Here is a 71,086-nt window from a genome sequence, read left to right as displayed (position 1 = left end):
TATATGTGGAGAATTAAATGGTTGTAATTGGGCACCGTGTCCGGCAATTTACATGGAAAGTTGAACCTCAACATACTCCTAGTCATTCTGTAGTTGGCATGGATTGCTGCGTTACGTGGCTCGTTTTTAAAGAAGATGATTTGTGTAAGATGTGTCCAAACATAAATACAGACTTTCAGTGAATCAAGCATGCATCTGTATTATTATATTTCTGGGAAAGTCCAAAGGCACATTTTGTCTTGAATTCAAATGCTATTGGTGGGATTTAAAGAAAGCAGTTGCAGCTTAGAACCTTGATATTGGTGAGCTGAAAGCTTCTGCACATTAACAATAAACAGGATCAAATTCCCAAGACAGTCACAGGCTTGTGAGAGCACTGTTTAGGTCATAGGGTAGTGTCAATGATTTGGGGGTTTGGGGGTTAAACTTGGTTAGAAATTCATGTTTATGTCAAATTCATTAACCTGAAACATAACATTCTAAAAATATGCAGTATTAAGCTGTTTAGACTGATGTGTTTTCATTGGATTTTATTTAATTTACTGGAAACATGTGCAGGTTAAGTGGTTTAAATAATTCTTCTGGCTTGAGCTTCAGGCCTGAGTGCAGCTGAGGTTTCTGGCTGCATTTGAAGGGATGTCATTAGATAACGCCTGTAATGAAGTTGTCAGTTTATCCACTATAGGATGAAGCCCAACATGGTGTTAATTGTTTTGAATTGCACATGAAATAGGAATTCATTTTATGTTGGAATGAGGAAGCACACAGAGGTAGCCACTGAGTCTCTGGGTCTGCTGATCAGTAAGAGCACAGAGTAACTATTGTTGCTGTTGGTAAATGAGGAGCTAATTTCTGTTTTATTCCCCACAGATCTGTCAGACTCCACATTGTCTTACACTGAAACGGAGGCAGCCAGCTCACCAAACATCACACCAGGGGAATTTTCAGGTGGGTGCGTTTTACAGTCCAAATAAGGAGTTTCGACATGCTTATAGAAATTAATAATTACTAGAAGCTTTGTGAAACAAGAACTTTAATTTCTAGAGAACTTGCAGGCATGTTGTTGTTGGCACTGTAGAAGTACTGGATTTTTTTGAATGGTAAAATGCTGTCTTGTGTATAAGATCCTACATTTTCAGCTATAGATAATACTCTATGAGAGCAGCTATCAGAGGTTCAAGTGTTGGCATAAAAGCTTATATTTTTTTTGTTAAAACAACAGCTGACAGCCAAGTTGTGAGGTTTAATGATAATGATGAATTTGGTGCTTTAATCCACATTATTTGTAAACAAGTGATCTTCTGTGCCAATGTGTTTGTACAATTATTTATGTTTAGACATTTGCATGATTAAGTACATAGCTTAAAATCTGAATGAGTCCATTAGACCATTCCATATCAATGAATCGCAGAGCGTTCTCTCTGTGACTGTTGTTGCAGTTTTGTTTTACTGGCTGTGAAATGGTGAAATTAAGTCTAGCTGGAAAAAGTAAAGAGGACACATCATTCCTCAGTGCTTTTCGCTGCATAGAAGTTGAGGGTAGTTTAATTGTCATGATGTTCTTTATTCTTTCTCATTAAGGACCATTACAAACAGCCCAAGCTTTAAAGATAAAGGTTTCATTGTGAGCAGCGCAGAGGTTCATTGGGGCGTGTGCATTGGCTTCAGAGCCGGCCTCCCCTCCTCTGTTTTTCTTTCAGAAATATTTGAGTGGGATCAAACTGTAATAAGATCCAAGCTTGCTCAGAAACACACACAAGCTACTCCTAGCTGTCCACATGCGTGTGTGCAGACACATATACAGCTCTATCAAGACTGGCTGTAAGTGGGCTGCAAGGGAGGGGTGTGTTCACGGAAATGGAGTTGCTCCTGTGAATGGGGCCACACCAAAGGAGGCGAGTAGAAACAGTCCTGTCCTCTGATTTGAAATGAAACACTCCTTTCTCATGGCGTATAGTGACCTTTGCCTTCATGTTAAGGCTGCAGCTAGCATGCACAGTATCATGTGGATGGGGAGTCAGAGCGCTCATTTTGGGGATTGCAGGGAACGGCACTTCCTGTTAAAGGGTCTGCCATTGCTCAGAGGCCTGAACACTGGGAAGTTGACATAGCTACCTGGCAGTGAAGTATTCAGTCAGCCAAACCCCCCCTCTCCCCAGCACACAGACTGTCACCACCTCAGCATGGCCTGGCGACACTCCCTGAGTCAACAAATGAGGGGCTTGTCAGAGCGCGCACCACAATTCCTGAGAGACTCTGGTGAGGGAGGATCTAGACATGCTAGGCTTTGGTTTCTTCCAACTGTATGGTTGTTTGTATAGACCAGGCCAGATCACTGTGTATTGGCTGTGACAATCTCAGCAAATTGGACTTGGGAAGGAGAATGACCTGCGCTCTGCAGGATGCTTTTATTGCTGTGAGCTCATTTGTGTACCCAGTTTGTCTCTGATGTTGCATTTAGACTGTACAAATGTTCTTGGATTCAAAAGACCATCAATGAAGAGTGACACACTATCAGAACTATCCGCAACTGGTCAGTGAAAACTACATTCTCCACATCTCCTCATCTGCCCTAGTTTGTATGTTCCATCATAAGACCAAGAGCCCAAAGGCCTCATTATAAAGTCTATTTATTGTTCTGCTTTAAAGGCCTGTATTGTATAGTATGTATAATTATCCTGTGCTCAACATGCGGCTGACCTGGAGACGACTTCCCCCTCTGTGAATCCCCCTGCAGCATAGGTAGAGAGAGTGTCTGTGTGTAACCAGAGATGAATGGGATCCAGACTCCACCCCTCAAGCAAGAAACAAGTAAACCTCTTAAAAGCAAGTCTGGGGGGCACTTGGTGGGTTGAGTGCAGTCAAAGAATCAACTACAGTTTGCAGCCCAAGGCTACAGCAATGCTCATAGAGGATTCTTTTGCACCACACAGTTGTAGAGAGACAGAACCACAACTGGTTGGTGTGCTTGATTAGCTTGTTTGACCACTTTTCTAAATGTATTCAGTGGTTCTTCTTCTACTTTAGACCATTTGATACTATGAGATACTACATTAAAAATGGTTGTTGTAAAATGTGTTGTGGAGAATTAATATTTGAGTTTGTTTTATGTGCAAATACATTTCATTCTGATTTGTGCTGGTTCTTGCAGTTGCTGAACCCCAAAACCCACTGGCAAGTTTGGCAACTTTCCAATTGTCCTTAAATGCATCTTGTGTGATGTATGGTCAGGTATGATCAAACATTTGCCAAAGTAAACTGCAAGATTTTATACAAAAACTCTTTCAGTAAATTAGTATTGTTATTTATAACTGTGTTTAGTGCACACAGTGTTTCCGTAGAGGTGTAGGACTAAAAATAAGCATGAAAATTGCTACGTTGTGGTATTAGCCTCAGCTGCCTCTCTGTGATGTCATCGTGACTCTGTCCAGCTTTCCAGTCTGTACCTAGATAGTGTCACCTCAACGCTGTGGTGTGTGTGTGTGTGTGTGTGTGAGTGAATGTGCCTTTGGTGGTGCTCTCCTCCCCGTCTGCCTACACACCCGTTTCCTCACTGCCTAGGCCTCATCGTGTGGACATCAGAGTGAAGCCCTTTGAAGCAGGTCTCATTGCTTCCTGTATGGCTGTCTGAGGGGGTGTTTCTACACATTGACTTTATTATGTCAGTCACATTGTCTCTGACATTGGGGGCTCTTTATGTTTGTCACTGCTTCATTATAATGCTGTTTGAGGAGGCAAGCCACGGATTTTAGATGTGTTTTGCTGTATGTGTCACTCTATGCTGTGGTTGCCATATTAGCAATATTTATGTGCAATGATTGATGAAGAACTTCCCTGTGGTTACAAGACCATGGCTCCAGTCTGCGTACATTTATCAGCCATTAGAGGTTGTGTCCTCAATCAACCTAGTGGAATTTGTCAGCACAACACTTTGTTTGCGCACTCATGTTGGTGTGAGCTGAGATCACTTGTGTGAATGGATAGGTGACCAGAGGACATGGAGAGTAATGTGAGTCACTGTCCTTTTTTCTTTACTTTGCTCTTTAATTCCACTTCCTGCGAATGCAGGGAAGTTGGACAAGAGGAGAGGAAAAATTGAAAGTTGTTAGACATGGATTACACAAAGTGCTGTAGCGCTTATTGCAGAAAAGAGGGCATCAGTAAGTAGTCAGAGCTCCTCTTCTTCATATCCTGTCTCTTTGTGGTGCCTGTCTAGATGACTTATCTGAACAAAGTCACCTTGTCATGGACATTCTGGTATTGACCAGATGAGAAGTGAAGAATAAACAGGTGCTGGGGCTGCAGATAGCCAGGTTTAATGCCTCTGTTTCTATATTTTTAAATCTATATTTCTTCCTTAGTGTCCTCATATAAGTCAGGATGCATGCAGACATACATTCACACACAAGAGCTAAACAAATTAAGCCATGTGCAGTCAATACTAATCACAGCTTGCCTGTCTGTGTCAGGAAGAGGCGAGCACTAAACATCAAACCATTCCCTCTGTCTGTGTCAGAGAGTGAAATGCATGGAATAATTGGAAAGCCTAATCAAGGCATGTGATGCTTCTCCTGATTAAAGGAGATAAGACTGGGCCCATACTTGTTGATGTCAATTTGATGGCATGTGGCTCTACTTCTGCTACGATCTAATTAAATACTATATCCACTGTGCAGATCTAAAAATGTTTGGGATATGTTGTACCTCTAAAATGACACTCCATGATTTTAATAACAGATTCTGGTCAATTCATTGCAGTGGCCTCAGTTTTTCTTTTATAGTTTTTTCCTAAGTGAAAATGTAAAGTGATCTTCAGTAGGTGTATACATTCTTGTATTCTATCCATTGTGATTGCTTCTGTAGCAACCCTGATGGTGAAATTCCTTGACAGAGGTATGGTCTGAAGCAGCTGCATCAGCATGTCCCCCTCCTGCCTTTGAGGCATGAGCCCCTTCCTCCATCCTTCAAACCCCAGAGATGCAGCCAGGGCTCATCTCCCCCTGCAGCCTGGCACATGGCCTCAGGTTTCCACCGCAGCCCCAAGCCTTCCCAGTGCCTGGCCGCCCACACTCCCTCAGGAGCCCGAATGCTCCAGGATACGGGATGTGGAAATAATGTGACTCGAGTGCTTCCACCCTGCCTCCCGAAATCAGGTTTTGCGGATTGTTTATTTGAGGGGAAGGAGGCCTCAGACAAACATCCTGTTTTAAAAAGCTGCCTGGGTTTTGTAGCAGCGGTGAATTGCCCCTTTGACAGTGGGGGGAGATTGAGGAATGTTGAAGAGAAGGCCAGCATCTCAGGGGACATGAGGGGGCTCTCCTCACCCGTTTGTCATGTCCAGTTTGCAGAGTTCATTTTAAGCTGGGGGCTGTGGAGAGCTTGGCGATATACATCCTGAAGGGTCTTGTGCTCTGTTCTCTCTGTAGTGGTGTAGGGCCTGTACCCACAGTCCTCGTCTCAAGTATCCGTTCCTGTCCTGGGAGGCTGTCTTCCGTTTCCCCTTACGTAACACACATACACATAGAAAAAAAGAGCCATTGATAAGAGCGATAAGGCCATTTTTCATTTTCCCTTTCTCAGCATTGTTAGACTCTGGTGTGTCAGAAATTTGCTTTCAACTTTTCCTGGCTTCAGTTATGACATTGAGGATCTTCGGTAAAGAACTGCAGAGTCCACATGGACCACTGGTTTATTGTTTGTGGAAGGGTGTTGCATGTTTGTACTTGTTTGTTACATTTTTTTTCAACTTTTGGAGTTACAGATTCGTCACAGAAATGTAGAGTTTAATTGTCACTTTCAATTTTTTTTTCTGTTTTGTTTTGGGCGTTGATTTTTCAGTCCAGCACCGGTCCTCAATGTATTGAGGTAATGTGACCTCTATGTGCAGAGTGAATGCCATGGTAATCTAAAGCAGTCCTTGGAGAGGCCTGAAACCTCTTACATGTCAACAGAAACTAGCTTGCTGAGCTTAGTATTTATCTGTCTCTGCCTGGCAAGCCAGTGTGGTGCCAGTGCTGCTGGGTGTTTGACTAACTTCTGAAGGGCTTACAGATAAAGATAAATCTACAGACCTCATACATGACTCCAAGTCTAAGCTCACAGTGCTGTGCTTGTCATATGATTTACAGAGTGGACTGTACTTAGTTAGGAAAAGGTGGACTGTGTTTCATTTTAGGGTATACCACACAGAAAGTATAGCCAGTGGAAATAACAGGAGGTGTCCTCAGGTGTGCCATAATTTGTGCCCCATTTTTTACCTTAGCAAACAAAGTGAGTGAGCTAATCTTGACATGTGCTTTGGGACTACTGCTGTTGCCATCTTCACTCCAACCACACCGCAGGGCAGCACCAGCCTCCACCAATAGAGCCATTCATTCAGCTCAGGGCACAGGGTTACAGCAACAAATAAAGAGTGTGCAATGCAATTAAAAATGTATGGAATGTCCAACTGTTAGTTTAGCATTTTAGTGTGCCTCCTCTCAAAGCTGAGAGGGAGAACAATACTCCATTTGAGCTGGCCTCTGTAAATGTGCTTGCCTTGCATCGTCTGGCACAGAGTAGTGAAGTAGGTGCCAGTTGTGGATACTGTTTTTATTTTCTGACCATTTCACCCACAATTATAAATCCAGACACTGGCCTTGGCCAGCTATGACTTAGGCCAGCTATGATTTAGGCCTGTGGCCTGATTGCTAGCAAAAATAGATTTAAGATTTTTTTTCCCTTCCTCCCCAGAGGAGCATTGACAGTTGTGCTGAACCTATGGCTGTCAGTATTTTTAAAACTCAGAATAGCCAGTGCATTCTTTGAGCCTCCAGAATGCTGTGTGTGGATTAACTGTAGGGGCCCATGTCATTCGACATCTCTACACAAGCCTTTTAGAGATGGGGGGGGGGGGGGGACGGATGGAAGCTCATTGTTGATTGGTGAACAACAGTGTGTCAAGGCCTGTTCAATTTTGACTTTTCTGTGCACATGGAAATAGAGACTTAAATATGTTTTTACTCTTTCCTTATCTTGAAAGTGATCTGCTGGAGATAAATCTTCATTCCGCTCCCTTGTTTTAACATGGGTCCAAGTATGATAGACATGATTTACAGCCTTTGATCATGTTCCTAAAATCATGAAACCTTCATACGAGTACAACTCGACAAACCAAAATATACTCAGGGATCAGGTTTTTGCAAGGAGTCATTATTGCATGTTATAAACATGCATATGGCAAAACTCACATTGATTTTGTTCTCCTGGGAATTATATATTTACTTCAGTCATGTGTGTTTTACTTATCTTTTATTTGTGTGCATTTCTAAAGTCTTGGCGGTGTGTCTCAGTACGTGCAGTCAGGCTGTCGCATTTCAGGGTACGGTTTAGATTAGAGGTCTGGCTGTAGCTTCCCCCTCTTCCCCTCTCTGTGACTGCCAACACATAATTTACTTAATGAAATCCTGCCATTCCCTTTAGCTTCAAGATTTTTTGCAGATGTTGACAGGGAAGGACTTTGTGAATTATTGGAAATGTTCTCTCCTGCATTTTTAATGAATGTCTTGCTTGTTGTGAACGGGCTGACTTGTCGAAGATGAAGGGGGGGGGGTGTAACAGTTGTCTTTGTTTGGGGAGCTGGTGTCTGGATGCCCGCGGTGGAGCAGTGTGGGTTACAGTCGAGCAAGTGTTGTGATTGAAACAGAAACTCTGGTGCCACATTATCCTGACAGAACACATTCTTCTCACAGACTCTGATCCACTGGGCCAATCAATAGAAAACCATTGTTTGAACGGCAACTCTGCCCATCATAGCTGCTCCACCTTCCAACCCAGAGGAAACCAAATACCTACCTTTCGCCTTAAATTAGTCAGACTAATATAACTCGTAATAATAAGAGTTCCTTATTATTGTTCATTTGAAACCAATTCTTCAGCATAGCTAAGTATGTAGCTATGTTTCGTCCGTCAGATTCATGCTCTGAAGTTAAATACCAAAGAGAGTTGGTAAAAGTTTCTCACTTCACATGAGATTTGTTGTGAATTCCCCAACTCTCCTTCCCCAAGGACGAGGAAGAAAGCAACCTTCTTGCTGCACCCCCACCCCCCACAGTCCTAACCAGAGTAGGAAGTTAGGAGGCACAGCGAGGGGAGGGGTTCAGGAATGTGCAGGGTCTCCTCTACTCAAACTCTCCAGCCTACTTGGCTCAAACCTCCCTCACACACTAGCAAGCAAACACGTTCACACATACGCATACAACACACAAAAAGATAGGTTGTATGAGGGGGAGAAGGAGCCAAGCCACCCAGCAGGATGTTCGCTGAGTGTTTTGCTTTTGATGCTCTTGCAGACTCCGCTGCTTTAAGGCAGTCTGTACATATGACATATTCACAAACATCCCCCACAGTTTTCACAGCGCTTTACATGCCCTGAAAGATTTGTGTAGGCCTCACTTGGATAGCCACCATTACTTGTGCTCTATGTCTCTGACACATTGCATGGCTTTGGAGGAAACTGGAGAAAATAAGTTTCACCAGGGAAAAAAAGAGCCTTTTCCCTCAAACCAGGAGCCTCACTCATATGCTCAGATGGCTCCTTCATATTAGCTCCCCTAGCTTCCTGTGCTTTTTACACCCTCTGTTGTTTATTGATTTAATTTATGGATTCTGTTAGTTATCTGCTATCAAGGTTACAGCACTTTTCCTCCCTCGCGGGGTCATCCCGAAACAGAAACGGAGGGAAAGTGAGGAGGAAGTGGATGACAATGTAAAGCATTCCCATTGTGACCAGCAAGGCTTGGTGACTGGATTCAGTTTCTTGGGCTCCCACAGTGTTTTCTCTGAATATATCTCTGTCTCTGTATCTCTCTCAGCAGAGAAAGGCCAGACCTCAGGGAGAAAAATCCATAGACATGTAAGAGCAGCTCCAGTTAGCGTGTCTGTCTGATAAAGCCGACTTTGATGGCAGTGATAGCCCAGACGCCAGCCTAAATGTGGCCTGCTCATTGGTTATAATCAGCCATACCATACTCTGAGCAGGGGGCCTTTTGCTTTAGTCCCACTTTGTTGCTTAGGTGTAAAAGAAAGTTAAATCAAACTAATTACAGGAGGGATGGGAGTGAAGGGGGTTGAAGAATAGACCCAAACAAAGAGTTGTTTCTTAATTTTCACACACCCACAGTTACTCCCCCACCTACCCCCAAGCCTTGAGTCTATCGGTTCATTGGTGGTGTCTAATAGCTGGAGGGGAATCTAATCCTTGGCACAGGATGAGAGACTGCTGCTTTCCTCCTCTAGACTGCGCTGTGTAAAGGCACTGGCAAAATGTTTTTCTTTCTTTTTCTTTTTTCCTCTTCAGCACAAAATTTTGGAGGCATGAGAGCATCTCTGCTGCCCACTCTGGATTAGGAGAGATGAAGTATAATGGGGGTGGCCCCGGAGCTTGGTGGGGAGATGTTAGCATGGAGGGGAAGCTGTTGTTTGTCTGCCTGTCCCTGACACTCGGCCTCCCATTCATCTCACTCCAAGGCTGCGGAGCTATGTTTACCCCGGGGCAGCTCTTTTCTGCTTCTCCTGCTGCCCGTTTTTCCCCCTTCCTTTTCAAGCTGTCTTTAAAAGCATTACTGGATGATCATCAAGGATTGCCATTGAAACTTTCAAGCCCTTGTTTCTGTGTACTTAACAGCAATTATCCAGACTTGCTTTTAAGTGCAAGGAACTCGTAGCACAGCAATGTTGTTTTTGTTCATATGTAAACCTGTAAACTTTGTTCTAAGAATAGTTGTGATCACTTTGTACTGACATAATTTCCTCTAATCTGGATAGAATGGTTTGGTTGTAATAATTTACATTGAAACCACTTGTACCGGTAGTTGACTTTTCACTCCTCTTTGCACACTTGAGCACGCATCACTGTTTGCTATCTGAACTTCCAACGAACTGATACGAGTCTGTGTTTGTTGACAGATCTGATGTCCTGCTTTTGATAGTCTGAATTCCTCCAATCAGAGAGGCCACAGGGAAAAAAATCAACATTTTTTCATGGTTGCCATGGAGCTCACTTCATGTTATGGAAATCAAACTCTTGTTTGTTAAATATCTCTGTTTACTGTGTCATTGTATGTGCAGACACAGAGGCTTCTAACTAGCTTACTAAAAGAGCGAGAGTGGAGTTGTATTTTTAATGTAGTAATCTGTTTTCTTAATTCCTGATGCTTAAAGGAAAGCCAACAGAGCCCGGCCTTATCATATTGCTTCACTGCTAGCTGTTTTACTCCACATATTTCCTGTTACCCATGGAAACATTTATAATACAAATACCTGCCACATATTTATGTGTCTCCACTTTTTTTGGTAGCAGCTCTGTGAGGCTGGTTATGTAAGTCATCAGAGTTGATTAACTCCTTCATCTATTCAGATCATTGCCTCTGGCTACTGAAACAGGAAGTGAAGCCTCCGTACTGTGGCGGTATCCATTGAGTCTGAGACTGACACTAAGAGGAGAGGCTTTTGAGAATAAAATAACAATAATAACATGCGCTACTATTCTAATGGGTAAACGGAGCTGTTAAAAGGTGGCAGGGTTAAATGGATACAGAGCACCAGTAATTGCTCCCAGCCGCCATGGCTCCACCCTGAGCAGACCTTCTGAAAGCTTAACATGGAGCCTACCGAAGTTGGGTGTCCATGCTGCGGTCAGGAGGGAGGGAGACACACGCCCTCCCGTCACCAACAGAACTTTAAGGTTTGGTCTGAGCCTCGGTCTGGCGTGGAACTGCATCAGTTCATGATCATGTACTACTAATTAAGCTTGGCTCCATACCCTCCTATATCGAATTCAAAAACGTAGATAAACATTTACAGAACATCTAAACATGGCACGGAGTTTTTGTTGTTGTGGCAATACAGTCCAGACTCCAGACAGTCTCTTCTGCTCATTCAGAAGGGTCCTCATCAGCGTCTTCTTTGTTCTGGTCTGATGCTTTCTGAACAGGCTGTATATCTAAAAATGTCAGCTTAAAGTCGAGTGTATGTGTAGAATGATACTGGCCTTTCTGACTAAATAATCTGTGGGTGCTTTTTTTTTACTGATACAAGTATTTTAAAATGTAGTCAGTTAAGTGTAGGCAGTGTCAGGGCCTTCCCTTCTGCACTCCCACCCATCTAAAACGCACAAATGCAAGACGAAAACAAAAACATGCTGCCTGATTTTCTTCCCAATCCAAACAGACAAATGTGCGCAAAAGCACACGTAGACACTAAACACAACAGAGCAACAGGAAAAGGCCTGGCTCTTACTGTGCTCATTGTCCTCCATCAGGCTCAGGCTTAATATTAAATACATTTCTAACCTTTGTCCTCTTCATTCCTGTTGCTAGTCCTCACAGTGTTGCTGGCCATCTTCGTTCTCTGCCCTGTGTGAAAACTAGACACTATTGACCAAATTGTTTTTGCTTTATTCTATCCATGCAAGAAAAGAGAGAAGATGGTAGCCATTTGGCCTTTTGTGTCTCTGTTCACAATTTCAAAGTGAGTTTACCTTGATGTGTGGGCTCCATTTGATTTGAGACAATAGAGGGCCATAAACGAGTTGAGGCTGAGTTCTTTGTGTGGCCGAGCCGTGCTGCAGTAAAAGCTGAGCTCGGAGTGGAGGAGCCGGAGTGTGGAATTCACTAATGGCACATGCATGTTGGGGCCCCTGAAGAGAGGGGGTCATTTCAGCCATCAGTGTGTGCGCAAACACACAGAGAGCCTGTCTGCAGCTTCCCCCCACCTCCACACATCCCACTCGCTCACTCACTCTTTTCCTCCCGCTCCATAACACAGAGAGCCTTGAACCAGCAGGCGTTTGTCTGTGCAAGTCTGGTCAACGTTTTCACTAATCTTTGTATAAACTTTACTAGTGTGGGTCACTCAGCAGAAAGGTTTGGTTGGGTGGGAGGTGAACAAGGCATTTTGTTGCTGTGTGGATCTGCAATGCTCCACCTTAAAGGCGTTTGTTAATGGGGCGGGCGGTCATTAAGCCCTGAGAGCAGAGAGACTGAAAGGAATGGGGCCACAGGCCCAGGCTTTAAATCCTCTGTGCCAATAGACTCTCTGAAGCAAAATAATGGCATCACTCTGTGTGTGAGTTAATGGGAGCTGATAGCATGAAGGCTGGGGGGTCAGCGGGTCACGGGCTTGTGCTAAGTTGTCAGGGAGCTGAATGCCGTCCCTGGGCCCACAGCAGGGGGAAGAGCTGGGTGGAGGGGGAGGGGGACCCCCTGCCTGGCCCTCTCCTGTCACCCCCACTCTAGTGGAATGTGGGGAAGATGAGGAAAGAGGAGAAAGGGGCTCCTCGTTCTCCAGAAGTAAAGAGTATGTGAGATCATGGAACTCTCTTTGTGTTTTATTCTTGCTCTTCCTTATCCACCAGCCTCTTTCCTCTCCTTTACCACAGATTTTATGAGCAATATAAATGTAACTATGAGCAGGGTGGACTGAAGCAGCAGCTTCTGAAAGTAGTCAGCAGTGTGTGTGTGTATCTCTTTGGTATGGTGAAGATCGAAGTCTACCTAGGGAGCAGTAACTCACTTTGGAGTGCTGAGGGCTGTCACTGAAAAGAGTTCACAGGCTGCAGCCATGAAAACTGAATTAAGGAGCTGATTTACTGGACAGAGATGTTTAGAAACGAGGTGCCAGCTTTACTCCACCGTTATTAAAATGTGCATCTACAAATAATTTACCTGTCAAAAACCTAGTTTTTAATTAGCTACTACATAACATACTTAAAATGACACCAATTTCCAGTGGACACACTGAGTGTAACCCTTATTTCATTTTAGTAAAATTTAACTTTGAAGGTGTATGTGTGAGCAGCAGCTCTGCTGGTCGGTCAGTGTTTAATCATTACAGTGCCCTCTTGAGGTAGATTTAGGAAGTACAGAACTACTGCTGAGCTGACCTCACTACACCCTCCAGCCCAGGATATGTATAGTAGTGTGTGTGTGTGTGAGTGTGTTGAACAGACGTGCATGCAGTGGTATTTATTCAAGGCTTAGATTTCAATACAGTGCCTCCTTGAGTATTTATAGTGTGGCCATCTGCTCTGAATATATATATAAAAAAAAAGATAGTCAGTACCTTAAACACCAAATCTTTCTTTTTACTAGCTGTTTACTTTTGTCTGATTTTATTTCTGTCTGTCTCTTTTAGATGCCAGTATGTCACCTGATGCCCCGAAGCAGAGCCACTGGTGTAACGTGGCATACTGGGAGCACCGCACACGTGTGGGTCGCCTCTACACAGTGTACGAGCACTCTGTCAGCATCTTTTATGATCTACCTCAGGGCACGGGCTTCTGCCTGGGCCAGCTTAACCTGGAACACCGGAGCAGCACCGTTCAGCGTACACGAGGCAAAATCGGCTACGGTATCCTCCTCAGCAAAGAACCGGATGGCGTTTGGGCTTACAACCGCAGTGAGCACCCTATATTTGTCAACTCCCCCACTCTGGACGTGCCTAACAGCAGAACTCTGGTGGTGCGAAAGGTGATGCCAGGCTACTCCATCAAGGTGTTTGACTATGAGCGTTCGTGCCTTCTCAGGCACACCACAGAGGCGGACTTCCTAGATGGACCCTATGACCCCAACAGTGTGCGCATCAGCTTTGCAAAGGGCTGGGGCCCCTGCTACTCGAGACAGTTCATCACCTCCTGCCCCTGCTGGCTGGAGATCCTCCTCAACAACCATAGATAACACAGACGGATCCCACAAAATATCCCAAATATCATCTACCTAGATTTAATATAAAGTTTTATATATTATATGAAATATATATTATACTTGTAAATACGGAGTCATTTTTACAATGTAATTATTTATGTATGGTGCAATGTGTATATGGACAAGAGGAAAAAAACGGAAAATGCACTTTGGTGATATATATATACATATATATACGTGTATGTATATATATATATATATATATATAAAGAGTCTTTCAATACCAACTTGAGAAATTATACAGCAAAATTAGGATGAGCCTGGATTTGGTGTATAGTTTTCATATACTATTAATATCCAGACAAAAAGCTAACACCATTCACACATTGATAATAAAGTATTCGCATAATGATTCTCCTTGTTTGGTGTGCATCATTAGCTTATCGCATCACATTCAATAATCTTTCTAAACCTGGTATGTTCAGTATACAAAATATATTCAAAGAGCGACATCCTCTTCTTTTTTCTCCTTGTAGCATTTGGTGTTTACCTCTTCCAAGCAGACACTATATCTGAGCTCTCATTTCATTTCATTTAGTTGTGGGCATCGTGAATTTCATTAAAAACTCAGTAGCATTTACAGCATCAGGTTTTAAGACGAGCTAGCTGTATGATCCAGATGTCCTTGAGGTCCTAAGGAGCCCCAGTAATGAGGACTGAGAGGAGATGGTGTTGTAGAGGGCCGTGTGGGGCAAAATGATGAAATAACACGATCTCAGCAGTCCCTTCGAAGGTGGTTCCTTCTTCAGCCCATCGTCATTAGCCCCACGCTCTCAGATCTCCACAGCCAGCTTGTCTCACAATTGTTATAACTGAGCAGCGATGCAGCGCCCTGAAAACCACCACAGTGATGCTGGAATGTATGCAGAGAAACCAAGAAGTTTTACAAGCCTACTGGAATCTTAAAAACTACAGCCAAGCTGGATGTGGTTTAGCTGGCTTCCTTCATAATTGCTGGTATTGGGTTGTCAGGTTGGCGGTGATGGTAGCAAGGGGTGGGGGGTGCAGAGGTCTCTGCCAACATTCAGCAATAGAGGCTTTCAATGACACTCTGATTCTGGTTTAATGAGCACTGAAATGTGCAGTTATAAGGATGTGTGTTTTGAAAGTGGGTTCCTTCAGACATCAAGTGTTGGATGAACGTTTTAAAGTTCGTGTTAACTTTCAGTAAAGAAAGATGGTGAGAAGAGGTTGTTTTTTTCTTATAGGTTGTCATATTTTTTACTTGTCTTCAATTGTGTATACTGCTGAGTGCAACGTCTCTGTCCTTCGCCCCTTCCATAAAGGCTCAGACAGCCTCCTCCAGGCCTGCTGTCTGTCTGGAGCCAAGACTGTGTAGAGTTCAAACAGCAGAGAGGAGTGGCTCCACTCCGCCTCTGTCTCTGCCTCCGCTCTCTTCCCTACAACTGGGGGCCATTATCCTGCTCCTTTGTGTCTCTGTTATGGGAAAAGGGCCCACATCACCACTGGAGAGGAACTGGCAGACAATTATATGGGGTGGCGAGGAGCTAAGACACATAGTGAGCAGATTACACAAGCCACCACAGAGCATATGAGAGGGGGGCCTAATTAGACAGGGCTGGGGAGAGGCCAAGCGACAATACACATCTACTGTGGCTGCATCTTTGGGAAGGCGCCTGCTCTGCTCTGCTCCAGTGCCGGAATATTTGTGGCAGGAGGACTGTAACTCTGGGCAAGATGGAGGAGCAAGGGGAAAAGCCATGTAAGCAGCTTTGTGTGCTCCACAAGCTCAGGAATGGTATTGATTAGCAGGCCACAGCAGCCTCAGTCATTTTGTGGAGAAGTCTGTGTCACTTTTGAGGCCCCCTCAAAAAATCTAGCCGTCACATTGTACCACTGTTTATGATACGCTGGCCTTTAGTTTGAGCTCTGCATTGATCATGAACGCAGCATTTGTATGAGTCTGTGAGCTTTGTGTGCGGACGGCTGCTTTTTAAAGCTGTGAATTTCGAAACCCTGTTATTATGGCCTGTGTTCTGCCAAAGCCTCAGTGCATTCCTTAAACTGTAGATTCTTGCCTGTAAGCTCCTGCTAAGGTCTGGTTCTTCATGTTCACAGTTGGAAACAAAGGAGGGCTAATAATTACAATCAAGACACAAAACTCTAAAAGCAAGCACACCTGCAGAACATCACTCTGTCACCACTGAGTAAAAACATGAAGAATATTCATCTCTAGCTGCTGCAGAGTTAGTAAGTCATTTAAGCTGGGCAGATGTGGAAATAACTTGCTACTACTACTGCCGATGACCTGGTCTTGCACATCTGGCCCCAGTAAAAAGCACAGTTAGGTAATAGCACCTTTTGAAATGCTGAGAGATTACACAAAGCGCCCGAAACACTTCCTGCTCTCTGTCTCATGAGCGGCGGTCCACGGAAGTCTTCTCACCTTGACTGAGGGTGTTAATTATGGCTCCTCGCAGCTGCCATGCTCGCCACTTACTGGGCGTGCTGACACATGTGAGCGCGCAGGGGATCCACACTCTCAGAGGGGATTATGGGCAAGCACGCAGGGAGAGATGGGAGACTTTTGGGTACTTTTCCACCTTAATTTAAGACTGATGCACCTTTCCCAGGTGTGTCGTGTCTGTTTTTAAAATATACTTTCTAGTATCTGCATTGATAAATTTAGACTTCTAAAGTCTTTTTTGTTTGTTTGTCTTTTGAATGACAAACTGTGATTCTGCTACTGTGCTGCAGGCCCTCTGAGCCTGGAATAGACCATTGAGTAAGCATTTAGGCGGTTTTTCAGAAGCCAAAAGCAGCCCCGGTCCTGATGCTCCTCTGCAGATCCCACCCTCCCCTTGGTAATTACAGGGTGCACAGGGGCCTCTCTGACGTACGAAAAGGATTTATTTTAGTGAGTTTCCACAGAGGTTAAAAGAATGCCACAGTGTAAGCACATGCACACAGGAACACACACACACACTCTCACACCCCTAGGCTCAATTCTGACAGCATTTATCAAATGTGGCCTTTGAAAATCATAAGAGAACAGTGGTCTTTATTGTCATGCTCAGGTATGTTTTTAATATGTTCTGCTTTGAGTCGTATGCATTGTGGTTCTAAAAACAGTACAGTCAGACACATCTTCACTGAAACCTAAAAGTTTGAAAGGAGGTCTAATCAAATCCCTCCGAACCCTTCTCCCTGCATTGTGTGGAAATGCACGGTGCTACATATACATATTTTTCGAGAACCTATCCTGAAACACTAACACTAAGGCTGACATGTTTGGAGGAGCAGTCCTATATATTAAAGCATGTCATGCTCATTGATCTCACCGAGGGCTCAACAGCTTTTTTCCACAGGCCCAGTTTGTCCTTTTAGAAGTCTGACTGAGGTTTTTTTTTTCTTTCATTTTTTTTCCAAGGGGCTGTAAAAGAGAAGATCTAGGAACGCCCCCCCTCCCTTTTTTTCTGCAGGCCTCCTAATATGTTCCATATTGTGAGTTTAAATGGGGTGGACTCAGGAAATGCAGTCACACTGCTTTACCTTCCAAGCTTCCAGTCTGAGGTTTGGCCTGCAGTGCTGGTGGTTGTGTGGACTGGGGCCGATTGGGCGGCTGAAGCTGCCGAGGCGGTTAGGCTCAGCCATGTGGGCTTTCTTCCTGCTCTCCTCAGGAGCCGAGATGTCCACGTTGCTGATTCTGTTTTGTTCTGTTTTTCTCAGCCTCATGTCGTGTAAGAGGAGTGATTGATAAGTTTTTGGCCTAAAGTTGAAAGCGCATATTTTAAGAAAACCTTGCACTTTATTTTTTAACAATAGTCTCATCCTACATTTACACACTTTGTCCAATGGTACTGAAGATGACTAGGATCTCTCCTCTGTAGAAGACTTAGACCTCCATAAAGTGGTCCACAGCAGCAATGATGTCATTGTCACTGTCAACATGGCAACCTCCTTCTTCATCATGGGGATGTGGTAGTAGATTGAGCGTGACAAATGAGGTGTTGGATGAGCTTGAAAACCGAAATTATCCATTTTTTGGTGACAGTTCTTACTTGCAAAACTTAAAGGTAGGGTAGGAGATTTCATTCTGATGCAATTAGTGTAACCTCACTTTACAATCCGATAGCAACCAATTAGTTCGGCAGTTTCGCAATAAAACGAAGAATATTAATCATCTGTGGAAGGTATAAAACGCTAAAAACATCAGCCAATCCTCCGGGTGGACCCTGCGTGGAATATTGGCTGGTTGCTGGTTGTGACTTCGGCCATTATGCATGTACCTCGTACCTCAGGTAATGCGCATCCATGTGATTGGGAGGAGTGGCTTCGGGGTGAGCTCCGAAAGAAAGGGGTGTGTGTTTACTTTCGAAATCTGGCTGAGTTTTCAAAATCTCCTACCCTAACTTTAAATACCCTAAAAGTTAATGACGTCAAACTTTCTGCGTCATTGCTCAAAGACCTGAACTTTGCATGCTTGCAATGAAAGCTACAGAAAGCATCCAACTTCTACCACAGGCCACAATCTTGCCAGTCATCTTGTATCGACTTCACATACGCTGCTTATAGGGTTATATGAACATTTAACAGTATTACCTGAGAAGATTGGCACCATTTAGCTGTTGTTATAGCTTCAGAGTTTTGCGACCTCATCTGAAAACTTGGTTGTTTCTGAGGTGTGGTAAGATTTTCCCATTTAACCCTTGGGTTAATTGACTGTTTTGTGTAGCAGTTGCAGGACTATGCTGCTGGGCAGTGTCTCTGAGAAGACTGAAGATGAGTGAGGAGGCTCAAATTCCAGTCCAGAGGTCAGGTTTCACATTCCTGGGGCTCACACCACTGCCTGTCTCCACGCTGACATACCTGCTGAGTGTATGAGTGCCTGCAAGGGGCCAGGAATGCATGCATGTATGAGTGTGAGTGTTTTTTTTTAATTCAGACTCGTGACAAAATCAATATATTACACATAGAGGATCTAAACAAAGCAAACAGAGTAGCCTTTTCTCTCTCTTATGTGTGGTGCAGGGGGGAAACACACATGTTAGTGCAAACCAAGCACTCAATACTCCATACACAGCATTCACAGCTCACAGCTCAGAGGATAGGTGGGAGTATTAAAAATTTAAAAAAAGTTGTAACATCAGGGCTCCTTCTTGTCTCATTTCAGCCGAGCTGTTGTGTTTTTAACTCAGAGAAACCACCGCTGCAGCTTTTAACTGCTGGTGGTGCCTTCTGGGCTGCTGTCTGCAGCATTTTATCCCAATGTAAAAGCCTCGCTAAACAAAACTGACTTGTCTTTGTAATTGTTCAGTCATTTTGTTGTGATTTTCATGGGAGGAGGGATATGAATACCAGTCCAGCCGCACACAATGGTTTTCATTATTTTAACAATAGTGTTTATTTCACTGTCTTTGAACTGGGCCTGTTTGAGTAACATGAGGGGGATGTAAATCACTTATTAGATTTAAAAAGATGCTTTCTTTGCTGAAAATATAGTTACAAGACAAATTCAGAGTAAAGTTGAGTGCAGACCTTGAGCTGCATGGACACTTTTCAATGATAAAACTACTAAAATGCACCAAAACCTGCCTCCCTAACCCGTGTAAAAGTTTTATGGGCTATGACATCGTCTTGGATGTTAAAAGCAGTATTCATGATGGCCGTGCTGCTTTAAATTTATGTCAGGCTTGGCAGCTCCAGAACAGTGTAACTTTACATTCAATACTCACCTCTCTGCCAGTACAGCTGCAGCAGACCAGGCGGCCTCTGGCCAGGAATTGTTGGCTCATCTTCTCAATACTATGGATCAGGAACACTATACCTCCCAGCAGTGATTTATCAGTTGTTTCATGGTAACAATAAACTGTTTTTTTATGAAGTTAAATTCATTTTGGTAGCATTGAAAAGACTCAAACTTGGACCAGAAGTCAGGTGCTCGGTACTTTGTGGGGTCCCTTGAGAACATAAGCGTCCCCTGGGGGCTTCCCAGCCAACGAGAGCAGCCAGTGTTAATAACACGTCTTATTCCTCAAGGGCCGTGCAACATGATCTCCATCTGACATTCCTGGGCTTTTGTTTGTCTCCATTTCCACTGTGCTCCAGCCCCGACTGCTTCACTCGTCTCGTGCCATCCCATATGAGGCTGTTTAACATCTTAATCTGCTGCTGTCTTTCATCTGGCTCCTGTTAAAGCCTTAGCAGAAAGATTGTGAATGCTAACTTCTGTCAGCACCTCGCTGTAAGAGAGAGAGGGGAGAGGTGGAGAGAGGGAGAGCAGCAGACAAGACGGCGAAGCTTTAGAGAAGCAGAGCGGAGCGAAGTGGTGGAAGAAGTGCTGCATTTTCACCGACTGACTTTTTTGTAACACTTACGTTAAAGTGGAGAAGTAAAAATGTCAATTTTACAACACAATTATTGTGAACAGAAAAATGCACAATTTACATAAGTGCTTTTGATAAAAACATATTAACTTACCTCAGTCTCTGGTTGTCTTGTGCTTTTTTAACCCTTCCTGCACAGACAGAAGTTTAACTGCTGATTGATGATGGAGCTAAAAGTTAAGGTATCTATGGTATCTTAATGAGAACCGTGTAAGACTTGTGAAATCATGAACACACAAATCCACCTGGTCAGACTTTAAGCTGTGTGCTTTAGACTGAACCATGTTTGGTGTTGACCAGTCAGCACGCTGTGCAGAGGTGTTTGAGACGACAGCAAGAAGCAACATTTCTTAGCTGTTTGTGTTGATAGCAGAGTTTTTTCATGTGAATATTTGCCTGACTATGGCCTCTAAAATCACCTGCTGACCTACGTTTGTGACGGTGACTCACACATGGTCCACTGCATGACTGGATCTTCCTCTTTTGTTAACTATTGGAAGAATCTTCAGAGAAGAGAAGAGACATTTTACATGTTTTACTATGTGTTTCAAATTGTTAATGCTGTTGCACAATGAAGTGAAACAGAAGTATAAATAAGTGTAACAAAGCAAGAGTGATTGAGTTAAACAGGGGAGAGGAAGGATTTCAATGTCAGTGTAACAAACTATCTGTCAGTTTGTCCTTTAAACATCTTTCTGTTTCTCTCCAGCCAGTGCTCCACCTCCACCTCCCCTACATGATTATTTATACTCCCTCCGCTGTAATTCATCATATACATCAAATACCTGAGTGTATGACATGCATTTATTTCTGATAACCCTTCCCTCCATGCCGTCATCTCCCTCGCTCGTACCTGTTAAGACAAAACATCGGAGGGCAGAGGCAAGCCAGGTACAATTACTTTGTTATCTGCGCTGCTCTTGTCAGCTTGTTGCCATGCACGACGCTGTGGTTCTCACAGATTCTTTGGCAGATTTATGGGAATGCCTGTGGCAGCAGGTATGAATGGCGGCAGCCTGTCAGAGCCTATGGGGCCTGATGATGTTCTTACAGTCTTTAACATGGCAAGCAGTCACTAATAGGAATGAGCCTGCAGCTACGGAAGCCAGGTCAGCTCTGGTGGAGTGCGACCTTCAGCATTGTCGCTAGGAGGATAACAATGCAGAACATAAAGCGACGCACAGATCAATGCGCTCTCTGTTTCCACCTCCTCTCTGAACTGGCATACCTCTAATTGCTTGAGTCTTTGTCTCTTTGGCCTGTATGAACAAAATGAAGCAATCCAGGGGAATTAATATAAATGCTGTAATAACTGCCCTAAGGGCTGCTCAAAATCATGATAATAGCAGGCGCCTTGCGAGCAGAAAGAAAAAGAAAATCCTCATTACACTTGCTTGTGCATTTTTCCTGAATGGCTGACATGCTGCAGCTTGTTCCTTCTGCTCACATAGTGTAAGGACTCATCTCTGTTGTTGCCTTTCATTCTTGAACGGGCTGCAAATCCAAGACCTCGATCTGGCTGATTTATGTGTTTGAGAGGGATGTAATGAAATTCATATTTTTTATAATGTGTTTTTTGTCCCATGGCGCTCTGGTGTGAAATGAGGGCTCATGCCAAGCTCTCACTCCCGGGTGTAGGTTTAAACCGAGGGCGAGGTAAATTTGGTCCTCAGTGTTGGTTTATTTCTGCTGGCACACGCACCTTTTTGGGCACAACCAGCCATCTGCTTGTATTTCAGGTTTCTGGCACAGCTTCAGTCAGTGAGGTACAGTATCAGGGGATTTCTTCCCTCTGGCGATGGCTCCAGTCCAGCCTAAGAGGCCTGTTCACATCTAAAGAGAAGGCCTCCTGTGTCAATGTGATCACTGTGTGAGAATACAAGAGAATAGGCAGGTGGTTGTTATAGTGGGACGAGCAAGAGACCTGCTGGTGGAGGCTGATCGGCCTCACTACACGAGGAGTCAAAGAGCTGTTTTATTTTGTTTTGACTGGACAAATATTTGTGAGTCCATTATGAGGTTACACCTACAGACACGGGCTTAGGAGACAGTAGGAGTTTGTTTTCATCCTTTTCATCTTTCCCTCACTGTTTTCCTCCTCCCTCCCTATACTTCAACTACCCCCCCCAACCCCTCCTCAGCAGAGTTTTTAATATCAAAGTGCGCAGTCTGACAGGGGTAAGTCTCAAACAAGGCCTCTTTTGTTGGGGCTCCCTCCAACTGGCCAGAAACGACAAGAACTTGTCAACCCTTGTTCAGTTAGAAAGGAAGATGAAGAGAGCGGGGAGAAGGGTTGGCTCTTCTACAGCATACAAAAGAGATTATTTAGGTGTCTGGCAGTGGGTATGAAACTGAATAACTTAATTTCGGCTTATTAAGGCGCAGACATACTGTAGATATGAAAACACTATTCATTTTTCAGATTCCCCATATATTTAATATCATCATGGATAATAGGGACACTCTGTCTCTGTCTGTGGGAGACGGGGAAGACTGTTGTGACTCTGCCAGAAAACAGACACACAACCGCAGCCAAAAGGAAATGTAATATGTTTACAGTTTGGTATTTACACTGTGACTCATCTTCAGATATGCTGTTTATCAAGCAGTCAAGTACACTTTTAACATACTTTACCTGAATAATTTGTAGTATAATGTATGTATATTTAACTATCACTCATTTAACTATTTGTTGTGATTTTACTGTCAACATATAACAGACCTGCAGCCAATGTATTAGTCACAGAGCAGCTCTATCAAAGTGTGTTTTCTTAGTTTCAAGCTCCAAGCAAGGAAGTAGCTGGAGGGAGATAGATTCATATCACATTGGATTTTCATTCACTAGTCCAAGGTTCATGTCCCCCTGACACCACATGCTGTTTTGTTTTCCCCTTGTGTTAAGACCAGGGGACCATTTGACTATCATCGCTCCTTCAAGAACATGTAGAGATGTGTCCAAAAAATATGCACAGGTTCCATGATAGCTAGCTGTTGTTGTATTGTTTTTTCTAACGTTCTTTGGTTCAGCATTTGTGATGCCATATTTCCTGAAAAAACACGGATTATTTTTGAAACATTTGCCTGTATGAAGATGTTTTTCACTGTCACCACACAGGAAAGTTTACCTTCATCTGAGAAAAATATATAAAACTCTGTGGCCTGTTATTATATTTCAGCATGCACAGAAGTGGTACTAGTGATCTGTTGAAGGGACAAAAGTGTCACATGTATTTGAAAAGGCCCACAGAATAAGCTGCACCACAGCAATATCACAGCGTATCATGTGTGGCATATATAAACTATGAATGTGTCCAGTGACACATGCTGCGTTTTTGTGGGTAAATCTAGATATTAGAATTTAACTTTTACAGATTAATCTAGGAAATGATAAAATATAATCTGCCCTGGTACAAAGTTAAGGATAAAGGCCACTACTTAACTTGAAAACATCTTCCACAGAATCATGTGATCTAATGTTGGGGAAAAAACGAAATGCTCTCAGCTCTTGTGACATGATACCACATCACTTTTATGCTTCTGTTTACCATCACAGCTTTGATGTCCCGCTTGACAAAGATCATCATGCTGATTGGAGTCCTGATATTCAGTCTGTTCCCACAGCTGCAAAGAGCAGGATGAATCCACAGCTGAGAGGGCAATCATTTGATCTAGAGGTTCAACAATCTGTGAAGGATGTGTTCATGTACCTGTGACGATCACAGATGATACCGGTGCTGTTCTCTCTCAAAATGCACCGTGCACTGGAGTGAGTGCCTCTAAACACGCGAGGTGTAAACTTTGTCTGACCTCTGTCCACAAGGAATGTCCCTATGGTATGGTATGAAAATGTACATTTACAGTGAGCTGTAAAGTACACAAGAGCCTGTGGCTGGTGGCCAGCTCAGGCCCCAGATGTGTGCCGCTGTTTGGGCCTTGTTCATGTTGTAAGTGAGTGAGGAGTCGACTACTGGACACACGCTGTGAGGGATCTGGGCTGCAGATGACTGTTCCCTGTTCACAGCGAGGATAAACTGTAAAGTTAGAATCTGAAAACATTACATTTAGTGACAAATGTCATTCTTGCTGTGGCACTGGAAATATGCTATGTTTAAATTTTGTGTGTGATCATGTGGCGTGACCTGTCCTGCAGCATATCTGACTGCTCCTTTACAGTAAACAGGTTGTTCTCTTCAGTATAAAATGATAAGATTAGACCAACACACCATTTCTGATCCTGTTCTGTCCTTTGTTTTATTCTTTCTTTTATTTCTATGGCACATCAGCATAAGGAACATTACAGCAACATATAAATCCTTCGACAATCATGCTATTGGATCAGCTACTCAAGCTGAGTGTGTGGGGTCCAGGGATAAAACCAAGAGCCAACAAGTCTGTGCTGGACTAATGTTTCAGCAACTATAGGAAATATATCCGTTTAGATACAAAGATAGATGCTAACCTGCTACCAGTTTACTTCACAACTCATTCATGTCCATTTTGTCACCGTTTACAGAATCCAGTTTCACACAGAGGTTAAGCTGAGGTGACCACTTCTTTATGCAACTGTTCTTTGTTCAGAAACGCCCCCTCAGTGTGCTCTTTCCTCTTTCTGTCCACTAACAGGCACAAGAAAATACCTTGCTGTTCCTCCTCGTTACCTTGCAGACATTAAAGGCTTTGTTTTGGGTCACTACCAACACCTGAGGTAAATATGTAACTAAATGCTACTGCACTAGATGATGTTTGGACTAAACCAGTTTTGGCCTCCTGCTCAATAGACTGTTAAATTTAAATATTCTTATGTTCTCATCTAAACAGTAAGAAATCTGGCTCTATTGCAGCTATGTATCTCCTTTCTATATTGACAAACCTTCCCCCTGCATCAGCCCTGATTGTGGGTGTGTAGCCGTAATATTGCGACCGTGACACAGAGCCGCAGCCTCGCTGTTTTGTGTATCTCCTCCTTCATTATTTCCAGGTTTTCCCATTCCGTCTTCCACCACATGAATGTGTGCTCTGGGAGAGTTTGTGCTCTTCTTGCCTCGCTTTTTCCTTTTTCCATGCAGTCATGGAGGTGGCTGTTCTGTCTGTTCCCACACTGACTCGTGAACAGAAAGTGGAGGCAGCAGGGGAACGTTTGTCTACCTTCCCACCAGCTTGTTTGCTTTCCACCTTACACTACATAAAGAGAATGAAATGGTACTATTTTGAGACATTTGGAGGAGGTGGGGTGGGGGGGTGGGGGTTGACACTCCACCCACATGTTATGCAATATATAAACATAAAAATGTTCCATTTTTCTTTCATGGGTTTTTCAAGAATGAGGCCTCCATGGCCATGTGGGGAGTCTGTGGAAGGTTGGCTGGATGGGCACTGCTGCAGACACACAGCTCATGAGGGGTGGAAGTGTTCTGTCATGGTAGAACATGGACGTCTGGATGTGATTAGAGACCATTTGTTTCTGTCAGAGCACAAAGCTCCAGCCTTCTCTGTGGATGATAGATGAATTAATGGAAGTGAACTGGATAGGAGGATAAAGGGTGACACGCTCATCAATGAAATACTTTGACACTGATACTCTCAGTGATTACCTGTGTTGGGAAGTGAAAAGAAGGAAAAAGGTTTCTTCTGTGTGTGTGTGTGTTCTTTCCTTACCAACTTTAACTCCTTTCACTCCCCCACCCCGTTGATTTTCGCTTTCACATGCACATACATAATAAACATACTAGTGGATGACCTAGCTAATGCTTGTTCCTTGTCTAAAGAGCAGAGATAAAGACAGAGAGGAAAGTGGCGAGTGGTGCAGCAGAACCCCCCCCCCCCCTTCCTCCTCCTCCTCCCCCCACCCCCGTCCTCCCCAAGGGGATCGGATGTTCTCAGCCGTTATAAGCAAGCAAAGCTGGCGGCCGGCAGACCGTCTGGCTCCAGTGCAGCCCGGGCACACAGACAATGCCAGACCTTCTGTCATGAGGTTTGCTTTCACTGAGGTCAGCTAAACAAGCCTCTAGGCCCTAAACACAGCCATGTGCACACGCACTCTCCCCCCCTTTGTACACAGAGCACATCTGAACACACTCAATGTAACTTACTTTTTTTCCCTACCTTAGGCAACAGTGTCGGCCTCTTGTTTGTGTTGTCTGTGTCTGTGTTTGCAGTGTCACTCTGTCCTGCAGTCAATGACCTCACTCTCTTTCTTCAGCTCGGAGGCCGCCGGTTGACCTGCGTGCTGTGCCAACATCGGCATACTTTGCATGCCACGACACTTTCCTTACAGCATTACTATACATTATTACTTGTATATCGTTAACAATGTGTCACCAGCAACTACCGAACTGAGCTGCAGTAACTTATATTACACTTCCTATTGTTAGTCAGGACATTCTGCCAAATGTGGATGCTGATGAAAGGTTTATGGAGTGCTGGAGGACTGAGCCTTTGAACCGGAAATGCGTTAGCATTTTAGGACTTCCGGTCCCCTCGTCCTGAATTAAAGGTTTTTCTTGGATGGGTCTCTGGTTAGTTGCCTGAAATGAGGTCTGTGGTTAACACAGTAAGCTTGCTAACAATTAAGTATATGAGCCATTAATGGTCAGTGACGTGGAGGTTAGCCTACAAAAATTGCTGCTCTATTAAGCATCTGTAAAAACATCCAATCACAAAACTAGATCACATACATTTTACAAAAGATGTCATTTCTACACAAGCTCTCAGATTGCTGATAAAATCCATGTACGAAAAAACCTGGTAAAGTTTAATTTCTCTCACTTCCTGTTATCTAAGCACTCTGGTGTTACACTTTGGTGAATTCTGATGTAATTTATTTATGTTCACAGTTGTTTGTGTTCTTTTTCATCAGGGGGAGACAAAAGTTATGCACTGAAGCTTTAAGTACACGAGCTAAATTCTTCTTACACCACTGATGGTGCAACTTATTTATTTACATTTATAGCCACAATTTAAAGAAAGCAACAGTTTACCATCTTTGCAAACAAATACAAGACATTCAAGCAGTTATGCGGAGACTTACAGGTACGTATATAAAGGTATGGGATTTCATTCTGATGCACTTTTTGTTAAATTAGTGTAACTTCTCGTTGCAATCCGATAGCAACCGATTAGTTCGGCAGTTTCACATTAAAATGAAGAATAATAATCATCTGTGGAAGCTATAAAACACTAAAAACATCAGCCAATCCTCCGGGACGACCCTGCGCGGAGTATTGGCTGGTTGTCACTCTCTTCCTGCTCTGCACACACCAGAGAGGTATGTGCATGATGTACGAAGTCACAGACTGCAGCTCAACTTCAGGTAATGCGCTCAACTAAGGTGTGGCTTCAGGGTGAGCTTCGAGAGAAAGGGACGTGTGTTTACTTTCAAAATCTCGCTGACTCTCACTTAGTTTTCAAAATCTCCTACCCTACCTTTAACTAAAACCTTCAAATCACCATCAATTTTAATCAATGCCACTGTTTAAATATGCAGGTAGATTTATTACAGGATTCAGCACTGAACCACAATGACTCAGGTCATCTTATAGGAACATTTCTTTGGGCACATATCAATAAAAAAAAAACATCGCCTTAAACTAGTGTTTAAATATTGTCTTGGTGCACAGCGTGACTAAATACATGCATAATGCAACTCCACAATTTGTGCCATCAACAGTAAGAAAACCAAGTTTGTTGCAAGTGTTTTATGGCAGTCGTGTGCTGTTTTTGTGAGTTGAGGAAAGAAGACAAGAGGTCTGCTGGACGACTCCGGTCTCCCATGTTTTAGTGATGAGCGAGGCGGCCTTCACACAGGAGAGTAAATTTTTGTGAGTGAGTTATTCCAGCTGAGGCTCCTTTGTAGCGTGCTGTTTTTGATTTCACAGTCCATCCACGCTCCTGTCTCCCAGCAAGCATCTCAGAACACACAACGCCCCCCACCTTCTCCTTCCTCCATTACTACTCCTTACAATGCACACACTGACATTCGCTCACCTCATGTTAAAATAGCAACATGCACCACAACAGGTGTTTACATTTGCTTGTCTGTCCGTGCAGGTTTCAGCTTGATTTATGAGCAACAAGGAGGAGTGTGAAGGAACACACTGTTTGTCTGTTTGTTGCAGGCCTGCAGATGTGTGTTTTGATAGAAAGCATTCACATGTATGTCATATATTCATAGGTGCTTGCTGCTGGCAAGATAAGACTGCAACACACACTTTTCTTGTGACATCGAGGTCATGCTGTGGAATAGAGGGGCGGCGTGTTTAGTTTATTTAGGGAATAAATGGTTGTTTGAATCCATTTGTGGCCTCACCTTTGATTCTGTGTCAGTCTGTGATGGCGAAAACAAGCTGGGGATAATATGTGAAACTGCACAGAAGTCCTAAGATGTCTGCTCTGTACATCTTGACCCAGAAGAACAAACAGCCATGCCGTTTTGAATGGCGAGGCCTGCAGTGTCATCTCCAGAGACTCCAAATAACCGCTACATACTCAAATGTTTCCTTTTATCCTCCCTCCTCTTTGGCCTGCTCCCACTCTGCTCTGCAAGTCCATCCTCCCCTCCTGTATCGTCCTCTCTTCCCTCTCACCCACCCTTGTTTTTTATCACCCCTTCTTTCTCTGAATGAGCTGCCCTCAGATTACTGGGGCTTGTGGAGGTTTATCAGAAACATGTGTGGAGGTTTGGAGGCGGCTGATGGGAAGTCCTTCATCAAGCTGCTTCACCCTCATTTCTCCCAGAGAGCCCAGGCCAGTGGGGAAGAAAAACTCTCAAGTGAGTTCAAAGACAGAAACGTATTGGCTTTTTACAGGATATTATTTTCCACTGAAATGGATAAACAGGAAAAACTTCTCACCCTAAAGCACTCTCTGTAAAAAAAAAATACAGGAGCCAGTTGGAAAAGTGCTGGCAGAGCACTCTGTCACTGCGGCAGTAGCTTTTCCTGTCCTATCTCCATCTGACTCGATGTTGTGGATTGTAATTCAGAGACTCACAGGGACGTTGGATTAATTAATTAAAATTGTTGGATTAATCACAGTAAAACACTGCAATAAATGTAAAAACTAAAACAGTTAGTATTCTGAATTAAGCATCATGTCAACGATGATATGTGACTAAGCTAAAAGCAAATGTGTGTGTTTTGACAAGCACTCAAACAAATGTTACATTGCCACCTGGTGGACTTAAGCTGTGTTATCCAAGAGGCATGAAGATCATATTTTGTACTTTTACATGGCGTCTTTATGTGTTTGTATGAAGGTCCAAAATGTGCATGAGGAATAACTTTACACACTTTACCTAAGTAAAAGTATAAATACAAGACATACATAAGACAACATGTCTCATGGCTATGGTGTAATGACAGTGTTAGAGGTGTGAGGATTATATCTTAAAGTCAGTGACAGACACTGGTTTAATCTTTAGTAAAGATTATTTGTGTCTGTAAACTAATTAATCACTTTAATATGGAGATCTCACATATGTCCCATAAATACTGCTGATAAAAGCACATGTAGCTCTGCAATAGTACTGCAGTGGAGTGAGAGCTGGCTGATTGTCTTTCTGTTATTTATATATTCCTTCTGCTTGCCTCCATGGATCTGTACATTAATATGTTGACTTATCTGCTGACAAACTGTGAGCATCTTCTGATTAGGCCCATCATCTTCAGGCCTTTCTGCTCAGTAACAAACATGAAAATCCTCCCAGGCTCTCTTTCAGCTTCCAAGTGTGAGCATGAGAATGGGCCTGGAAGAGTGGAAAAATCCACGGCATTTAGGTAAAGCCATGTCATAAAGGCAACACTAATGAGCCTGAGGTTTTAAGAGAGGGAGAGGTTGAGGGGGGAGGGAGGAAATGGTTTACATATGGATTTGAAAGAGCACAGGCATCACAGCTATGTTGTGTATTTAATGAAGCAAAGTAATTCTGGTGTACACATCGCTCTCTCCCGCTGCTGTACCACTCCTCCTCCTCCTCTTTTCATACTCTCTTTACCTAGATGTTATGTTCAGAAAACACTTTGTGTTTGTGTATGTCACTTCTTTTTGGACCCCTCTTGTTGTGTCCCTTCACCATAAACTGTTGACGGTAGCTAACCTCTTTTCTTCTCTGTGGCAAAGGGCACTAAAACCAATTATTTTAAATCCTTTTGTGTTTCTCTGTGCTAAGACTGTGTCCTCTGAACATATGGGCTGACCAGAGGCTATGCATAATAATAATGCATAATAGATAAATGCAGCTGAAACAAGCCTGACTGCTCTCCTTTCCTTAAGCCACAATAAATCATCTGCTAAGCCACATTAAATGTTGTTCCCATTACAGAGATAATAGGATTGTAGTTTTAATGAGTGATAGGTGGCACCTGCAAGAAGACCCAGATATTATGATATTATGGGATCATTTAGCTGCATCTTCCACAAGTAAATGATAGCGGGATTAAGAAGATAGCAATAATGGAACTAAATTACAAGTAATTTGTAAAGAGGGAGTTAACTTAGTTTCTTAACTGTTTGAAATATACAAACATTCAACTTCCTTTGGAGTCCAATGCAATCTCAAGTTGTTTTGTGCGTTCTACATTCTTCACTATACCATTTCATTTAAACAGCAGCAGTTATGTGTGTGCGATTTTCAGAGAAACTATGTGAAACTGCCTTAATTAGGCTAAGTATATTCTAATTAGGCTAAGTATATCCTAATTAAGGGAGTTTGGTCATTTAAGTTTAATCCCCTTTCATCCCCTACATCTGTGGCTCCCAGTATGCAGCCACCTCTGACTCTAAGAAGACACACATCGAACACAAAAGAGAAAGAGAGAGAAAGAATAAGCAACAGTGACATGTTTAATTCAAACTTATTTTACTGAATATATATGGCTGAGGCAGCTTAATGCAATACAACAGAAGAAAAGACTTGCATAATACAAAAACCAGTGCGACATCAGAAGGAAAATGTAAAACACTGTACGTCCAGGTCTTTATAAACACCTCTGTGTATGTATCTGCCGCCCACTTGTGGTCAATTTAAATATGAATCAACTTGATATTACTGGAATAAAATGGAGTAAATAGTAAAACTGATATAAGAAATATTTGTCACTCACACTAATGAAAAGCTGTGGATGCAGGAGGAGACACCAAAAAGTTCACAAGCGCTTGCATACTAATACTAATGAGAAAACATTATACGGAAACACCAAAAACAGTGATGAGTCCAATCAGAGCCTCCACTGCCTGCAGCTTTCTGAAATAAGCAAGTTTTAATGTTCAGGAGTAATGCTTAATTATCCATACATGGCCATTTACAACCGTATTGCCACAGGGCTGCAGCTTCACAACAGTCCCCAGTCTAATAGAAGATAGCATTACTGCATGCATTCAGAATTATTCACTGCATTACCCACGATTCATAGCATGTATTAACACAAGCAATTTCATGCATATGAATACACTGGGTCTTAGCAGGGGAGCTGCTGATTGCTCTCAAACTAATTTCACAATCATTAGTTTTGGCAGCGCTGTGAGTGACAGAGTGTATTTACCAGATTTTATCAAATGACAAGTTCCACAAGCTTCATGCAGGAACTGTTAAAGATGAAATTTATGGAGCTAAAACTCAGCAGTCAAAGTCCCTTAAAAAGATGATGTAGCTGTCAAACTTTTCTCATCTTATCCAAAAAAATCTGCCAAATTTATTTAGTCCTTGCTGCTTACAATGATAAAGATACTTTTGAAAAAAGAGTCATCAGGTCCTATAAATACAGGGCTGAGAGCTGGAGGTGCAGGCCCAACAGAAAGCCATTTAGCCTGGAGGTGAAGTTAATGAATCATAGCAAAGTGCTGCATTCTTTCCATAGTAAGACGCGGAGATATTTTGCAAAGCCTCTGAATCAACTTAATGCTGTTATGGGCCATTGTTCACAATAAACATGTAAATTGTGTTTATGGAATGGACTATAAGTCTGTTTGTCAATGGAAGTGATTCACAAAGAAATAATGATAAATGCAGCAACACATTTTCAGGCTTGGGTAGAAACAATGATTTATTTTTTAAAATTTTTATTCTTAATATATATATATATATATATATATATATATATATAAAACGTGTTTTATATTTTTTTATTTATTGTTTTATTAATGATAATATTTATTTAATCATTTTCACTGCCCTGATAAGAAACAGTATGATTATTATTCCTATCAATTAAAGATATACAGAGAGTTGTTGTCTATTTAACATTGGAAACATCACCAGTATCTATACAGTACAATATATTTTCCTCATATTTACAAACACACAGCTTATGAGGCCGGGTTGGTTCTGTATATGAAAAACAGCATGAAGATTTGTAGTAAAACAATTTAGCCACTAGGTGGCGGTGTGTCGTCTATTTTCCAGGCAGCAGCACACTAATACATGAAGGCGCAGAATAAATCAAGAGCTCACATACTGTGGAATTAAAAGGAAGCACAGTTCAAAAACAGTATTAAAGCCTAAAATCAAATAAATGATCAATTTATTTTCAAATTATTTTGCATCTTAAAATAATGTTTTGTGTTTATAACCTCTTCACACCTGCGGCACATCTTCACGTTGCGCTCCTGCTGTATGTTTTTTCTAAGTCCAACTCCAAACCTGGTAAATGGTGACCTTAAAAGTGCATGTGTTAATTAAACGGGCCTTAAAATGACACACAGGAGCATCCTGGTGTTATCTTTTCAACACCATACAAATATTTTATATCCTATAAAAACAGACTGTGAGTACTGATGATCTAAACATTTCTTGGGTTGTGTGGCCTTGGTGAAAAAAGGTATTAATGTGTTCAGTGAAGAACAATGTTGAGATCAGATTAAAGAGGCCACATTTCCATGAGTGGGATGAAACCAGAGGAGGAGGATTTGAGGGCGCCCTTGGTTCAGACCAGAGGGAGGGAAAAGAGAAGAGAGGGAGGTCACTCCTGCCCCAGATTTGGAGGTGCCTCTGTCTGGGGAAAGATTGATGGCTGCGAGCAACAGATAACAGCTTTCAGTGTGAAGAGAGATTAAAAAAGGAGGTGAAGATTGTAGTGGGAACTGGACCCCACCCACATGGGGCTGAACAGCCACAGCCAGTCCCTGCACTCTGCAATTAGCTGCTGAGGCAATTACAGGTGTGTGGAGGGTAAATGTGGCCTATTCTTATTTTTTTTAATCATACAATTATAAGAATTAATAACTATAATATGCAGGAAGAAATGATTGGTCCAGCAGAACTTTTGTAACCAGCACAGTGAACGGATAAGTTCTAAGGTCTTCATAAAATGTCACAACACACAGGATTCTAACTGCTATTCCATCCTTGTGTAAGTATTGTTGTGACAGCAGCCCAGCTGATTGGGCCCCTCCGTCACACGATGGTTGTTTCCCACATAGCCGGCGAGTGCTCCATCACAATGCCATTGTTATCCATCAGATTGTCTGCAGTCATTACTTATTCCACCAGCCGTCAGGCCTTTTGTCCAGAATCATTCTTTACTCTGTCCCTGAGACCTTCTCCTGCCTGCTGTGGCCCATCTGCCCCCCCGTCTGACACAAGCCCTCCATCTCTCTCTCTCTCTCTCTCTCACACACACACACAGAAGCGCTCCACACCAGCTGTCCGGCTCCTGTCCCCTGACATTAGAAGGTGCCGGCCCTGGAGCAAATCGTCCAAGAACACAAGGAAGCAGCGCTCACTGCTCTGTGGTCTGTTTCATTTATCAGCAGCTGAAGGATGCTTCAAACACAGTGTGTGAGCTTTTCCCACAGATACAAACGGATGCTATCTGTGCAACAACTTTATGTTTGGATATTTTACATAATAGTTCACTCCATCTGTTTAAAAGTGGGTCACATTTAACTGATTAATCTGGTTTGGTGGTTATCAGGGTTATAAACAGGACATGCCTTCTGATGGTCACCAGCTGACACAGAGTCCTTTAATATGACTTTTTAAGTGACTCTGCCAAGATAGCTGTAATATTTATTTAAGAAGAAGGAAGTAAGAAGCCATGCCAAATACTTATAAATAGACAGCTGTCATTGATGGAGGTTATTAATAGAAAGGCTGGGCGTGGACAGCTGGATATTTATAGCACAGGCACACCGCTGTTTACTGGAGGCGGTAGCCAGGGGTGCACTTATCAATAACACCATAAAACCCCCCAAGTGCCACTGAATGCGCAGTCACTTCTCTCATCCATTTCTGGAAAGATGCATCTGAGGTGAAATTAAATCACTTTTATGAGGGGATCAAAGGGATTACTCCTCAGGCTCTTCTATTCATGGACACAGTAAATGTAAAACTTGGATCACTTTACAGTGTTGACATATCTCTGATTACAACATTTTTTCCATTTCTTAAATTTGAATAGATGCATGCAGCAGGGTTCAGGGGTAAAATAACCCTTTGACACTAATAACTCAGCTGGATTAAAATTAAGAAGACAGATTATTTTATAATGCAAAGTATACTGTGCATGGAGAGGGTTATAAGAGAAATGCTTTTATTTAGTACTTACTGTCTAACTAGACACACCATTGCAAACTCTCCATTGTTTTTCCTTTTTCCAAATAATGTTGGAAGTCTATGAGCATAAATGTTAAACTGCATTGACACTTGCCTGATACAGGTGGAGGACAGACCAGCTGACTGAGAAGCAACAGCAGCAGCAGCAGCAGGAGGAGGAGGAAGAGGGGCAGGCACTTAGCACGGCAGGCGGAGGTGCTGCTGTCCACTCCGCCAGGCAGGCAACTTCAGCGGAGGGAACCTGCGACGCAAGCCGCTGCCGCCGCTGCTGCTGCTGAGCCCCGGGTCTGTCTGGGAGTTCAGCTTGCAAGCTAACTGCAGGAATTCAGTTGCTATTACAGTAACAAAGAGCTGACAAAGAGTCATTCTGGTCATTCTGAGTGCTGTAACTAGTTGTTTTAGTTGCAATTTAAAATGTCTATATTACCATTCACTCCTCCAATTGTGAAGAGGCTGCTGGGCTGGAAGAAGGGAGAGCAGAACGGGCAGGAGGAGAAATGGTGCGAAAAGGCTGTGAAAAGTCTGGTGAAGAAGTTAAAAAAGACGGGACAGCTGGACGAGTTGGAAAAGGCCATTACAACACAGAATATCAACACGAAATGTTTAACCATACCCAGGTAAAGACTGACACTCTGTGTGCTAAGCTAGCAAGCTAAGCGCTGATGACAGCTAACGTTAGCCATGGGGTTAGCTAGGTAGCTTAGGCTAATGTTAGCTGTCAAGAGCTTTGTTATTGAGTTGTTTTGCAGATTGTTAACATTATCTTAAACAATTGAGTTTCCGTATTCATAGAGTGGAAAATGTCTGAAGCTGAAACGTCTGATTTTGATTTTTAGTTTTGATTTTTGCTGATGGTTAGTTGTAGTCGCCAGAGTCAAAACAGCCCTCCTTAATATTTAAAGCTAGCATTAGCATTAACATCATCTTAACTCTTAACTTAAAGGATCATTTAATTTAGTCTGAAATCCACATGGTTGTGAGTTAAAGTTACATTACAGTACGATGGCTGTTGTGTAACTTCCTACGTTTTTTGCAACTAAAATAACCACTGGTAACCTGTTAGCATGAATTGTATAATTTGCATGTGTACAGTTGTGCTTTGTGTTAGTTAAACGTTTAAGTTTTAGCTGCTGACATGGTGCCTGTGCACCAAGCGCTACATAAACACGTCCACAGTTCACACGTGTGATAAACAGGAGAAGGAGTGGGTTTGACGAAGCTGAACCCTGACTCAGAGAGGATGTTTAGACTGGAGTGTGTGTGTGTGTGTGTGTGTGTGTGTTTGCACTCTGGGAAAGTTGTTCAGGTTGGGATTCCCCATATGGGATATTCCTCTGTACTCTCAGAGGGATGAACTAGGGACATAAAAAGTAGATCAGACTGTGAATATATCAGACTGTGAATATATAATTTCTTCAGTGTTAAGCATTGCTCGCATGCACTATGTGTAAGTATTTTGTGTTATTTTGGGGGACTATTGTTTCTATATAAAAGTCTGTGTATTTGGCCTACTGGAAATATGCTATGCAGGACAAGCTACATTATAACTTTTTTTGAAGTTTACAGTCCTCCATAGCAAAACTGGGAGTCCCCCTTCATGGTATGTGTAGAAGTCGGAGCATGGGTGGTAACCTCTAATAAAAATGTATTCTCAGTTCTTGGGAATGTGCTCCAGGCAGAGGCGTGGGCCACTGTTTGGATTGTGGGTTCAGAGAGACTAGGCCTGCCAAGTAACAGCTGTCTTCCTATCTGTTGGGGATGGAGTGAGTCATTGATTCTGTACTACAGCACTGTGCTGCACCTTCACCTCCTCCTATGAGGCTCAGAGGAAGGTGTCAAGTGCATGCTTGTGGTGATTGTACCTGGAGCAATCCTCACCAGCAGGAAAACATTTGTTCTGAGACTGAGGGCAGCACCATATTTTAAGCAATTATATAAAGGTCTGCACTTTTCATTTCAATAGATGCCATAGGTAACCCCTGTGTGCCGCTACAGCATAATTGGCTCAGAATGCTTTTTTTTGAACTGGGTCAATTTTTTGTGTGTTTTTTTATATTATTTGTGTATTTTTATCATATTTTTGCTTTTTTCACCTGTGTAATGTAAATGAAAGTGGTTATGGTTGCCTTTGAGTTTTGATTTTTTGACAGGAAGTGGTTTCTCGCTTCTCTTTTCATGGGGGATGTTTGTGAATCCCTGGCAGGCGACTCTGCATCTGTTGTTTTTTTCTGCTGAATAGGAAGGTTGTCTCAGTCCAGCTGTGTGTCAGAGTGACAAACCAGTGAGACAGGATTCAGCACAGGCCTGTCTCAGCAGAGGCACGGCTCAGCTGACCCAGCAAACACACCACCTATGCACCAAGTAGTGCTGAAAGATAGGCCTGCGCTGTCACTGATGTAGCCTGATGATTACTGTTTGAATGGTAGCAGTGGTGGAGGTCTGATGTTTCGATTGTTATGGCACACCTCATACCTTCCTTTCTGTTTTCAGCCATTTGAGTCACGTTGCAAATGTACATGGATGAAGAGAGAAACAACACAGATGTTATCATGTTTAATGTCCATATTCAATGACTTGGTGTCTTTCAGGTCTTTAGACGGACGCCTGCAGGTCTCCCAGAGAAAAGGGCTTCCTCATGTGATCTATTGCCGCCTGTGGCGCTGGCCAGATTTGCAGTCCCACCATGAGCTTAGGGCTGTTGACCACTGTGAATTTGCCTTTCACACAAAGAAGGATGAAGTGTGTGTCAACCCTTACCACTACCAGAGGGTGGAGACGCCAAGTGAGTCTAGTAAATTGCTACGTGATGCAAATGGTTGTATCTAAAAATAATGCTTTTGCATGCAAACTGTGTTCAGAACTGAAGTGGTCCTTTGTCTGTCTCCAGTCTTGCCTCCCGTCCTCGTGCCACGACATACAGATATCCCTGCTGAGTTTCCACCACTGGACGACTACAGCCCATCCATCCCTGAAAACACCAATTTTCCTGCTGGCATTGAACCACAGAGCAACTATATTCCTGGTGAGAGAAATGTGGAACCGTTTATTGACTCATTTGACCTGGCCTTATTTTTTAGACTGAAGGTTCCTTGTAATCGTGTCAGTGTTGTTCTACCTAAAAGCCCACAATGTGTAGTTTTATATTAAGATTAGAAGAGCTGAGTCTTTGTTCATATTTCACTGTTACAGAAACTCCCCCACCAGGATACCTGAGTGAGGATGGTGAGCCAAATGATCACCAGCTCAACCACAGCATGGACACAGGTGACTCACATGACTATAACCCAGTGCTCATGCTTATGTAATTACACCTGATCATGGACCCTAACCTCCCCTCTATATCCACTGTATTTAAGGTTCACCCAGCCTGTCGCCCAATCCTGTGTCACCCACAAACAGTAATCTTGGTAAGCAAAATCAAAGTGGTCAGCTGATCACTGTCAGGAGAGAAGAAAAAATGTGATCTTCCTTTGTGATGTAATGTTTCTACACCTAGCATGAGCTTTCAGCTGTCTCTTTCTCCTTCCTCTACTCCAGACTTACAACCTGTCACATACTGCGAATCTGCATTCTGGTGCTCCATCTCCTACTATGAACTGAACCAGCGTGTAGGAGAGACTTTCCACGCGTCCCAGCCTTCCCTCACAGTCGATGGATTCACAGACCCCTCCAACTCTGAACGCTTCTGTCTTGGCTTGCTGTCCAATGTCAACCGCAATTCAGCAGTAGAGCTCACGCGTAGACACATAGGTGCACATTAGCATCACCAGGACAACATAAGCTCTGATCTGTTATATCTGACATGATCATCAGGTTTCGGTGTGCTTAGTTACAGTGTTGTCTCTTTCAGGGCGGGGTGTGAGGTTGTACTACATTGGTGGAGAAGTGTTTGCAGAGTGTCTTAGTGACAGTGCCATCTTTGTCCAAAGCCCCAACTGCAACCAGCGTTACGGCTGGCATCCTGCCACTGTGTGCAAAATACCTCCAGGTCAGCACGAGGGGGATGCACAAACACACACACACAACTAATCACAGAGTAACTGAGCTCTGACCCACTGACTGTTTTTGTTCTCTGCACTACTAAACATATTAATATTGTCTTTGTGTGCCAGGCTGCAACCTTAAGATCTTCAACAATCAGGAGTTTGCTGCTCTACTCGCCCAGTCTGTCAACCAGGGCTTTGAGGCCGTCTATCAGCTTACTAGAATGTGCACTATTCGCATGAGCTTCGTCAAAGGCTGGGGAGCTGAGTACAGGTAAATATTTTTTTATATTGCACTGATAAGATGAATGACTAAATAAAAAAAAGTTTGAAGATTTTTCAGCACAGGTGACATGGATGGATTATTTTAATCATACCTTGAGTGTCTTTAAATTCCAATGTTTGACAGATGAAATGGATTTTATGCATAGACGGTAACAGACTCATGAGGGAACAAAGAAGGTGATGGGGGATAGTACAGCTGAAGAAGAATGCAGCAGGCATGCAGTGGTGAAGGGGACATTACACATAGAGTGGGGGGTGAAGATATTTCAGACTCCCTTTACAGGGGGGATTCCCACTGGACTATGAATGGTGCGTGTTGTATTTCTGGCACCAAGCACCTTGGAGAGAAACATCTCTGCTAGAAACTTGAATGACTACAGGAATAGCCTGGTTTCACTGTTGGTGCTAACTCAACTAAAAATACTGAGACTATATATGTGCATCGACTGTAATGATGTTACATTTGCACTCACATGCCTTATAGTGACAGTACAGTATGAGGTTGTATCTGACTGACTGTGTTGCACCTGTGTTTTCTTTCTGTGCCCTGCAGACGTCAGACAGTCACCAGCACCCCCTGCTGGATAGAGCTACATCTCAATGGTCCGCTGCAGTGGCTGGATAAGGTCCTCACACAGATGGGCTCCCCCAGCATCCACTGCTCTAGTGTGTCCTAGGAGCAGCACTCGCTTCTCGGCCACACACTTAAACTCTGTAGGAATTCTATTCTCAGTGATATTAAGGAAAGTGACGCCATTCATCAAATCATCCAAACATCATTTCTCTTCCTGTGTCAGACATTTCTCATCACATGTATAGCACTTTTTAAGTGACTTTCAGTGTCTCCATTTGATGCATATGTTAGGACTTGAACGTTGTTCGTTTTGATGGGTTCAGCAGATGGCCACGTGGTTTTTACAGCAGGTTTCCATCAATGTTTAGATATGGTCTCTGTGCTTGGTCTTTAGTAGAAATTACATTAGTTTTCAGAGTTGAAGTCATGGAACAGCTTCAGTTTGGCCATCTTGTATACACATCCACACATTTTTGATTCTATGAATTTACGAACATTTTGAACGCACTTCCATCACTGGTGTGTCAGTGTTCCAGTATCACTGATTTATCAATTGAACTATGAATTAACATGAAACATGTTAGTCTCTGTGGTGATTTAATGGAATACATTTAATATTTCAAGTACAAAGTACTTTGCCCATAGTGACTTATCTGCATTAATGAAAACATCAGTTATCTGATCGATCATTTAATTGGTATTTTATCTATTTTAAGACACAGAAACATTGCTGTCTGTTAAAGAACCCTTCTATGAAAACTATTTTGCTCAGTGAAAGAGACATTTTATAAGTTATTTTTGCATATTGTCCTGCATGGGAATATATTTTTATTATTGCCTCAGTATGATTGTACATAAATATTTATAGCTTGTGATTTATTGTAGTCATGCATTGCTTGAAACAGTGGACCTGACTGACCTCTGGCATGGGTGGATTCAATAATCAGACTTTGCTTTAATGAGCCAAAACTTGGCCTGCTTAAGTATGAGCTTTTCTATCTTGGGTCAACTGGTTATTAAATGTGACACACAGGATTACTGTACCAGCTATTACTGTAATTTCATCATAGGGACATATGATACATACAGTGTGAGTCATCATTGTGGACTGATTGAATTTAGGCACCATGTGACTTGAGCAGGGAAGGGTACAACAGCTGAGGCTGTGGGTCATCCATTGGTGGCATGTGGAGTGAAAACAACGCAGGTCTTCTCACATATTAACCAATAGTACACTCTGCTCCCTGTGGGTAAATGATGCACTTCCAGTTCTTCTGTGTTGATCAGTGTAAAGCTTTAGTTGTAGTGGTAATTTGCCTGTCCAATAAATAATGTATATTACATGTACATTGGTACAACATAAGGCATGTGTAATATTCTCACTGTCTTTGGTCATTGTCTATGAACCCACCATGTTAATCCTGCACTTACCTACAGGACGTGAGACTGACTCGCCATGTAGTCTATTTAAAACAGTTACACGGTGCTGAGCTAAAACACTTGTGTACTACAGTGCTAATGCACAGTTGGTAGTTGGTAGATCTGTATCAGTACTCGTATTCCTTGATATTTTTAGTTGGTGGTTTTATGTTCACAGTCTTATGTTTAAGCTTTTTTTCCATGTAGCCTAATATTTGTTCTCAAATGGCAACTGTTTCATCTGTGACATTTTAATAAATTGCAAAAAAAAAGATTTTGTAGACAGTTACTAAGAAAACCCCCTGTACATGATTAGTATTTGATATAATTAATGCTACCACTTGATGATGCTAATAGAAAATGAGATGTAAGTCAACCCCACACTCATTCTACTTAATAGTAGTATTGTGAAATTCTATCAATTGGCCTATGTCACATGTTAGAAAAGCATTCAAGTACAGGACCTTGTATGAACTACTCATTTTATTTACTGCAGAGGTATTCCCATACATGAACACTATTCCTATTATTCTGCTGTGTGTGATGGTTTCACAATAAGCCACACATCAAAACAATAGGAGGAAAAATTGAACTCACAGGTTTTATGTTGATTTGTCACATATGAATTAAATCTAATAACGTCTGAGGATAAGGCACATTGTGTAAAAATAAGTCAACTGTACCTATAAACACCTACCAGTAAATCAAGGTTCCCACCATTTCATTGTTTTTCACCTGCAACATCATAATCTGTTGCAAACTTCTTAAAACGAGGAGTCCAAGGAGTAGACTAAGGATCAGGGCCCACTCATCGGCTTCTCTTCTAATCAGGATATCCATCTGTTTCACACAATACACCGATCATTTCATTCTAAGAATCAAATGTTTCTAAACGCAGTATGATAATGCATACAGTGCAATCTGTAAGCAACTCTGCTGTCCGAATGTGCAAGCAGGGCATCAAAGGGGGCGCTGAAACTTGCTAGGGCCCCGGGAAAGATGGGAGGGTCGGGCGAAATAGGTTGAGTCATGGGTAGCTTCTCCTAGCTTTCCTCCCCTGATGATAACCCATCTATCTCATCTTCATCGCCACCAATGGCCATCCAAAATGCCTTTGCCACCTAAAAAAGGCAGATTTAGTGCAAATATGTTACACGATCCCAAAAGCAATTTACTGAGCCATAAAACCGAAAACTCTTAAAGCTGCTTACCTTTTCTGCATGCACTTTCCTCTGCTCATGAGGCAATGAAGAAGCTTTATCTGCAGGTTAAAAAATGGAGAATGTGTTATGCATAAATGTGAAAGATGAGAGGCCAATGAGAGTTCAGTTTTCCAGTAACCTTTCATCTCCTTTAATTTGGTAAAAAGGCGTTCAAAGTTGTCTGCATCTGCATCTCCAGCAGTGAGATTGGCGAGCTCCTGAATGTCCAGGTCAGTCATTGCATCTGTGGGGATCAACACAGTACATATGTCATTATAGAACAATAACTTTTATTTCATTTGCACTGGTTTGAGAAGAATGAGCAGATGATTGATGAACTTACCAACTACTGTGTCCTCCTGTGTGCCTGTGTTTGTACTACTTTCTGTACGAGTGGCATCCTCATTAACAACTGTGCCCTCTGCTGGTGAAGTTGAGGACTGCCACAGAAAACAAGTGCACGTCAGTATGCCTTCATACAGTGTGATTTAAAATGCAGAATATACACAAACAAGTAAGAAAAGAAAAGAAATCAAAGTATTGATCAATATAAAATTAAAAGGTTAAAACAAAAGTACAACTGACGGGTGGATCTTGGCAGCTGCGTGGGTTGTTGTGCCTGGATGCCACTAAGCTGCTCATCAGACCGAAGCCCTGGCTGTGCCCTGTTAAACAGAGATACACAGTCACACTCCAAAAAGACACAACAATGAAAAGACTGTGCAGTATTATGTAATGATGTCATCTCACCATCCTTCATCTCCACACTAGACCACACATTAGCATTGAGAGCCTGAACGATTCTCTTCACTCCTGTTGATTCTGGAAAGTCATCTGATAAAGACAACAAATATGATTTAGGAATGATATGTAGAAACATCAGGAATGTGCATGCTGTTTTCTGTCTGTAATTATCACCATCTTCATCTGGCAGCTCTTGAGGATTGAGCTCTACAAGCTCAAACGCATGAGCCAAACACCACTGTTGTGCGTCATGTCTGGTGACACCTACAACATAAATTAAACACTGCATGTGTTATACAGTAGCTGCAAACTGTGTCACAGTGTTTTCAGATAGAAACAGAGATGGAGGACTAACCAATTTCACAGACTCTGTCACACACCAGAATGAGCACCTCTGGAGCCAGATCCTCCACCACGGATATCCAAGGTTGTAGCTTTTCCAGTCCATCTTTCTGCATCCCCACACACATATAATAATAATCATTAAACGTGCCAGAATTATTAACATATCCCTTATTCCTAAAACTTACCACTTTACTGTCAAAGTATGCGATGAAAGCTTGCATGGACTGAGCAATCTCTGATGTCATTTGAAAAGTGCTCGGTACAACACATAACCTGACATCCGCTGTGTAATATTTGTTGTTGATGGTCCAAGGATACCACGCTACTGTCTCATCCCGCTTGGTCGGCTGAGGTAAAGTCTTCGTACTGAGGATTTCTAAGGTGAAAACACATTTGTTATCATCACACAAACACATCACGCTAAGGTAATCTAGCCTCCTCTATAACATAATAACCCGTATAAAAAGCATTATTATTTAAGCGACACAAAAGCTAACCAAGTAACAACACTGCACAAACCAGTTATTAACATGCATCACAATCTTACAGTGGCTTCCAGACGTCATTTATTGTCCTAAGAGTAAGTTAGCCTTGTTAGCCTGCTTGCTAAAACATACACACGACGCATTGCTTTACATACGTTTTATCAGCTCTTCTTCTTTAAAGTCGCTGTCACAGCTTGTGATAACCACACACGGAATGGTCATGTCTGTATTTTCTTCTGTCGCTGACATTTTTAGCAATATTTAGACAAAGCTCCTCCGGCTACTAGCTTAGCGCGACGTTAATCAACTTGGTTAACCTTTCAACTCTGACAGAGGCGGTCTCTTCCGGTGTAACGTCACGCCCACCACGGTGGAAGAAACTTTTACAGTCCGCGATACGCCTAAACACACGTATTATTAACGTTTTCATTATGTGATTTCTTCACATAATATAATGTAAATAGTGAAATCCAAATTATGACCCTTCTGTACGTTACATACAAAGCTAACTTTGATGGGGATTCTATTTGCAGTACTTTGTCTTTCAGGTACAGCAGCACCGTCTTACTGCTCCACCAACAACAGCTTTCTTACGTGGCTAAAGTGACATAAACATTACATTGTTAAGTAATTGTCTGCTTGTTGTGGCGTAAGTCGGTCGGTGTTTTCTACGAAGGCATGGAGTTACTTTGGTAGCCTGACAGTCCTACCCCGGGTCAAAATGAACACCACGTATTTCGTCGTCATGGTTACGCGCACCGTTTCACTGATGACTGATGGTTTTTAGCTTGATTGTTATATCGTCTCGTGTGTTTAGGTTACATTAATCAAACGAGAACTAAAATGTCGGACATGCTTAAAAACGAAGATACGTTGGCAGCTGTTTTACGTCAGGTAATGCTGTCCTAACTTACTGTAGCTAGTTAGCTTGCTAACTTTTTAAGTTAGCTTAAAGTTAGCACCGATACAGCTATGCAATATCTTCTACAAATTTACTATATGAACTTTAAGAAACATCGAATTGACTTGTTGATGTTGATGTGTTTGTTGACCATTGGTTACATGCAACACTATTTCAGATTCAGGATGATTTGTTGCAACTCAAATCCTGTATTAACAAAATCAATGTCAACATGACGAGCCAAACCCTGGACATTCAAGCCCTGGACAATGCCATTCAGAGGACTGAGAGTAGTATCAGGGTAAGATTGCCTGATGCAGAGCAAGCCCTGGTAACAGTCATATTACATTAAACTGGAAGCTTCTTTAGCGGACAGTTAACCTGTTCTTTATTTGTAAATAGAAACATGCAGAAGATTATCTGAAAACAGTCAACAGCCAGCCGCTAGTTCTTCCAGGCATAGAGGACCTGCAGAAAAAGACAGTTCAGATTCCTAAGTGGTAAGTAAGAAAAGCACGTCTGAGTGAATATACATTATGGTAATGGTGATTGTAAGCCTTAAAGAAAGACTTTGCACAGGAGTCCTTCTCTGGCAGGTGTCCTAAGTGTGCATCCACGAAGGGAAGTCTTTCCAGCAGTCGCACATGGACAAAAGGTAGATTATTAACTATGGTCAGAAATTACAACTAGTTCTACTGTGATTGTGCTGTAATACAAAGAATATATCTGAGTCTCATTATGCATACATTCAAACTAATCTTCCTATTTTTTTCCTCTTTCAGCACAAGTTATCTTTCAACATGAGTTTGCTGTGTAATCCTGCTCACCCAGACAACAGAGCCACCGTGCACCAGAAATGTAAGATATCACTGCCTGATATCCACAAAAGAAGCATGAATGAAGTAAGTAACTGTCTATAAGAAGACATCTGTAATATGTCTATATGAACTGAAATGTCTGGACTTTTTGTGTGTCAGAAAACAGGCTACATGTTTTTTTTTATTTATTTTAAAAATGTTTGATTTATTAGTCTCTATGTTAGATTTATCTACATATTTCAATCTTACTGCATCAGGGTGCGAGGTTTTAACCTAGAATCACAATTATGTTTTGGACTCCCGTATACAATCACACAATGATTCTTGTCTAATGAGTCTTTGTAGATATTATATGTTATAACTTACAGCACATGCCCAAGGATTTGATTAGGATGCATTGCATGTTTCTGCGATAGCTATGATGAATGGGATGATATTGTTTCTTCACCTGATACTTACTTCTTAATTTCCAGAAGAGACACTTTACGCTGGAATGAAAAGTGATGGTAAAGGTCTGCATTAATGGATGCTTTGAGTCACAGACAGACTGTGACATAAAGGTCACTTGGCTTAGAGGTGTCATCCAGCTCTTGTCTCAGCAAACAAATTAATCTTTGCAAAGGTCGACATTAGTTTAAGATATATTTTACGCACTTTCTTTTCCAATATGTTGTTGAGAATCTATACCTGACATGATGAATAGAGGCCAAGGCTGTCACTCCGGTGTAGGAGAGATGGAAGTTCTGGCTGCAGAAAGCGGAAAGCAGCAGATTGCAGCACATCAGCATTCTTCTAAAGAAACAGGCGCCTGATTGCTGTGCTATGGGCTACTGGTTTACAGCTGTCTCAAGACAGAAGCGGGTACCTGGTCCAGCATGCCAATAAGACAGCCGTAGCTTTCCCAACTGCTAAGCACTGGCTCTCTGCCTGCTGCCGCCTCCTGCAACTCAGGCCAGCGTTTCTCTGCTCCGATTCTGTGCCAGTGAATGAGCTTTTGCATTTTAGCATTTTTACAAAAGGTGCCACCTTTTTCCAGCCCCGTCTGAAACAGATGTGTGCCTTTGAGGGGAGAATCTCCTCGCACCTGGCTACTACCTGTGGTCTGTCAGAGAGCTCAGTGGTCTGAGGAGAATGAAGGAAAGGACATTAGGTGACAAGTCTGGAGGAGCAAAAACTTTATTAATAGTGGAACATTTCAATCTGGTCATGAACAGAAAAGTGAGACAATTAAAGCAATTTTGAATTTTATTGTCCTTGAAGTTATTTATTTCTTATCATTTGTCTCAGACTGATGGTTTTTGTTCCTGTACTTACAAACATTCCCAGAAAAAAAGATAAATCTGAGCTATTGAATAAAGACAGTGTTTGACCTTGTTGTTGCATTTAGTTTAGGTTGATAAATTTGATTTCATACCACATTGAAGTGCTTTGATTTTATTTATATCTGACGTATAGCTGCTGATGTTATACAACTGTCTTTTTCAGATAAAGCAGCACAGAGAAATCCCAAAGGGCCATCGCATTCCAGCAACAACTGAAGACGAAGGCATGAGAACCTTGCTGGTTATCTTTACGGACAAGGGCAAACACAATATTTTTAATAATTTTTTTTTAATATTTATTTCAAATCTCTGCAGTACCACATCCAGGTTTGCCTCGCATGTCCATCCACCCCAAGGCTGTTTCTCTTCACGCCAAAGATGATTCACACTCTTCTAAAATAGGTCTGTAAATAGGTCTGTGTCTATAGATTCTGCAGAGGACAAAGAGACTGATTCTGTAAACACACTTGAAAAACTTATGATATTGTTGATTGGTATTTTAATAACACATTTTTTTGAAATACCTTTAACAACCTGATAAATTACAGTGTTTCCACTCATTTATTTCTCTCCTGTTTAGCTCTCCTGTTGTTTCTCTCTGTCTCTCGGTTGAAGCTGACACGGGGCAGCTGCTGCTTGATTCTATAGTGATGAGTAGTGATTTCTGCACTGATCAATCACAGTCGACCTTGTCTTTATGTAAATCATGTTGTGATAGGTTCAAAGTCCAAGTGCCAAAAGCTGCCAAAATGTGAAACAGAACCAGAATCCACATGTGGAAGAACAGAGAATGAATGCACACCCCTCTGGATCACCAAAACACCACCTCCCACCACAACCTCCAAGAGCGTGGACCCAAATCAGATCCATAAAAGCCCTCAGGTACATGTAAGAAGTTTATGGATGTAGATTATACAATAACTTAACATAAAGTGAGCAACACTAAAAGCTTTAACTTGTCCCTGTGCTCTTTAGATTCTACCTGGGCAGGATCCTGTCACTAAACATCCCTTCACTATCATAAACGGACAGATCAGCCCAATGGCGACAGATTTCTGTCACTTTAAGCAGCGTTTTAGCTGGAGAAGTGTTGTCGACCCTCTCGAGGCCCTCACTAAACTGCTCAGGGACTTTGCTGTGCCTGTAGCTAAAGTGAGTGGAGAGCGCCTTGTAGAGTTAAGCCACGGGTGGGATAATGGATGGACAAAGGCTCCTTCAGCGATGGCTCTCATCTCAGTGCTGGAAAACAGGGAGGAGGTATCAGGTTTGGTCTTACGCCCAGGTCAGCGCTACAAGGGAGAGGGAGGCGTTGAGGCAGCTGCCATCCACATTCAGTCCTGCTGGAGGCGCTACTTAGCCTGGACAGCCTACATGTGCCACTGCCGGCGCAAGTGGGCGGCACGCATCATCACCATCTCATGGTCAATGTACACTCAGAGGCTGAGTGTCAGGAAGGCCCTGCAGGCCCGGCGTTTCAGTCAGCTGGAGAATTATCGCAGCAGAGCACAGGTGTGTTCTTTGTATCAGAGAGCTGCTATCTTTCTGTTGTACTTAATACTGCTCTGGCACCTTCACAAAGCACGACTTAGTTTATTTTTAAAACAAGGCCCCATTTCAATGTTCCATTTCATTAACATCTCACAACCTTAAAAAAATAAATATCATCACAGGAAAAACCAATTTTTTAACTGTAATATTTAGTCAAAAAAGAGAATTACGTTGCAAGTAAAACAATAATAGATATAAAATTGTTAGAGAAGGGCAGCAGAAGAAATCATTAAGAATGAATTTAAAATAAAACTGAAGCCACATATATAAGAATTATATATATATATAATATATAAGAATCATAAAATATTTTCATTTACATATATGTTGTGGCAATATTTCATTGTGTAATGAAAACAATATAAATGGGGAATTCCTGGTGTAATTTAATACAGTTAAATCTTGATTTAAATTGACCACACAATACTGTAATACTGAGCAGACTGCTTTACTTTTCCCCACATTTTTCTTATGTCATAGCAATATAAAAATATATATGAAATAATGTTAATCTTAGACACAGGAAATTAAATTTAGTTGCTGTATTACTCTTGGAGGGAGCAGCCTGACAGCACAATTGCCAGATGCATAATGTTCTGTAATTCTGTTCCATTCAGTGTAGATGTCATGTCTGTGCTGTCATCTGGGCTGAGCATCTTTTAGAGCGCTGACATAATATTAATTAGTGCCTACAAGTTCATTAAGTTTTAACATCATTGTGTGTGTATACATGCACTAAATATATGTTCTCACTCTTTAAACATTCATACCCTGTTAATTAAGCCTGCTAATCTTCCCCTGGCAGTAGCATCATGTACCTTGCTGATTGAATTAATTGTGAGAAGATGTTTCTAAAGTAAACACTTAATTTAATTACGCTGGTATTTTATGCTTGGTTTGCTTCTGTGAGCCCAGAGAGGGAGATCGGCGTGGTGTGTTTTAGGTATGCAGTGATGCGATGATTTGTGTGTGTGTGTACGCTCCCCTCTCTGATCACTCCTTTTCTCTGTCCCCAGCATCTGGCAGCCAACTGGAAACACATCCAGTCCTCCAAGAGGACCATTATCCACATCCCTTCATTAGGTAGCTTTTTTTTGACTGCTGCACACACACGCACACACAGACACACACCTGATCTAGCAGCAGTCATCCCCGGTCTCACCACTCTTCTGCTGCCCCAGTCTGTGGCCCTTGTGCAGTTGCTCTGTCTCGTTTAAATGACTCTCTGCAGGAAAGCACTCACAGTGTGATGACAGTCCCCATGCCAGGGAACTGAACAATTTAGTTTCAATCGCCATTTAATTTGCAGATTAAGCAAATGAAAAGCCATTATGCTGAATATTTACAAGAGGCACAAAGGTCTAATTTTATTGCTGTACAAAAACACACACACACAGACTCACACAAGAAATGCTGTACTCATCGTAGCATGTGCGTGCTATTATCAGCTTTCATTCTAATTTCAACACAGCACTAACATTTCGACTGTAATCAGGCATGTGCATTGTAAATCATTGAGCGATTGTCTAAAATTATTAAGCCTAATTACCAGCAGATGGAATGCTTTATTTGCACTTGGGGTGGCTACGGAGAGTGCTGTGTGAGCAAGGATAATTAGAAAGTTGAACCCCATTGTTGTTAATTAGCATGAATCCAATCATTTAATTACCTTGATTCAGTTGAGGATTCTCTCTCAGGCAGAAATCCAGACATACATAGGCTAAAATCCTGGCGGTATCACTGGATGTAGTTCAGTGGTGTCTGGACACGGTGCTACAGGCCTCCCAGCACACAACAGGCACTGCACCTGCTAGTTATTAAGCTAAATTAATCATTGGATTGCACTACTGCGTGATTAGACTTAACTCCCTTACCCCCAAGTCTAGTGACACATACTTCTAAAGGTAATTGTACAGAAATGTTCATCCAGTTAAAGAAGTTTTTGTGACCTTATTTCGACAGGATACAGTCAGAGCCAGCGACTCAGTTTGAGGGGATTCGACATCCTACAGACCATCCAAATAAGCCGACTGTGTGATGTTAGAGGTAGGAGCTTCTACACAGATTTATCTCATTTCTAAATGTGTTAATTATGAAGGGCTCTTTGTTTAATTTGTAGATAAAAATGTGGAGGTGATCTACATATGTCCTCAGCATCTGGAGGATGACATCTTGCACTATTACACCAGCCTCCTGAAGTGTGATGGAGACACAGATGGAGCTGATATCACCCAGGCCCTATCATCCTGCATGAGACGTTTTATCATCCTCATACCTGAGGCAGTAGAGTATTTCCCGGTAAGGTTGGTGATAGCTAAAAAAAAATATATATATATTTTTTTTCTCTGTTAGGTGTGTTAATATGGCAATCTAATTGTCCAGCAGGAACATGGAATTCAACATTGTAGTTTGTAAATTCTCCTCTAGAGGGTACTAGATGAGGTTTTTACAGTATAGCTGTCCTGTGAGAGCTACATTCTGTTTAATATTTTGCAACCTTTTAAGTACTTTGCAACTAAACCTCTGTGTTATTCTGAAGTAAACACACTACAGCTGTTTTTAGTTATACATAATTAAATAACATGGTGTTCAGTGGATGATTAAATTTCATATTAGTTGGTTTAAATTACACCACAGTGCTGCATTTTTAGAATAATTTTGATTACCTCGATGCATTAAAATCACAATGCTGCTATCATTTTTTACATCTAACCATTCTCTCTCTATCCTTTTTTTCAACCTTTTGTACTAGAATGAATGTGCAACACGACATGGTCTTCTTCATTTCTTTTTATTGATTTTCCTGCTGTTTTGTTGTTAAACTGTGCCAGACGTGTTGCTGAGATGAATCACTGCTACCCATGGCTGCCAGCACATTCTGCCAGTGACAGAAGGGATAATTCCATGTGGATCAAATAAATACAGATGTGAAGTAATTAGTTGTATTCCCAAGGAGCTCATTGGTAGCACACATTAAAGATGTGAAGGATAGGGGAGGCATCCCACAGGCAGCTTTTATCAATTCAACCTGCTAGTATACAGGAGAGGTCAAAACCCTGCTGGCTATTTCCATAATAGATCTGTTGTGTGTACACAGTGATAAATCAGGTCAAGAAACAACCCTTGGAAGAGACACTGAGAACATTTAACTCTAGCAGTGATCTTTCTCTCCTCTTTTCTTCTAGACCCATAACTTGTGCCTGTCTACACTGCTGAAGTACAGTCCACGCACCCTTAAGCGCATCAGAAACCTGATCCAAGGGAAACAAGCTTATATTGTGGGTGGAGTGGCCCATGTGGATGACCTGGCAGTGGCTGATGAGCTGGGTGTGCCAATCCTGGGTTCAGAACCAGCTATTGCACAACTGTACGGCACCAAGTCTGGAGGAAGGAGGATCTTTGTTGGGGCAGAGGTTGATGTACCACCTGGGTCAGGAGACATCTACTCACTAAACCAGGTTAGACACCAAACTGACAAATCACCGAAGTCCATCATCAATTAATAACAAATGTCTGTATTTCTACTTGACTTTGTTGTTCTACTTGTTCTCTCTTTGTTTAGTTTCATGAAACGCTGGCAGAGCTTATGACTCAAAACATTTCTGTGCGGCGCTGGCTCTTCAAGATGGACACTGAGCATGGTGGCCGTGGTACTGCATACTGTGATATATGCCATCTCAGCTGCTACAACTGGGCCCTGCAGCATTATCATCGTTTTGGTCCTGAGCTATGGAACATGCAATGGATTCGGGTAATGATGTTACTTTTGTTGCTTCCTTCTAACCACAAAATATTGGATCATTTTTATGTTTTTCATAAACAATGTTTTATTGAATTTGCCTGACTTTTAGGTTTGAGGTTTTATATTTTGTTTTCCTTATTATGTCTCCCATTCTGGATCCTCCGAAGCTCCAGTTTTAGGAAAATGCAATACAGATAAAGTTTATTTTTATAATTAATACATTAAAAAAAAGACAAAATTGTTTGAGAATAAAACGGTCATATTCTCCTCTGTCACCTAATGAACAAGTGTAGGTCACAGTGGGGTCACATTGTTTGGCTTCTGTGGGTTGTCTATCAGTCACAGTACTTGTCCCTGTAGTACAGTATTTTAAACATTATCCCTGTAGAACATTTAATCAATACAAAAAAATATCAGTTTATACACACAGCCATAATTCACTCCTGAGGCACAGACAGCAGCTACAGTTGGTTTATTAGGAAAACAAAATCGTGTCTAGTTGTAATGTAATGCAATGTAATGTTGCTTTGTGTCTGCAATATTTGTTCATGGGCCTGATTGTTTTTAAAAAAATAATGTAAAGTATTTTCATTCCCCTAAATATTTAAATTCTGATTTAATTTTGGACCAGAACAAATAAAACGTCCTTAATTATTGGTAAGCCGTTCATTTGCCACAGATTCAGGCTGTACCCAGCTTCTGAGCCCCTGGCTCTTATGTCTCATATGCTTACAAAGTAGCCTTTGATTTTCTGTCATGTGTTAATTACCGTATTTTGCCATTTAACTGGGAGCTTTGTGTACACTAATTACAGGCTAATGATTGTGGGCTTGGAGCACAACGATTTTACTTTTTATTCAATTTGAAAGAACAGCAGTCATCTCAGGCTTCTTATGCCTCACTGTTTTTGTTCCTGTTAGCTCTTTCTATGATTCATAGTGTATGTGTGGTGCAGGGCTGTAATTGTTGTGGCTTTGGTGCTGTTAATTATGGCAGAGAGTGGCTGAGCCACAGCCAAGGTCCATAATGGTGGGTAAGGCAGCGCAGGAAAGTAAATGGGGTTTCTTTCACCAGCTGGGGTCCCATGGAGAGGGAAGAGTGCCGAGGCCCCCAGTGTAGGCTGACAGCCTCAGGGCTTCTGGGCCATATGGACACAACACTTTAACTGGCCTTTATTCTACACCTTGCTCTTTTAATCAAAGCAAAGCCCACATCCTGTGCTTCTCATCGCATGTTTTTTTGTTTCGCCTAAAATGTAGCAGCCTCTTAAATGTAGCACAACGTCCTTCTGCTGTTGTGCTACTTTATATCGAAGAGAGCAATTCTACTGTCTGTGCTGAACTATTAGAGAACAATGTTGTTGATTAGATTCAAACCTATGAATATTTTATTATTAGTGTATCTTCTCATTATCTTTTCCTCACAGCAGAAACTGCAGATGGATGTTTAAACTTGTTGGTATATTTTGAGATATAACACTCATTAATGCTGCACTTTGCAGAAAAGAAATAAACCTAATTGCAGTGCTCATGACAGCTAGTGAACAGGATAGATACTCTCACTGCTAAATATTTGCAAGCATTTAAAGCCTTCAGCTAATAGATGCTTAAAGCTTACAAAAATAGTAGTAATATACTTAATTATTAACCAAACACAAATGATGAAATGGAGCATTTTAGTATGAATACATAATTAAACAGTTTATCTCCACGATAATTGTTTACCAATAAATAACAAATAAGTAAAGTGATTAAAGTGTATATTTGCAAATGTGTGTCACAGTTCAGTGTAATGTCCCATTACATTTAATAATTAGTGCGCTTGGCTTTAGTCCACCCAGACACACATTTTCTTTAATTATTGCTTCTGTCTCTAGGCTTGGTATGAAAAGGTTTGACTCACAAAAATACCATGTGGCCTTTCACATAATACAAACAATTACATTACTTCTGGCTATGCAAAAGAAAGCCTAAGAGGAGGATGGAGCAAATAGGAGGAGGCTAGCACTATAGGAGCTTCCACAGACGTCTAGGAAAACGTGTGTTTCTCTAAGTGTTACGAGGCCCAAGGCTTCCGGCACAATGTATCAGCCTGCAGAAAGCCCCCGGGCCTCTTTTAGCATTTACACAGAGAGAGGTTAAAGACATGTAGATCTGCAACCATGCGATGCCTGAAGGGGGCCATATACACACACTTAAGCGCTCACACAGCTTGCATATGGATCATTAGGCACAAGAGGGTAAAAATTACACCTAATAGCGTCAACAGATGGAGTATTTCTTTTTGTCATGCTGTGTACAAACAGATCTTGAGCAACACCTTATTTAGGTTAGGTTTGTCAACGAAATGGGTCATTTGATAATCACTACCACAGAAGAGGTACAGGGACATTTCATACAGATGTTTTCAGTCTAAATATTGTGCAGTCTGTGCTGGCAATTTAAATTTACATCTAATGTTCTGCTTTAATATAATTAAAAATAATTTTCTCTGGTTCGTGTAAAAAGTGTTGGTGCCTTCCTTTGTGATAAACGTAATATTAACTTATAAAGGTGACAGTGAAAGGGTAGCTTAATCAGGCTGAAGCTTTGGTATGACCATGTTGCAGAAAATAAACAGGCTGTTCATGCAAAATGTACGACCGCTCGAACTGTATTCTCCTATTTCTGAGACATACTGAAGTCTCTCAGTTGTTTCATAGAGACATGAAATAGCAATCAAAGAGGCAGGGGCACATCTATTTTATTTACGAGCAGATTGCTTGGCTTTATGTGGACACCAAGCAAAGGCTGAATCCTATCACGGGGTACTGTACGCAGTTTAAGTCCAAATAATTTATTGCAAAATACCTCTCTTTCTTCTCTTCTTGCCCTGCTGTTTCTGTGAACTGCATAGGCATAAGTCCTGGGGTGAGCTTGCTCTTCCGTTGAGAATGACAACGGTTCCCTTACACTTTTTGCCGCACCATTGTGTGCTTTATGGTTTGTACAGGGGGAATCACTGTGTAGCATTTGACCTCGCCTCTTACAGTACTTGAATATGATGATGGCTGTTACATGACTGGAATATCAACAGCATAATCTCTGGTCCTTTCTCCACTGGAGCCAGACAGCATACACTCAAAACAAAGTAACGCTTGAAAGAGTGAGAGGAGAGAACAAAGACATTATCTCCATTCACAATTTAGTCATCGTTCAAACAGATTACACATATTTTATTGTGTATGTCCACATTAAATATATAGAAAGGCCAAGTAAGTGTGTCAGTCAGCTGTGCTTCATACAAAATGACAATAAAAGGATTGGTGAAATGTTTACACAGGATAGAGTGTCCTTGAGTTGGCAAACTGTTTAAGGGACACCTAAAACAAAAGATAGAAATTAACAAGATAATTAAGTGGTGAAACCATTATAGCATTTCCTAGTTACAGAAACAAGAGTGATATCGATCCTAGTCAAGCCCTGATTGATCCCCAGATAGATGGGGTTAGCTTAGGTATTCATCAGCTGCCCAGTGGAGAGAGTTGTTATTGGGGGCAGGTGCTCCGAGGCTATGAGTTAAAGCCATTAGACTCCTGAGGCCTTCTGATAATAGGCTGTCACTCACAAACAGACCCTCCTGCAGCATCCATCAGACACTCACACAGAAATTGAAGCAGCCACCAAAGGTCTCAGGGATAACAAGCAGTCACTGGAATCATCCGGATAACACTAGGTGTTTATATTAATGTGGTCGACTCCCACAAAGCTTTGATATTCGGGTATTGAATGAATGAATTGGCACTTTGGTTGAATTAATGTCGTCAGATCTTGTTTTCAGTAGCTCTCTAATATATGCCTTTTTTTTGTAGGAGTCTGTACTGCTCAGATATTTAGATGAAATCCCAGATTGGCTGGCCCATTACGCCCAGCCCGCTAAAACCTCCCACTATCCCAACTGGGCCTGCTTCCTGAAGACCTTCCTCAGGCAAGGTCAGATACCTATTGTCAGGCACTGAATGCTATTCACCTACAAATACATCCGTATGGAATATGCATTTTCTATGTCCTTCCTAGTTCCCAGATGTTGCCTTTGTGAACTGACAATTTAAATAATTTTCATGTCACATTCTGTGGTTGTTAAACAGCAGCTTGGAGAGTTTGCGTGTTGTATTGTGCGTAGTTTTGTTGAGTGTACTTTATTCCTTTCTTTGTCCTCACTCTGTATCCAGGTGGTGTGGTGGAGGCCTACCCCCCCTCAGATAGTGTCACCTGTCTGACAGTAGATCTGCTGGTGGAGCCTGGAGGTGAAGTGACCATGCTCTCTTGTGGAGACCAGCTTCACGGCTCCTGTCAGCTGGAAGCCATAGGCTCCACTGTTCCTCAGACCTCTGTACAACCAGAGACCTTGCACTCTATCTGCATCCGCGTGGGACAGGCCTGTCTGCAGCGCCTTATTGTCGGTTACGTCTCTGTGGACCTGGCTACTTTTCTGGACCACAACACCATGGAGCAGAAGGTGAGAGCAAAGGAGGGACTGTTATAGACCATGTTGTGAAAAGCCCCCTGTTTCACCCCATTGGTGGAAAAGATCAATTTTTAGGCTGGATCAGGGATCTATATGAGCAGATAGGTGCCTCCCATACTGCTCTCAAGGGATCTAGAAAACAGACAAGGCATACTGTGGGCACAGGGAGCAAATGTGTCACACGGCCATCTAATAAACTGTCAGGTCTTATTGTGTCGATACACGGATTCTACAATTTAAGACTTGCCCTTTAACCTTACAATACAGAGGAATTCAGAGGCGCCCATCTTTCAGACAATAGGTCATTCTAAAGTGATTTGGCAGCTTCACGGGGATGCCCTGTCAGTGTTTAACCACTATCTGGTTACCTGCACTGCTCTGCTAAAATGTGTGTTGTTATCATAGTAAGGCGCTATGGACACCTGATCTCATTTGTCAGGATTAAGTTTTGTTGAAAGCTTTTTGATTTATGATATTTGAAATGGACTGGTTTATGGTGGTTTAACCTCTGCTCCCAACATGTGGCTACATTGACTGCCTATTGATCCAGCGCTGTAAAATGAAATGCTGTCTTTATAATATGGTCCGTGAAATAGTGAAACTGCAGAACAGTGGAGAAAGCACTGGAGCTACTTAACAGCTTTACAAGAGCAGTTTCTTCTTTTATTAAAACTATGTGATAGCAGAATTCTGTGTGTGCCATCAAGTTGTGTAGGATTTCATTCAAACCAGGTGCTTAATCGCCTCTTTACTGCTGAAGCTGTATTTATATTCGAATTCATAATAGACTCCCTGCATTAAAAATGGAATTGGAGCTCAAGGACACAGTTACCACTAGAGGGTAGTATCTTCTGGATTAGATCAGCATAGTGTGGGCCCAGCACTGTTAATATTTGTATATTAAAATTTAAATATCTGATCTCTATATATTAGTACATGAGTATAAAGATTTAAAATCCAGACCAAAAAAAGAATTTGCTTTGTGGAATCTTTATATCAAATTGAAATTTTACCACATTTAATTAATTTCAGGGTAACAAAAAATACATACATATAAACTGTATTAAACTGTATTGTAATTTTAGTGATACAAATGTGACATTCAAAGCAGAAAATGTGCCATTTCTCAAAGATATCCGGGACAGAATCCGCCCTTTTTCTTTAACTGTTAAGAATGAAATAATGACAGCCTTAAATTTAATTTTCATCTTCAATGTTGACCCGAAATTGAAAGGGATTCACTGACAGCATAATTAAGAATAGAATATAAACCAGCATGTGCTTCAATAGAGGCAGGAACGTTAATGACAGATTCTTAACCATCTCCCCACACACACACAAAGCTTAGACAGAGGAGAGCCACATGGGCAAACCTGTCTGGATTTAAACATCAATTTAGATTCAGACCTGTTGCTAAAAGCTGCCTACTTTATTTGATGGGAAGAAGTGGGTCACATATGTTTGCCCTTGCAGTCTTTCCTCACATTGTGGAACGGTGGGGCCCCAGCTGCAGCATCAGGGTTTTTAATGAAAATGCAAGGCAATAGAAAACAGGTACAATCCAGGCTTACATTTCCCACGGCTTTGTTAAGAGCGACAATGGGACATGGGAGTATGAGTTTTAGTGAGTTGAGTGAATGGCTCGGCAGGTTGTGTCCATCACTCAGGCCCAGGTATCAACCTGATACTTGCAGACATGCATCTACCCTGTGGTGGCCACTGGACCTCGTACTGTACTGTAACAGTGACTGAGGGCAGCACATATAGCTGTCGCTCAGGACACAGCTCATGATTGTTTTTATATGTCAAAACTATATTTACCTCTGCCATTTACACATCATTAAGCCAAACTGTCTGCCCTGTAGTTAGATTATCTTAAATTTAGTGACTATGATATTTTACCATATTTTTTTTAATTGAGTGCTGATTTTGTATGTGTGTATTCCTGCAAAATTAATAACACATTATTATTACTTGATCTGAATTTATGAGCTAAAAATTGAACTTAATGATAAAACAATAATAATAATAATACAGATTAAAATTAAAATACAGACTACATTTTTTGGGTTATAGACATGAGGCTGCATCCTGTTTTTGCAATATATTTATATTAAATATTTTAAAAATTGAAGTCTTTTAAATAATTGCGGCATGTGGTCAGATGTCCATGTGCTGGTGGAGATAAAGTACGGAAGCTGCAGGGTTCAGACAGGCAGCAATTTGCATTCTGTGGCAGGAGCGTTTACTTTGACAAATAGGAACAGCTAAAGGAGGCAGCCGACTGCCACTTAGTTATTAACAACTCCTTCACTGGTGATTTATTTGCCACTTTTGAAGAAAGGGCATAGCCATTAGGTTATTATTGGGAAAATTAGCCCTGTTTAAGCAGAAGGCTACGACCATACCTGACCCCTTAATATACTTATAATGATGCCATTTACCATACATATGTGAACTTTACTTCTCATCGGACCTGAGCCAAAGAAACTATAGCCCAGGGCAGCCTGAATACAAACACGCAGGGAAGGATCTACTTTGTGCGTGTGTCACTGTACAGCTGAACTACCTAAATCTGTCAAACACACACCATTAACTGAGTTTTACCCTTGTCCGCCTCTCAACATGGATAACACAGTGAAGATTAAAAGGTGCCGACCGCTTCTCTTCCATAAGGATAGCTGGGTGAAATACTCTGACGCTCCATATTTGTGATTAAACTGGAATTATGAAGTTTATAGTGTCTGTTTTTCATTGCTGTGCCACAGAGTTCACGGTGTCTTGTTTGCAGGTCTGGGCTGTTGATCTGGACATCAAATACAGTGACCAGCTGGCCATGACCCAGATGCTTCTGATGATAACTGGAGGAAAGCTGAATTGCCGTGAAGCCTGTTTAGAAGTGCCAAAGCCAATCAGAGAAAAAAGCTTTGAACACCAGACTGAAGCAAAGGTAACGTTTTATTTTATTTTATTTTATTTTATTTTATTTTATTTTATTTTATTTTATTTTATTTTATTTTATTTTATTTTATTTTATTTTATTTGTTGTAGTGAGCATTTTGATTATATAATCAACATAAATAATTTTCATATTTTTTTCCATATTTTGCAGTCTTGTCTCCCAAATGTTGTTTTTCGTGCCGACAAGTTGGAGGATATCTGCATCACTACCGAAATCATGAAGATAGATCAATGTTTTTGCTCTTCATTATTGTTAAATACAACTAAATACTGTAATTATGAGCTGAGCTCAATTGGTGTTTAGGTCCTGAATTCATTATCATTTTGATAGATGAGCCTAAATAATCAACACATTAATAATTCATACCATTTTCATTATGCATGTGTATGCATGCTTGAACACCTCATCAACCTGGTGCCAGGCCTTAAACAATAGACTTCTTTTATTAGCAGTATGCCTGAGTTTACGCTTGTTAATCTGCGACTTGTATTATTTTATCAAACATTCATTTATTTGGTGGCCTGGTGCTTCAGTGCGGCAATTGAGCCACTGCAGTGGTTAATGGCTTCAGCAGTGGCCATCATTAGGGACCTGCATATTACAAACACAATTAAATCCCTGTTGGACACTTTTATTGTTGTGTGAGAGCCCGGTATGCGATAACTGCAAACACACAGCCTTCTCAGGACCATCTCCTGAGCTCACCGAGGCTTAGACCTGCTCTGTCTGTCTCCCAAAGGTGGCAGAGTGAGCAGGAACATTCTCATCCTCTTAAGTCCTGCCACTTTTAACTAATCAACCTCTCTAGTGTTAGTTATGATACTCACAAGTTCAGAATCCCCCTATTATGGTGATATGTATTGTGCGTTGAGTAGTGCCTTTGTGTCCCCACTAATGCTTTGGTCTCAGATTGAATGCAAAAATCACACAGTCCCAAAACTGCAGTTCCTTTGATCGGTGTCATACAATTAAGCTCATCTTGTGTTTGGCATGTCTTCTAAGCATTAATTGTTCCTCCCCGCAGTTAATTAAGAAAGGCCTAACAGTTTACCACATGTGCCCCATAATCATCATGTTCACTAATCACACACAAACTCAGCAGTGACCCCGAGGACATGAATGTGGTTCAGCCATTTCTTCTCTATCCATTTCACACACACCACGATTGCCTATTAAGCTTATATTAAACTTAAACTTAAATATATTAGAACAAAAATGTTTTTATTATATGAAAGACTAATGCCACACTCTCAATCTCTTTTTTTTTCTTTTTCTACAGCCTTCTGTTGGTACATGTTATGCAGTTATTGGAAGCCACTTGTTCCACTCCAACCTTTCCATGTTGTACCGTAATGTGTTCTTTAAAATGTGCAAGGTTCATGGCATAGGATTCAACAAGAAGGTAAGCCGTATTATGTGTATTATTTACAGACTGACAGGTCTTACAGGTCAGTGTGATGTGTGGAGAGTGAATCCAAGTAACATTGGGGCTGGGAGTTAGAAAGACCATCTCTGCTTGAAGCTACATTAGCATTTTTAGCACGCCACGATCTTGTTGAATTGTGGAGTAATTAATCTACACCGTGTGATGATGTATGTGTTCACTGTATCCATGACTTACTTTCCAGAGGAAACAAGGCACCGTTTTTGCTCTTTATGACAGCAGTGAGCGATGCAGAATTGGAATGATGTAAGTTTACTGTTGTTACTTATAAGATGTACATTTTACACAGTTTCAGCTCATTTCAAATATTCCACTTTTCCTTGTTACAGTTAAAACTTCATTTTAAGGTTTAAAGAATATAATTCTAAGCAATTTTGTTTCAACTTTCTCTGTTCGAATAGACACGCACATTAAAAGTCAGCAGACAATTAGGTGGATAAAAGACTGAGAGTGAAAACCATTCTTTTAGAGGATTAAGTTGCCACCTCTGGCTTCGTAAATGTTACAAACTCCAGACGTTGTTAAGCAGCGGGTTATTTAACATATTTATCACACAAACCCTTTAGCTTACACAGTGCTGTAACAGTTAAATCACGCTGTGCTCATCTCCCTAAAGACAGAGGATGTTGTCTGCTGAAAGTTTCATTTAACCACTGCCATCAGATGAACAAGGTGATTGTTTCTTAGCAGGCAACATGGGGATCATTAGTAAACTCGTTTGTTTGGTGTGTCGTTAATAGAACAGTCTCCGAGGATCTCCAGGGAGCTCTAGTGACCTTTGCTCGGAATCTGTCAGTCATTCATCAGGAAATATCATCCTCTAAAATGCAAGGAGAAACCAATTTCAAGGTACCATGTTAATGACTTAATGATCTCTCCTCATCTGTGTCAAGAACTCGCATACTTAGTGAAACAGTTGTCAGCTGGAATGTTTTTTGTTTGAAGAAAGTAACTAGTTTATTTTGACATCAAATAAATATGTCTGTGAATGCTCTCATTCATCCAGGTCATGTTACATCCAAGAGTTTAAATCGAGGCAACTGGACTCATGGATTTTTTTCTGAAAACATTTCGCTACTCCCCTGAGTGGCTTCCTCAGTTCTGCTGTCATTTAATGAATATATTTTGAACCATAAGTTTGAGTTTACATGTAGTAATGTTGATTTGTTTTATTTTTAAGGAGCTGATCAAGTACATAGAAGACGTGCTGCAGATGACTTTTCAAAACAAGATGCAAGTGGAACACAAACCTGCTGCTTAGATGTTTACCAATAAACTTGTCCTACATATGGCAATTTAAGTAGTCATGTCAAATTATCCAGTCCCATGTGTCAACCATAGGACTGGATAAATGGAGACCAAATATAAGTTCCTAAATAAATTGTCAGAATATGTCATGAATCTGTGTAGTTAATGCCTTTGTGATCTGTTTCACCACTCTGAAAACTCGGAAGTAAACTTATAGGTGTGTGAAAGCAATGAAAGCAATAAGAATATAGTTATATAATGTTATTAAACATACCACAATCCTCACTAATAAGTTGTTTGACTGCTAGCACCATGTGGAATTTTTCAGTGTAAATGAAGTGAATGTATATTATTTTCTCATACATTTGTTTGTAGTGTATTTACAGATTATATATTACTTTTTTCAGGTTTAAATGCATTACTGAGATATCCTATAATAAGCTTTTTGTTTACATCTCCACCAGTCAAATCTTACAAATATTAGAACAAATAGCATAATGTTTACTTTGCACTTGTATGGGAATTTTAATTTTGCACCGTGTTTAAAGAGACGTTTAAATGTGCCGTCCTGTGAACACAAGAACCAGGGCGGTGAGAAAGCCTAAATAGAAGGCAGATCGTGTGGCTGCTCTGTCGAGGAGGAACGACTGTGCAGCGCCGCGTTTCCATCCGGTGGACTTTACGCGGAGTACCAGGTCAGAACATGAAGCACCACTACAGCCCACAAACTCACATAAACAGAGGGATGCTGCTGTCTTTATAGGGTTTAGCTGGTGGTGGACATCTATCTGTGTAGCAGAACATTTGTCTAATAATATACTTTGCAACCGCAATGTGAACGTGAGCTTGTTTGCTAACGTTAGCTGAGCTAGCTCGCAGTTGCTTAGAGAGTTAAATTGTCCTTGACGTGTAGGATTAGTTTAAGATGCCGATACATTACATCTCTTGCAAGTCAGAGCGAAGGTGAACCATAGCAGAAATCATGAAGGAGTTTGTCAGGAAGATACACAGCTTCTTTTTAAAGATCGCCCTGTTTCCGAGCGCATTCGGCAGAACAGGTCCGCGGCCAGCCGCCTCGGAGGTTTTAACCTGCCACCTGCTCCAGCGAAAACTCCCGCACTGGACTTCATTCTGTGTCCGCTACAGCTCCGTCCACAATGACCAGTTTGGACTGTCCAACTTTAACTGGAGAGTTCAGGGATCCAACTACCACATACTGAGAACAGGCTGTTTCCCCTTTATCAAATACCACTGTACCAAAGCACCTCCACAGAACCTGGACTTTGAAGACAAGTTTTTCAGCATGTTGAAAGTTATTAATCTGGGTCAGTATTAATGTACCGCCACAGTTTTATACCAGTTATTTTAAGCATAGCAGGCACCACATAATCTCTGTGTGCTTTCATTGCAGGCATCCCTTGTTTGGCTTATGGCATTGGGTGCTGGATGGTGGTGGGAGCTGTAGAGATAGTAGAGACAAGTGCTGGACCTGTCACAGTATATTTTGCCTACAAAGAAGAAGAAGGTGCGCAGTACTAAAGAATAAGAACTACTTTTAATTGTCTGCCAAGCTGCTGCACGGTTCCCCTCGGTGTCTGTGTTCATGCCATCCCGTGTCACTGGTGCTCTTGTCTGACCGCATAGGTTCATTTGTGTTTAATTATTAAAGATTTAAAGTTGCACTGGAGGAGTCACTTATGCATGTTATTACACTGACATACAATACTTGGTGTGTTTATTCGGAAAGCTAGCTTTCCATTAAAGTTTAATGTAAAGTTTAGGATTTCTCCAGCAGTATAGGCTGATGAACACCATGACTTTAAAGGAGTGTTTACAAAGTATATTTTGCAACAGATAAAGATGTAGAGTAACACAAAGGGAAGTGGTTCAGATTTTAATATAAAATGTATAATATATCAAGTGGAATCATTTCTTTGACACTGCCATGTCTTTTTCCTCATTACGTGTGACAAACACAGGAATCTAAATAACCCTGGCTCATTTATTCAAAGTTAAATTAGTGGTCACCCTCCACGCAACAGATAGTCAATAGTGTTAGAGAAAAACCAGTGACGAGACAGGTCTGATAAAATAGGTTTTAATTACCAAAGTGTGGCCTCCGTAAAGAGACATCTACAGCCCCTTCCTTCGGGCCTTCTCTGGCCTTTGATTTCTGGTAATGTGCTTTGCTGACAGGGCACACTTCCCTCACTGCAGAGTTCTTCTGCCTCTGAGAGGCAGGTTGACAAACTGCCATATTGATTTCTTCCTTCAGCATCTCCTACTAATAGCGTTTATCAGCGACCTCAATTTTCAGGCCTTGGCCTCTTCATTTTTAGCATCAATGGAACTGAACGCATAATTTCTTGTTGTACATGGAAATCAATTCCCCCTCTGACCTTTTTTGCACTTGATATCCGCTTACATGCTGTTTAAATGCACAACATCTGCATCTAAGTGTTCGGTAGAACTCGTTCTTCTTATGCATTAATATTTAACAATTGTAGCCCACCATTGGCCAGCAAAAAGAAAAAGAGATGGTGCTTTGTGCTGAATCCGAATCTCACATTTAACAAATGCCACAAAATGTACAGTATGTTGCACAGCAAAAAGGCCACTAGCTTAAATGTAACTTTTGTTTTGTACATAATGTCAAAACCTCATGCAGAATTCATGCATAAAATCCTCTTAAACAGCGTGATGACACCACACTATCTCTTTAATCATACTAATTGCCTTGAACAAGGAACATTTAGACACACTTATTGAAATCTGATCCTTAGTATCAGGCTGCACTTAAATCCACCTCCTTTCATTTGCAGCCTTTCATCAGGACTGAAAGTGTGCATGGGGAATGCTCAGGCAACCATGTCTTAATTACTCATTGACCCTTTGACCCGTGAGCAGCATTGATACTGCCGTTCAGCCAGACACAATTGAATGGGGTTGCAACTGACTTCAGCTTTGTGTGTGGCTATTACAGGATGATGCGAGTCAGTGAAATCTAAACTGTGGAGCATGTGAGTACATTGTATTTGTTTTCAGGGCTTCACCTTTGAGTCACTCTAAACTGCAGGGGAGGGCACCCCTTCAGCTCGGGCAGGGGCTTAGCGTTACATGTCGAAACTTTGTCACCACCATGGCAGGTTTAGTGTGTCTGGGTGGCCAGAGTACAGACCTCTGTACATTAACAAAATGTGTTTGCATTTGGAGCCAGATTGATGCCTTTTAATAGCTGTGGTATTTTACTCCTGTATTGAAGTCTTTAAATCACCCAACACACATCTAATGTGGTAATGAACAAAGCATTAATGCCCGTTTGGCAGCTTTAATTGCATGCTGGAGCTGGTAATAACTTTTGTCGAGGTGAAATCTTTAAATACTTGTACTGCTTAGAATTTAGGTAAGTAAAGCAAAACAAGTGCTAAAATTGAGTGTGGTGTTGCTGTAAATTGTTAATGTTCAACAGTGAAATTGCTAATCAACTTTCAGAGACTTGTAATTATCTTCTAATTAGCTAATAAGTTAGTTTAAAAAAAAAGGAATGAAACAAACCACGTTCATCTCCTTGAAACAGTTGATGCAGCTGCTCTGTAAATCAATTATTTAGTAGGAAAAGTCACAGCAGTTTTTCCTCATGTCATATAGATGTATGGCTTGGCAGAAACAATTATTGTGTGAACAACCCCTGCAGCTAATACTGGTGAGGTTATCATTATTAAGCCTCTGGATCGGCCACCAGCACAGTCTCTGTGGCTGCTCCACGAGCAGCGGGGGTACCTGAGCCATCACTCAGATCACTTCAAGGATCACACTGGAATTACATCCTGATGCAGAAGTGTCAGCCAGTGTTGTCACAATATTTACCATCAAGCAGCTCTTCTCTTTTCTCCTTTGAATTATAATGTGACAACTGAAACACAGAGCTCATTACTTTTCAGATGGAAACATCTCCAGCTGTAAAAATATGCACGCTAGGATCTGATTTAGAAAGAGTACAGGAATGTTGTTTAGTAATTATTAAAAGATTATTCTGTAGTTAATATCTTCTGATGTCTTGTCACTGATGTTTCAAACGCTGCTTTTTTTTCTCTCTTGACAAGTGGACAGCCATTAAAATCTATTATGGTGTATTTCACCCAAGGGATGACAAAGGGCACCATCATTCTTTTTTTTTTTTTTTTTTTTTTAAACATCTGCCCTGTATGTGAATGTGTGTAAGAGAGGTGGGAGTGTTGAAGGAGTGCACCTGCTGTGCCAGTGTTGCCTAAGCTATATACTGTCAGTGGGTGGCTGAAATGTCTGTCAATCATCTGTTCTGGCTTTTCTGATTCAGGATTAACATTTAAGGCTACACTGTTGAGCTGATTTCATCAAGACCACATGAAGAAAATACTTGTTATGTGTTCACAGAGTGCATCTGAATTTCTGGTTGTCTTTGCTGTGTTTAGTTGGTGCCCTTAAGCCTGTGCACTTATCTACACGGACAAAGCTTTGTTTTTATTAGTTTTGCTTCTCTTTCTTTTCGATGATGGTGCCATCACATTCACTTCCTTCATACTTAATGCTTACTCTATTGACATTAAGAAAGAAATGGATTTTAATAGTTTATTTTTTTCGTACGACTTATCTGGAGAGTGAAATGAACTATCCATTTTTATTATATATTATGCAGTATTTAAAGTTTCAGCTCATTAAAAAACAGACGTTCTCCGCACCCCCCAGGCTGTCTTTTACCCCCCACCAGCATGCAGTCAGGCTCCTCTAGCCACAGGCTCTGCTTGATCTGTTTTCCCCCCCAAGTCTGAATTGAAATACACAGAAATATTTATTTATTTGTTTATGAGTTTTTGTCTCACCACCGAAGAAGAAGAGCATAATGGCTTTGCAACTTAAACAAGTGGCATCAGGAGAAGGTGAATGCTCTTGTTTGATTGATATAATTTGCTGCATGGCATATATGTTTCTTTGTCGTTCAGTTGAAGAAAACAAAATTACATATAAAAAAATGATACTTTGCACCACCACCACCCCCCACCCCACCCCACTTCTATTATTCGATCGCCCCCTTCACTTCTTACTTGCACAATAAGCAGCAACCTACACAGCAACTCAGTGCTGGAGTAGGGATTTACATTAAATACACTGATACAGATGCTGCATACAAACACAAAAATGGAATAAATCAATTTTGTTCCCAGAAATGTTTCACATACTTTTTGATGCAGCGTGATCTCCAATCTTTCTGCAAATGAGCTGCGGTGCCTTGTAATGGTTTCTGCTCCTCGTGGGAGACCGGTGTCTCAGAAAAGCTGCTGATTGAGGAAGAAATGTAATACAGGTGTAAAAGCAGGCTTGATAGGGGTCTTACACGAGGGTTATGCATTTTAACAGTGATATACATACTGTTACATATTTATCAAAGGATATGGAATTTGCTGGCTTGACTCTTTCTGGTCTGCAGAGATTTGTAGGTTTCTGCTGGAGTGTTGTTAATTCTGTTGAAGAGGGTGGCTATTATGTTGAATTAATAGGAATTAAGGGTTTAAATTGGTTAAGTAAGCACTTCATTAATCGTGAGTGGAGTGCTGCGTGTGAGAGGTTTATAGGTGCCGTGACCGTGAGTGCTTAGATGAGAGAAAATGAGGGAGCTCTGTATTAAAAGGAAAAAAAAGGCTAGCTGGTACCTGGTGGAGAAGAAAGGCAAAATCAGGATAATGATGAATCTAGAAAAATGATGTGTTTAGACTGGAGACAAACACTGTTAGCTATTCTGACTGTTAATGAATTTTATCAATCAAAAGTCAAACTCAAAACTCACTGCTTCAATATTTATGCCTATTGTTTGTTTTATATACAACCAACTTTCCAAACGTATGGATTTATATTAATTAAAGGCTCCCATTGACTATTAGTAAATGTACTCTCTGGCCTTCAGGTTGGAAATGCAGTGAGCTGCTGTGCATGAAGTTAATGGAATCACCTGCCTCACATGACACACCTCCCGCCTCATAGGTGGACTAATTGAGGTGTGTTTTTATCTGGCCTTGCTAATGATGATGAGGGTGCAGGAGAAAGTAGTCTGTCCCCTCAGGCTGAGGAATAGGATGACTTAGCCAACCTTCTGTACTTATTGTCCAACAAAGGGGGAATTCACTTAATGCAGTGCTTCAGAAAAGTGGATAATTGTGGCCACGATCAATAAAGTAACAGAGCAGAAAATGAACGGTGTGTGCAGTGTGGCTGTGTCGCACATATTTGACGAAAATCGAAAGAAGCGAGCTTCTTGTTTTTTTGTGTTTGTTTTAGCCAAGTCATCAAACTTAAAGGCAATTCTGGGACTGCGTATGCATGCATTATATACATATCCAAGCCGGTGAAGCTGTTTACTTTTGTGTATAGCTGTGACCATGAGCGTGTGTGTTTGCATGCGTTTGTGTATATGATAGAGGGGGTAGGTTTGCTTGGATGAGCCACATTGTTCCTGTGCGGCCTAGTGACATCGCTGGAGGGCAGAAAGGGATGGAACCTGAGAGGGGTGACAGTGATAAATAGCCCTTTTAATAACAGCTGCCCCACTTGGCCAGCTAGTCCCAGTCAGTGTCCTCTGTGTATTTATGCCTATGTTTATTTATGCATCCATAGCATGCAGGAAATCACCACCGCAGGGGCACAATCATTCTTTTTTTTTGGTGGTGGTGGTGGTGGGGGATTGCATTGGTTTAACTTTGGGAGGAGGTAAGCTAGCTCATCTTAAATCAAGTAGATATTCATTTAACCCCGAGGTTGATCTGTTGGTATGTCTGGGTCTATACTCACATTCACAATGCACAGACAACTCAAAGTATTACTTCAATAGTGTGCACACCTCACTGGAATGATGGAAGGAAGGAAGAAGATTTAATTTGTATATTCATTAAGAAATCCTGCTTTCCAATACAGTAAATAGACTTTAATAGTCTTTAGGATGTAGGCTGTGACTATGAGTGTATTATAATGGTTCCTCTGATGCTTTATGCAGCTTTTAATCTGGTTCATCTGTATGACTGAAGTCAAAAACCTTTTGTCTGCTGAAATATGACCCCAGGCCCCGGGTCTGTGAATAGGGAGAGGGGAGGCTGTAGATCAGAGGTGTCAAAGCTTCTTCCCGCAGGGCAACGCCGGCACTGTTCTCACTCAAACCCAGTTCCCTCCCTTTAATTGGTTCAATTAGTTAAGTATCCATATACATTATCGCGTATGCATTTTTCATGACTCCTCTTAACGCTCTGTTTAAACAGAACAACTTCCGGCTATGATTTGCCATTTGGATGAATGTCAAGGAGACTAAATGATTGCGCTAATTGAGTAATTAAAAGCAGATGTTGGAGCAAGAGCCAACAGCATACACTTTAAACACTTTGCCCTCCAGAAAACCTACAGTGTTTTTGACACCCCTGTTATGTATGGTTATCCCAGAGGTGCCTCTGTAATAGTTACAGTTTCACCCTTGTGATTATTCAGTTGAAGTCTTTGCTATTGAACCAAAATGGTGTTTTTATGCTATTTTGACCATGGGAAATGGTCTGGAAAAGAAAAGCCCATCACACTGCCTAATGGCCAGACTCAGTGGTGCACAGACTCAACACAAGCTCTAGACAGGCAAACGCACGATATCTCCACACTCGCCCCATCACTCTTACCCCCCACTGTCCTACGGTGGGACACTAGTGGCCTGTGTGAGAGTCTTCGGAGGGAGATGATGTTATGTTGAAGGTAATTAACATTGGAAATGTGCCAGTAATGGGAATCGGTGTGCCATCAAATCACAAAGGAACAGAGTGTATTTTCATGGTTTTGACAGCTGTGGTGATTGGAGCATTGCTGGAAGGCTTTACAAAGTGCAGATCAATAACTAACAATTTTCCTATTAAAGAAAATTACTTGGACAATATACTACGATAGCTGGTGGCCCTTTCACATCACACAAGGAGAGGTGTCAGAGGAAGGTTTGTGTCATTTTTATCTGTGATGGTATTTTTTTTTTTTTTATTCTAGCATTCAACGATCACCTATTTAAATAGTTTAAAAAGAGATAGATCCTCCTCAACTCTCTAATTTGCAGCAATACATATGAACGTATTCAATTTCAATTTTTGAGAAATTGTGTCAAAAAAGAGGAGTTTTGTCCAGGCAACTTTTTTATGTTCTTCGGTTTGTAATGGGCTGCAGCTAACTGGTCATGATGGAACTGACAGAAGGATAAAACAAATCCTAGTAACTGAATTCAGTTTATCGAGGAGTTCATGAGAAGACCTGATATTTCCCCCCTTTATAATCCCCCAGAAAGAATCCCCTTTTATAATAACAACTAAATGAACAGCCAAATGAGTCCCAGGGCTGCTGACCCTACACAGAATCACAGTGTTTATAATTTAATCTCATTACCTCCAGTTGGTTCTGTTTGTTGTTTCACCTGTAAAGTCATTGTTTTACTATTTTAATGCCACATATAGTCAGTTAAGATGTTCAGAAGCAGTGCAGAGAGGTGCTGACAAATTTTTGTTTTAATAAATTTCTAGGGCCACTGGCGTGGCTAATGAACTTAGTAATTACTCATCACTGGATGGAGGAGTTTAGCCTGGGTGAGATGAAAGCAGTGGCTGCTGGGAGCCACAGGAATGGCACAACAGGCAACAATCAACACAGTGTCTGCACAACAATCAATCAAAGCTGTCAGGCCCTTAACAGTCTGAGTAATTCACTGGTGTTTTCCAGAAATGAGTACACCTTGTAAAATGTAGCTAAGATCACTCTCCCAAACACCTTGCAGCACAATATGTTTAAACCAATGAGGTTTCTGTGGTGTGATGTATCACACTGCTCTTAGAAAAAAATTTTATTATTTTTAGCTAAGAAAGTGTTTTATGGGCTCAAATTAC

General features: G+C 41.6%; 5 protein-coding genes across 6 annotated transcripts in view; 4 read left to right on the top strand and 1 right to left on the bottom strand.

The window, feature by feature from the left end:
* smad6b (SMAD family member 6b) overlaps nt 1-14,094 on the top strand; it is an 18,488-nt gene extending 4,394 nt beyond the window's left edge. Inside the window, exons 3-4 of the mRNA XM_028430679.1 lie at nt 871-948; nt 13,174-14,094. Of these exons, the coding sequence (XP_028286480.1) occupies nt 871-948; nt 13,174-13,715 (620 nt within the window). The 3' untranslated portion in view covers nt 13,716-14,094. The remainder of the gene's footprint in view (nt 1-870; nt 949-13,173) is intronic.
* A 20,673-nt stretch (nt 14,095-34,767) lies between these two features.
* On the top strand, nt 34,768-41,154 carry smad3b (SMAD family member 3b). Its single transcript, XM_028430903.1, has 9 exons — nt 34,768-35,254; nt 37,226-37,419; nt 37,525-37,659; nt 37,827-37,901; nt 37,994-38,044; nt 38,175-38,387; nt 38,488-38,625; nt 38,750-38,894; nt 39,459-41,154. The coding sequence occupies exons 1-9, from the start codon at nt 35,052-35,054 to the stop codon at nt 39,580-39,582; spliced, it is 1,278 nt and encodes a 425-aa protein (XP_028286704.1). The 5' UTR covers nt 34,768-35,051; the 3' UTR covers nt 39,583-41,154.
* Nucleotides 41,155-41,480: 326 nt separating this feature from the next.
* Nucleotides 41,481-43,990, bottom strand: aagab (alpha and gamma adaptin binding protein). Its single transcript, XM_028430904.1, has 10 exons — nt 43,830-43,990; nt 43,375-43,565; nt 43,200-43,296; nt 43,019-43,108; nt 42,851-42,934; nt 42,686-42,765; nt 42,444-42,540; nt 42,240-42,344; nt 42,110-42,159; nt 41,481-42,019 (listed from the first exon to the last, which is right to left on the bottom strand). Exons 1-10 carry the CDS (start codon nt 43,921-43,923, stop codon nt 41,942-41,944), a joined length of 966 nt encoding a protein of 321 aa, XP_028286705.1. The 5' UTR covers nt 43,924-43,990; the 3' UTR covers nt 41,481-41,941.
* Nucleotides 43,991-44,434: 444 nt separating this feature from the next.
* On the top strand, nt 44,435-62,266 carry iqch (IQ motif containing H). Of its 2 annotated transcripts, XM_028431110.1 has the most exons (21): nt 44,435-44,568; nt 44,754-44,876; nt 44,978-45,075; nt 45,155-45,230; nt 45,358-45,477; nt 46,879-46,939; nt 47,031-47,117; nt 47,434-47,597; nt 47,691-48,224; nt 49,280-49,346; nt 50,226-50,309; nt 50,383-50,561; nt 51,449-51,721; nt 51,826-52,014; nt 55,856-55,976; nt 56,216-56,502; nt 59,303-59,461; nt 60,753-60,875; nt 61,102-61,163; nt 61,658-61,766; nt 62,098-62,266. In XM_028431110.1, the coding sequence occupies exons 1-21, from the start codon at nt 44,518-44,520 to the stop codon at nt 62,176-62,178; spliced, it is 3,048 nt and encodes a 1,015-aa protein (XP_028286911.1). In that variant the 5' UTR covers nt 44,435-44,517; the 3' UTR covers nt 62,179-62,266. The 2 variants fall into 2 exon arrangements, with proteins under 2 accessions (XP_028286911.1, XP_028286912.1); XM_028431111.1 differs by lacking the exons at nt 44,435-44,568; nt 44,754-44,876 and having other exon boundaries at nt 44,981-45,075; nt 45,172-45,230.
* A 550-nt stretch (nt 62,267-62,816) lies between these two features.
* c19h15orf61 (chromosome 19 C15orf61 homolog) lies at nt 62,817-63,847 on the top strand. Its single transcript, XM_028431649.1, has 2 exons — nt 62,817-63,490; nt 63,577-63,847. Exons 1-2 carry the CDS (start codon nt 63,148-63,150, stop codon nt 63,702-63,704), a joined length of 471 nt encoding a protein of 156 aa, XP_028287450.1. The 5' UTR covers nt 62,817-63,147; the 3' UTR covers nt 63,705-63,847.
* Nucleotides 63,848-71,086: the final 7,239 nt, after the last annotated feature.

Source organism: Parambassis ranga, chromosome 19 (genome assembly GCF_900634625.1).
Source record: "Parambassis ranga chromosome 19, fParRan2.1, whole genome shotgun sequence".
Taxonomy (NCBI): domain Eukaryota; kingdom Metazoa; phylum Chordata; class Actinopteri; family Ambassidae; genus Parambassis; species Parambassis ranga.
The sequence above is the reverse complement of the archived record's forward strand: the minus strand, read 5'-3'. Positions and strand labels throughout refer to the sequence as shown.

Bases quoted from the DNA above. Each gene is read 5' to 3' on its own strand.
- iqch (XM_028431110.1), top strand. From the start codon at position 44,518: ATGTCGGACATGCTTAAAAACGAAGATACGTTGGCAGCTGTTTTACGT. The intron at 45,231-45,357 runs GTAGATTATTAA...TTCCTCTTTCAG, and splicing joins CAGTCGCACATGGACAAAAG to CACAAGTTATCTTTCAACAT. The intron at 56,503-59,302 runs GTGAGAGCAAAG...TCTTGTTTGCAG, and splicing joins ACAACACCATGGAGCAGAAG to GTCTGGGCTGTTGATCTGGA.
- c19h15orf61 (XM_028431649.1), top strand. From the start codon at position 63,148: ATGAAGGAGTTTGTCAGGAAGATACACAGCTTCTTTTTAAAGATCGCC. The intron at 63,491-63,576 runs GTCAGTATTAAT...CTTTCATTGCAG, and splicing joins GTTGAAAGTTATTAATCTGG to GCATCCCTTGTTTGGCTTAT.
- aagab (XM_028430904.1), bottom strand. From the start codon at position 43,923: ATGTCAGCGACAGAAGAAAATACAGACATGACCATTCCGTGTGTGGTT. The intron at 43,566-43,829 runs GTATGTAAAGCA...TTTTCACCTTAG, and splicing joins AGAAGAAGAGCTGATAAAAC to AAATCCTCAGTACGAAGACT. The intron at 42,935-43,018 runs GTGATAATTACA...TGTCTTTATCAG, and splicing joins AGAGCTGCCAGATGAAGATG to ATGACTTTCCAGAATCAACA.
- smad3b (XM_028430903.1), top strand. From the start codon at position 35,052: ATGTCTATATTACCATTCACTCCTCCAATTGTGAAGAGGCTGCTGGGC. The intron at 38,388-38,487 runs GTGCACATTAGC...TGTCTCTTTCAG, and splicing joins GCTCACGCGTAGACACATAG to GGCGGGGTGTGAGGTTGTAC. The intron at 38,895-39,458 runs GTAAATATTTTT...TGTGCCCTGCAG, and splicing joins GGCTGGGGAGCTGAGTACAG to ACGTCAGACAGTCACCAGCA.